Source organism: Oncorhynchus keta, chromosome 12 (genome assembly GCF_023373465.1).
Source record: "Oncorhynchus keta strain PuntledgeMale-10-30-2019 chromosome 12, Oket_V2, whole genome shotgun sequence".
NCBI lineage: Eukaryota > Metazoa > Chordata > Actinopteri > Salmoniformes > Salmonidae > Oncorhynchus > Oncorhynchus keta.
The window spans coordinates 43,367,094-43,422,788 of record NC_068432.1 but is presented as its reverse complement, the minus strand read 5'-3'; the positions used below and the strand labels follow the sequence as shown (position 1 = coordinate 43,422,788).

Genomic DNA, 55,695 nt, shown 5'->3' with positions numbered 1-55,695 from the left:
AGAGAGAGAGAAACAGAGAGGTAGAGAGAGAGAAACAGAGAGGTAGAGAGAGAGAAACAGAGAGGTAGAGAGAGAGAAACAGAGAGGTAGAGAGAGAGAAACAGAGGTAGAGAGAGAAACAGAGGCAGAGAGAGAAACAGAGGCAGAGAGAGAAACAGAGGTAGAGAGAGAAACAGAGAGGTAGAGAGAGAAACAGAGAGGTAGAGAGAGAAACAGAGAGGTAGAGAGAGAAACAGATAGGTAGAGAGAGAAACAGAGAGGTAAGAGAGAGAAACAGAGAGGTAGAGAGAGAAACAGAGAGGTAGAGAGAGAAACAGAGAGGTAGAGAGAGAAACAGAGAGAGAGAAACAGAGAGGTAGAGAGAGAAATAGAGATAGAGAGAAACAGAGAGGTAGAGAGAGAAATAGAGAGAGAGAAACAGAGAGAGAGAGAGAAACAGGGAGGTAAGAGAGAGAAACAGAGAGGTAGAGAGAGAGAAACAGAGAGGTAGAGAGAGAGAAACAGAGAGGTAGAGAGAGAGAAACAGAGAGGTAGAGAGAGAGAAACAGAGAGGTAGAGAGAGAGAAACAAAGGTAGAGAGAGAAACAGAGGTAGAGAGAGAAACAGAGAGGTAGAGAGAGAAACAGAGAGGTAGAGAGAGAAACAGAGAGGTAGAGAGAGAAACAGAGAGAGAGAGAAACAGAGAGAGGTAAGAATGAAAAACCGAGAGGTAAGAATGAGAAACCGAGAGGTAAGAGAGAGAAACAGAGAGGTAGAGAGAGAAACAGAGAGGTAGAGAGAGAAACAGAGAGAGAGAGAACATAGCTTAGCAGCAGTTGTAGGAACCATGTGGTGGTTTTAAAAGAGTTAACATTTCCTGCCAGGTTTCTTAGTGCTACTGTAGCTCCAGAAGCCCTGGGGAAACTTCCAGTTTGGACTTTCCTTAGAGAAATGAGTGATCAATGGCTCTGAGTCTTTGTCCCAAATGGCACCCTATATTTAACCAGGGCCCACCACATATCTGGGAGGCAGACTAAGCCCCTGCCCATCTCCTTATCACCACCACAATCAATCTCTGACAGAGAATATACATTAGGGGAAAAAATAAGAAATTACAGCACAGCTTTTTAAATCACATCTCAATTACCCACTTATTTGGGCTCCAGACAGACAGACGGATGGACATATGCCCGTATGCTAATTTTCTGAGGGAGAGCCCTGAAGTGGGTCTTGCTACAACAAACACTGGGTGCATGTGAACTAATGAATCTTACCAATCAACAGCCTGTGGGCATATTCTGTTGTTTTTCTTCTACCAGGCAGCATGCATCTCAAATGGTACCCTATTCCCAATCCAGTGCACTACTTTTGTCTAGAGCACTATGGGAATAGGTTGCCATTGGGGAGGTACACCAGGTTATTTAAAGAAAAACAGAAGGTAGTTTGGAAGGAAACTCCTGTCTAGACACCAGCCCAAGCAAGCTGTACATTTTCCAGGAGCCCACCAGCCAATCCCACCTTGTGCTGCCCCTCCACACACCTCCTCTACCTTGCTCCTGAACAAAAGAGAGCAGCCAGCGAGCTACAGGTTGACAGAGTAAACAGGCCAGATGAGTGAAAAATGATGGCAGCCCCTCAGCAGAACAGGTCGCCATGCCCGAGTGCCTCTCTTTCACACGCCCAACGTCATCTGCTCATTCTCCAGCCCTCACAGAAACATAGCTAATCAATCATACAGGCTAGTCACAGCGGCCACTCCACTGGGCTGGGAGGAGTAAGAAGCAAGACGTGCTCTCAATCAATCTTTTCTTGATTCTTCACATCCTCTCTCCTCACCTTTTCAAAAACGCATTGTACAATGATGTGAGGAGATAGAATGCAAGGACAATGATGTAAATGACAATTTGAAAGACTAATTGAGAGTGAGCCCAGGATTCATGGGCCACAGGGATTCACTCACTCTGTGATTTTGGGATCGATGTTACCGATCCACAGGCGATGGCCCTCGTGACAAACTTTCTGAAATGATAGAGGCATTCTCCACTGCTGACGGTGCTTTCGTGGGTTTCTTGTTTTCTGAAACAATGGTGATATCCTCATTGTCGTTAGTCTCCACTGCACAAGGGGTAGTTTTCTTGCATTCTGAAACTATGGAGACGTCCTTGTCCTTCACTGCGGAAGGTGCGAGTTCCTTGTTTTCTGAAATGGTTGAGGGACTCTCCACTGTCTCTACTGCAGAGAGAATAGGTTTCTCTCTTTCTGAAACAATGGACGCACTCTCCACTTCAGGCAGTGTGCTGCCTTTGTTTTCTGTAACAATGGGGGAACTCTCCACTGCAGACTCCATGGGTCTCCTAAGAGAGGGAGCACACATTTTAGTAATACACTCACAAAGCCTTTGACAAAATAATGTGACCCAAAACAAGAATAAATACTGATAAATCCCTATGAAAATAAAAACAGCTATCAAGTAGCCTAACCACAAGTTATACATTATTGCTATCATAACCTACTTGTCACTGCATTGTTTAGCCAGAAACATTCGCTAGCAAGCTAGTTGACGTTAGCAATTCAGCTGACTATTATTGGCAAGGGATCGAACTAGATGACTAAAGATAAATTATAAAATACAGTTTGTATGATGTTTATGCTCGCTTTACAATATGGATTTGCCATGAGCCTTTGCCATAGAGCCAACGTGTTTGTATCAGACGTTTAACTTACCCTATTCGGTAGAAACATTCGGTTCAACTACTCCTCGTCTGGTGATTACTGTACATATAGTACGTCAATAGACATCTATAATTTCGTTAAAATACTTCGGTACACAGTACTCCGGTGAGCTAGCTGCTAACCGCGAGATTGCAAAACAAAGGCGCCATTTAATGACGTTGTGCACAACCTCACCCCATTGAGAGCACACAAATTAATGACAGTCTACACATAGCATTTAATGTATGATGACGACGAACACAAGCGTCAGGTTGAACTTTTTCCTATGCTCGTCACAGCCATGTGCAAGTAGACACATTTGACAAGATATAAGTAAGTAACTACTTTAAAATGTAGGACAATTGTTCTTGATATAGCTAGTAGTTACAATGTAAACATGTTCCAATCATTTATGTTTTAGTTCGACTGCGTACGCAACGACCTTTCTATAGCTAAATGCCACCACCGTTTAGCTAGCTAGCTTTAGTTAAATATCATCAAAGACTATGGAGGCATTGCTATCATATTAGCTAGCTTGCTTTTGTTTAACATTGTGTAACATGCATGAGTGATATTATTGATATATAGCCAACTGAAGTAGGCCGTCATTGTAAATCAGAATTTGTTCTTCATTAACTGACTTGCCTAGTCAGATTAAGGTTAAATAATAAGGTAACCAAATAGTGCCCTTAGGCGAGTAGAACGATGGCGTGCCCTTTAATTAAAGGGAAGTATTCTGACTGCATTTATGTTCTTTGTTGTTCTGAATTTAAAGTCTTCAGTCCAGTGTAACAGGGCATCAATTTTACAATCAGAATTAAACTGTTAAAACAACATACACCTGAATTATTCAGAGGTGTCATGCAATGTGGGCATGCCAGCTGGCCCCTTGCCGTTTATGAAATATCAAAGAGATACAATGTCTCACTGAACACCTGTGCTACAGTTTTTCTGCTTCACTTCACGTGTAAAGACAACCATCATCCCCCCGCTATCCCTTCCACTGGACTCAGAGGCACGGCCAATGGTTATATCTATGATAAACACTGACGCTCAGTGGAGACACAAAAGAGTCATGCTTTAAAAAAAACGTTATCTTCCTGTAGCGTTACTACTAGCCGTGTTTTTCAGGGAGGCGGCCGGCTGCTGGCTTTGTGAAGGGAGTGATACAATCACAGCCAACCTGGGTTTGTTTAGAGAATAAACCATGTGTATGGCCTCTGCCTTCTGGCCCCGATAGTATTGATAGAGTAAAGAGCTACAGACTGTACACAACACAGATGTTTCAGGTGAGGCTGTGCTGGATCCCCCTGCCTGCTTAATGTTCAGTCTCTATACACACACAAAGCAAGGTGGTATTATGACTAAAAGCCAAGCCCCACCAAGATGCAGGGTGTGTCCCAATTGGCACCCTATTCCTTATATAGTGCACTACTTTTAACCAGAGTCCTATGTAGGAAATGGGACACAAACATTCTGTTGAGGTGATTTACGAGGGTGACGTTGACAGTGTGTATCCACCTGCGTGATAGTATATATATATGCCATTTTTTTTTTAGTGTAGTGCTCCATTTCTCTTAACGGTGTGTTCATCACACACAATGGAGGAAGTCATCCAGGGTATGATACACGGCTGGTTGTTCACACCCGTTGCCAATGAAAGGCACGGTTCAGAAAGACCCTCATGGATGAGTAGAGTTTGAGGGAGTTTTGGTGGGTGGCTGCTGGGCTCTTCTGTTCTGCACCCTGGAATGGAGATCCCCTGCCTCAGGAAAAATGTCCCTGGGGGGAAATGTTGTGAAGTGTGTTAAAGATTTGAAAGAGCCATTTTCAGAACTATATGTTTTTTTGTTGTTGTGAAAGATGGTGACTCTATGTTTGGGCTGATCTGTGACCCACTGACTAGCACCACCACCTCCTTTGCACCCCAGTATCTACTTGCACATTCATCTTCTACACATCAATCACTTCAATGTTAATTTCTATATTGTAATTATTTCACCGCCATGGCTTATTTATTGCCTTAGCTCCCCTTTTTTTTTTTTTTTTTTTTACCTCAATTGCACACACCGTGTATATATATACTTTTCCAAATGTGTTATTGACTGTATGTTTGTTTATTCCATGTGTAACTCTGTGTTATGTCTTGAGCTGCTTTGCTTTATTCTTGGCCAGTTCACAGTTGTAAATGAGAACTTGTTCTCAACTAGCCTACCTGGTTAAATAAAGGTGTTCTCAACTAGCCTACCTGGTTAAATAAAGGTGTTCTCAACTAGCCTACCTGGTTAAATAAAGGTGTTCTCAACTAGCCTACCTGGTTAAATAAAGGTGAAATAAAATAAATAAATAAAAAGGAGACAGGAGTTGGGGATCTGGGACCCAAGATGACTGCCTATGATTGGCTGACCCCTCTGTGTGATAAGGCCCCTGACCCCTAGCGACCAATCGATAGCTATGGCCAGAGGTGTGAAGGGCCAGTTTACTACCCATAGCCTAGCCTGCTAAGCTCCAGCAGAGGAGGAGAGCCTACTGCGGGACTTAGAAAAGTTGCAGAGTTTGTGTCCCAGAGAGAGGGCTGTTAGAATGAAAGTGTGTGCTTAAGGTTTGTGTGGAAACCTGCAAAATGGGTTACTTTGATGCATAGCCTATAGATCAAATCAAGGAACCAAGTGAGCTTCATTGCCTACACAACACTGCCCCCATTACACGGCTTGTTGCACTTTTAATATGGCACGGCAGTATGTAGATTGTTGGAGTGCTGTACTTGGAGGGCCGCCCCTTTTGTGATGAAAAATGACATTGCAACGCTACGCTCCGTAGGGTCTGTCTCCGTAGGGTATAAATAGCCCTTAAGAGTCCCTGGGAGGAAATTCGTAACAGATTGATTTGACTGTTTAGAGCCCTACAGTGGAGGTGTCATACCCATAACCTAGCGGTCGAACAGGGAAATGGTTCTAATAATTTTTCCACAATTCATTTTTCCATAGGGAATGTTAGAAACATTTAAAATAAAGGCTGTGTTTGTGTAGACTTACCCTGGATTGACATTTTGATAACCCTGTGAATTTCTCTCAGATGTGTTTCAATATTCAGCTCTATTTACTCTGATTCGAAAATGCTAATTAGCATTAAAGTAGACATCATGCAAGACTACAGTCATCAATGACCTTGGACCACAGAAGGTATTTGCACTGGTGACCCACAATGGTGGGAAGATGAAGGCTGCTTGGTCTAAAGTGGAGGAGTTCTACCCTCACATCACACCCATTGGCTGTGCTGCTCATGCATTGAATCTGCTCCTCAAGGACGTCATGGCACTGAACAATGGATACACTCTACAAGAGAGCCAAGGAAATGGTTATGTATGTGAAGGGTCATCAAGTTATAGTAGCGATCTACCTCGCCAAGCAAAGTGAGAAGAATAAGAGAACCACATTGAAGCTGCCCAGCAACACCCATTGGGGTGGTGTTGTCATCATGTTTGACAGTCTCCTGGAGGGGAAGGAGTCTCCAAGAAATGGCCATATCACAGTCTGCCGATATGGACATCCCCATCGAGGATGGGAGATGCAATATGGCAGTCATGCCAACATATCTCATCAGCCACCTGGTGGAAGGGACTTTGTCGATCTGAGGCTCTTTCCCCTGTTGCCTCCATCATCCTCCAAATCCCTCCAACATCAGCAGCCTTAGAGCGAAACTGGTCCTTGTTTGGGAACACACACACCAAAGCACGTAACAGGCTGACCAATCCAAGAGTTAAAAAAATGGTGGCCATCCAGGCAAATTTGAGGCTTTTTGAGCCTTACAACGAGCCATCCTCAAGGTTGGAAAGTGACAGTGAAGATGAGACCTCAGTCTGATGTCCAAGAGGTGAACATTGAGGTCTAGGGAGAAGACATGGAAGCCTGAGAGGAAGACAACCAAAGCCTTAGTTTCTAGACTCTCATTTCTGATGTTGAAAACATTTTTGGGAGATGTGAGGGATCATCCCATGTTTATTTGACCTTATATTTAACTAGGCAAGTCAGTTAAGAACACATTTTTATTTTAAATGACGGCCTAGGAACAGTGGGTTAACTACCTTGTTCAGGGGCAGAACGACAGATTTTTACCTTGTCAGCTCGGGGATTCGATCCTGCAACCTTTCGGTTACTAGTCCAACGCTCTACCTGCCGTCCCATGTGAAGAGTCAACTCATTTAATTAAAGTTCAGTTTGTTACTACATTTTTATTTCTATTGGAATTATTTAATAATTTGGGATTGTCTACTTATAAGGTAAAAGGTTTATGTTTCTGTCTCCATGTGATATGGTAAATTTAGCCAATGCAAGAAACATCTACATTTTAAATGGTATTAATATTAATTTGCATATATTTCCGTTAATTCCCACAGACAGTTTCCACCTCTGAATATTCCCCAAAATGTGCAACCCTAGTTATGACTCATACTGTTGTAATTGAAGCAGTAGCATACAGTATGTAGATAGACAGACACCTTCTGGTAAGTATTACAGATGCTACTACTGGGCATGCGTGGTACAGTACTGATGAAAAGAGAATTGTAACCAGATCTACAAACTGATATATGATCACTTCAGAGCTTTAGTGTTTTTATTAGCTTGACAGTCGTGTTTTGTCATCACAGTAATCATGTCTTGTCCATTCATCTTTGATGTTTCTATATTTCTCCTTGTCACTGTCTGACAGCTATGACACTGAGTCTGCTGGGCCTAATGCGGCCGGCTTTGTGCCGATCCCTCGTCCCCATGGTGAGGTCTCCTCAGCTGGTAGTCATCTCCAGGGTCCAACTGCCGCTCCCAAATATCTTTCATCGACACATGGTTCCCCCTGCTGCCTCCTGCGTACGCTTCTACGCCACCAAGAAGAGTAAAGGTGAGTGGAGGGCCGCTTGCCTCAGTAGCTTTTTATTTTAGCTGAAGGATTTAGCTAGTAGTGTTACCATCAAAGGAAATATAGTGGTAGGGATCAAGACCTACTGAAGTGGTCAGAACATTCAGAAGGTTGAAAACCCCACTTCACTGTGCCTTGCTTTTATTTGTAATAACAGTGATAGACAAGACTACCAGCCCTCTCCTCCATCCTCTCCTTCTGTTTTTCCCCTTTTGAAGTTTTTCTGAAAACTGCCTGCTTTTATTTTTTCCCTCAGCTAAGGCAGCAAAGGGCCAGGCTTCCAAAGTGAACATCAACTCCTCGCTGGTGGAGGACATCATCAGTCTGGAGGAAACTAAGGAGGATATGGCCGCCGTCCTCACCACCCTGAAGGACGACTTCAGCCGCAACCTGAGCATCAGAACCTCTCCAGGTGCGTAGGGGCCGTGGACTGTAAGGTAGGGGCTATTTCCATGGAGAGGATAGACTGTTGATTATCTGGCCAGTGCACTCGGTTCTAGGTGCTGAGATTATGTAGAGGAAACCTTTCGGTTCTGTCAGTAGAGGAAACCTTTCGGTTCTGTCAGTAGAGGAAACCTTTCGGTTCTGTCAGTAGAGGAAACCTTTCGGTTCTGTCAGTAGAGGAAACCTTTCGGTTCTGTCAGTAGAGGAAACCTTTCGGTTCTGTCAGTAGAGGAAACCTTTCGGTTCTGTCAGTAGAGGAAACCTTTCGGTTCTGTCAGTAGAGGAAACCTTTCGGTTCTGTCAGTAGAGGAAACCTTTCGGTTCTGTCAGTAGAGGAAACCTTTCGGTTCTGTCAGTAGAGGAAACCTTTCGGTTCTGTCAGTAGAGGAAACCTTCGGTTCTGGTTCTGTCAGTAGAGGAAACCTTTCGGTTCTGTCAGTAGAGGAAACCTTTCGGTTCTGTCAGTAGAGGAAACCTTTCGGTTCTGTCAGTAGAGGAAACCTTCGGTTCTGTCAGTAGAGGAAACCTTTCGGTTCTGTCAGTAGAGGAAACCTTTCGGTTCTGTCAGTAGAGGAAACCTTTCGGTTCTGTCAGTAGAGGAAACCTTTCGGTTCTGTCAGTAGAGGAAACCTTTCGGTTCTGTCAGTAGAGGAAACCTTCGGTTCTGTCAGTAGAGGAAACCTTTCGGTTCTGTCAGTAGAGGAAACCTTTCGGTTCTGTCAGTAGAGGAAACCTTTCGGTTCTGTCAGTAGAGGAAACCTTTTCTGGTTCTGTCAGTAGAGGAAACCTTTCGGTTCTGTCAGTAGAGGAAACCTTTCGGTTCTGTCAGTAGAGGAAACCTTTCGGTTCTGTCAGTAGAGGAAACCTTTCGGTTCTGTCAGTAGAGGAAACCTTTCGGTTCTGTCAGTAGAGAGAAACCTTTCGGTTCTGTCAGTAGAGGAAACCTTTCGGTTCTGTCAGTAGAGGAAACCTTTCGGTTCTGTCAGTAGAGGAAACCTTTCGGTTCTGTCAGTAGAGGAAACCTTTCGGTTCTGTCAGTAGAGGAAACCTTTCGGTTCTGTCAGTAGAGGAAACCTTTCTGGTTCTGTCAGTTCTGTCAGTAGAGGAAACCTTTCGGTTCTGTCAGTAGAGGAAACCTTTCGGTTCTGTCAGTAGAGGAAACCTTTCGGTTCTGTCAGTAGAGGAAACCTTCGGTTCTGTCAGTAGAGGAAACCTTCGGTTCTGTCAGTAGAGGAAACCTTTCGGTTCTGTCAGTAGAGGAAACCTTTCGGTTCTGTCAGTAGAGGAAACCTTTCGGTTCTGTCAGTAGAGGAAACCTTCGGTTCTGTCAGTAGAGGAAACCTTTCGGTTCTGTCAGTAGAGGAAACCTTTTCTGTCAGGTTCTGTCAGTAGAGGAAACCTTTCGGTTCTGTCAGTAGAGGAAACCTTCGGTTCTGTCAGTAGAGGAAACCTTTCGGTTCTGTCAGTAGAGGAAACCTTTCGGTTCTGTCAGTAGAGGAAACCTTTCGGTTCTGTCAGTAGAGGAAACCTTTCGGTTCTGTCAGTAGAGGAAACCTTTCGGTTCTGTCAGTAGAGGAAACCTTTCGGTTCTGTCAGTAGAGGAAACCTTTCGGTTCTGTCAGTAGAGGAAACCTTTCGGTTCTGTCAGTAGAGGAAACCTTTCGGTTCTGTCAGTAGAGGAAACCTTTCGGTTCTGTCAGTACCACTGTCTGATGTTTCAATGCGGGATGCAAAGCTCTGAAGGCCTGACGTTAAGTGTTGCCCTTCTTTGTAAGCTTTAAAAGACCAAAGTCAACTGATGGTTTTCACTATTGATTGTTGGTTAAAAGATGAGGAAAAAGTGCATCTCCATCTGTTTACTTTCTCCCTGACAAATGGCCTGAGGGGGGGGAAGAGTGATCCCTGCCCTTTACCTTGACCCCTGTTTCCTGAAGTACATCCATTTCAAAGCCTCCCCCTCTCCCCTCGTGGCAGACCAACCCTGAGAGGGGAGCTGAAGGGAGGGCCCCAGGGGGAGGAAGCTGTAATACCAGGATTTATACACAGATTAAATACCCCTCCCCTCTTCCTTCCTCCCTCACCTTCTCCATCCCTCTCTCCTTACATTCTCCTTCTATTCCTCATCCTTACCCTCTTCCCCCCTCTTCCCCCTATTTGCCCCTCTGTCCAGATGCACAGTAATCTGTGGAAGCAGCAGGATTTAGAGCTGACAGAAATTCTGACTGGAAAGATTCTGGAATGGGGGGAATCATGACATCATTTTGTTCTTGTGTGTGTTCGATAGTCTCATCTGGGCCTCATTATGTGGCGTGTTTTGTTGTAAGTAAAGTCAGCTTAGCTGAAGGAAGGGCTGTTGTATAGGACATGTTAATATGGTGAACCAGGCATCAGGGTATAGAGGTATTACAGCCTGTTACTCTCAGTTCCTCTGCTAGAAGACTAACCTCTCTTGTCCATGGGAACGTTGGACTAACGTCAGGCTATCCAGTCCTCCCTGAACAGCTCTGTGTATACTGCCTCAGATGAATATACTGAAACGAGCATTTTGTCAACCCATATATGCATCAGGTCTGGATGCCAGACATCCTCAACCCACACACACATATTTACAATCCCAGTCTGTCTCCCAGAGATGGGTCAGAGCATTAGCTTCCATAGTTCAAAACAACCAGTTAATGTCATCCTCACGATCATAAGGTACCCCAGGCTAGAGCTCATGATCCCAGGGCACCCACCCACTAAACATCGCCAGTGTAAAGTCACACAGGATCCACCTGGAAGTCTGCTGTCTGATGGGACTTTATCACGAGGAACCCCGGGTCGGGTCGAGAACTAGAGGGGAAAGGGGTGGTAGCTCTTACCTGAATATGTCCTGTAAGAATACATTTTTGTATTCTGTTGCAAAATGTTTTTCTACAGTGTGCCCTACTGAACAAAACCCCATGGTAAATGTGTTTTTTTGTGGAGAAGGCCTGTATTGTTGACTAGTAGTCTACCTTCGGCCATGTTGGGTCAATTGCCTGTGCCCTGACCAGGAAGAGTCCATTTGGCTAATGGCTTTCCAGTTGATCCTCATCCCTCCTCATGCCGTTTAGGAAATGCCTGTGTGCCCTCTGGAAGCGCTAGCAGATGTGCAGGCAGCCAGGTCGTCTCTGGTCGACCAGCCAGCTCTAGCAGTTAGCCTGGGGACGAGGTTAGGGCTAGAGTAACGCAGGCTAAAAAAGGTAGATTACTCTATGGTCCACCCCACCCTCCACACTTCTCCACTAGCGAGGGATAGAGTTGGTGATGTAAGCCAGAGGACGGCGAGGGAGGAAACGGCAGCGTCTGAGGTAAGCCAGATGAGAAGAGGAGACCCATGTTGAAGCTTTGGTTCTGCAGTCTCCACTGTTAGGGGGTGACCGAGAGAGGAGATGAGGGTTGGGGGGTACCTCCTGCACCCCAGCTGAAACCAAACCTGCATCCCACTCTCTGCCAACAGTCTGAGGCTTTATAGTGATCATACAACGGTTTAGTTGTCTTGGTCATGTTTTGTTTTATGCTGGGACTCAAGAATTCCGTTTATTGTTTTTATATTCTGTTCATAAAGCATCTCGGAGGAGTAACATGACATGGACAGTGGGGACCTGATCCTAGATCGGCACTCCTACTCTGACCTGCTGTATGAATACGGGCCCTGGTCCTTTTGGGTTTTCAGGAGCTCTGGATCACATCGTGGTGTCCACGGCAGACGGCAAGTTCCCACTGAACCAGCTGGGTCAGATCTCCGTGAAGTCCCCTCAGCTCATCGTGGTCAACATGACTGGTTTCCCAGAGGTGAGCTCACAAATGCACAGTACAGACACACACTGTATGAACCACACTCTGGGCTGATGGCAACACATTTTGAAATTGGCATGTCATTTTAGAAGCCTGGACTGAAATCTCCTACTCTTGTCTCATCCAGTGCATGGAAGGTTGAGCAGTGTTAAGTGTCGACACACAACCTCCATCGATCTCTCTCGTTCTCTCTTACTCCTTTCTCCTCTGAAACTTGAGTCGGTTAGTGATCGATGGTTCAGGGAAGCTCTTTGTTCTGGGATAAGATTGAAACAAATGCCAAGACTCTGTGGTCAGCTGTCATCAGCAGGAAGTGACCGCGCTTTGCCCTCTGGGAAGGAGGGGAGCTAACTGCTCCAATAGATTCTCTCTTTCTCACAGACACACTGAAAGGGAACAACTCTTTCCCTCTCCTCCCTGGGTTTCTCCTTCCCCTGGTCTTTTCTCCCTCCAGCATCCTATGTTGTTAATGAGGGTTGTCCCTGTCTAATTCTGGGATCAGTTTTAAAGGGAGGTTGATGCTCTTTGGCCTTGGCTCAAATCCATTTAGTACTGTAGAGTACTACATGAGCAGCTGAACCTGGAACGTAAGTACTCTTGTCACCGTAGGTGTACTAATACATTATTCATGAGAGATCACAGCTTTTAGATTTGCAGATTTGTTTTTGTGAATACTCATACGGATAAACTCATGCGGATAAGCATATTGTCATTATCAGAGACCCCCCGACACAAACTACTGCAGCATAAATGCTGGAGGCTGACGGGAAGGGTTGGGAGACACTGTGGCCCCGTCCGACGTTACCCCCGAATGGGGCCAAACAGGCAGGATATAACCCCACCCACTTTGCCAGAGCACAGCCCCCACACCACTAGAGGGATATCTTCAACCACCAACTTACCATCCTTAGACGAGGCAGAAGATCTCCCCCTTGGCATGAACAAAGGGTGTGAACGGCAGGACCAAATTGGTAAGATGGGTAGGAGCAGGCCCATGTAATGCTTTGTAGGTTAGCAGTAAAACCTTGAAATCAGCCCTGGCCTTAACAAGGCAGTGTAGTGAGGCTAGCACTGGAGTAATATGATCACATTTTTGGGTTCTAGTCAGGATTCTAGCAGCCGTATTTAGCACTAACTGGAGTTTATTTAGTGCTTTATCCGGGTAGCCGGAAAGTAGAGCATTGCAGTAGTCTAACCTAGAAGTGACAAAAGCACTCCCATTACATAATAGTCTTAACAGCCCTGCTAAGGCAACACCGGGGTGACTGCACAGCACCCAGAGCAAATAGGATTATAATTATTCACATAAATTACCCATGATCCTAACGAGAGGCCATTGTTTTCCAGCCATTCAGTACTGCAGTTCAGTGTTACTGCAAACCCCCAGTGGCTGTTGTGCAGTGGTGATGGCAGCATGAATTAAACCACTTGGATCTGAAGGAACAAAGGGATGTAAAAGGTCTGTGTGGGATCCTCAACATCATTAACCAGCTGTTTACTTTGGCTCTGTTCATTCCTCTCGGTTGGACTGTGGCTTTGAACTGGCTGTGTTTATTCACAAACCTCAGTGTAATTCCACAATTGAACATATTAACCAGAACATGCCTGGTGTTTACAGAGCTGGCCAGAACAGAGCACAGCTTTCCCCCACTTTTCCCTAATGGCTAGAGCTGTAGGAAGTAATGATGAATTCAGTACTGAGAACAATCAAACATAAGTATGGGATGGCTCTCTGGAGTAACTAGAGAATAGGAGAGAACCAGAGAATGGGAGAAGCTGTTTATTTAATCATTCATTTTTAACCCCCTTTTTCTCCCCGATTTTGTGATTACGATCTTGTCCCATCACTGCAACTCCCCAACGGGCTCTGGAGAGGCCTGCGGAACATGACCCGCCTAGCCGCGCTTCTTAACACCCGGCCACTTTACCTGGAAGCCAGCTGCACCAATGTGTCGGAGGAAACACCGTTCAACACTCTCCCTCGGGCACCTCTCCTTTCTGTCTTCCCTGTTTCTGACGCTCTCCCTCGGGCACCTCTCCTTTCTGTCTTCCCTGTTTCTGACGCTCTCCCTCGGGCATCTCTCCTTTCTGTCTTCCCTGTTTCTGACGCTCTCCCTCGGGCATCTCTCCTTTCTGTCTTCCCTGTTTCTGACGCTCTCCCTCGGGCACCTCTCCTTTCTGTCTTCCCTGTTTCTGACGCTCTCCCTCGGGCACCTCTCCTTTCTGTCTTCCCTGTTTCTGACGCTCTCCCTCGGGCACCTCTCCTTTCTGTCTTCCCTGTTTCTGACGCTCTCCCTCGGGCACCTCTCCTTTCTGTCTTCCCTGTTTCTGACGCTCTCCCTCGGGCATCTCTCCTTTCTGTCTTCCCTGTTTCTGACGCTCTCCCTCGGGCACCTCTCCTTTCTGTCTTCCCTGTTTCTGACGCTCTCCCTCGGGCACCTCTCCTTTCTGTCTTCCCTGTTTCTGACGCTCTCCCTCGGGCATCTCTCCTTTCTGTCTTCCCTGTTTCTGACGCTCTCCCTCGGGCACCTCTCCTTTCTGTCTTCCCTGTTTCTGACGCTCTCCCTCGGGCACCTCTCCTTTCTGTCTTCCCTGTTTCTGACGCTCTCCCTCGGGCACCTCTCCTTTCTGTCTTCCTTTCTGTTTCTGACGCTCTCCCTCGGGCACCTCTCCTTTCTGTCTTCCCTGTTTCTGACGCTCTCCCTCGGGCACCTCTCCTTTCTGTCTTCCCTGTTTCTGACGCTCTCCCTCGGGCACCTCTCCTTTCTGTCTTCCCTGTTTCTGACGCTCTCCCTCGGGCATCTCTCCTTTCTGTCTTCCCTGTTTCTGACGCTCTCCCTCGGGCACCTCTCCTTTCTGTCTTCCCTGTTTCTGACGCTCTCCCTCGGGCACCTCTCCTTTCTGTCTTCCCTGTTTCTGACGCTCTCCCTCGGGCATCTCTCCTTTCTGTCTTCCCTGTTTCTGACGCTCTCCCTCGGGCACCTCTCCTTTCTGTCTTCCCTGTTTCTGACGCTCTCCCTCGGGCACCTCTCCTTTCTGTCTTCCCTGTTTCTGACGCTCTCCCTCGGGCACCTCTCCTTTCTGTCTTCCCTGTTTCTGACGCTCTCCCTCGGGCACCTCTCCTTTCTGTCTTCCCTGTTTCTGACGCTCTCCCTCGGGCACCTCTCCCACCACCACAGACAAATCATATATCCAGATTACAGCCTTTTCATTAATTGTCTATTGGAGTTCAACCACCGTTTGTTCTAACTTACATCTCCTAGATAATGACTGTTGTCTACCAGACTGTTAGTTCTAACATACATCTCCTAGATAATGACTGTTGTCTACCAGACTGTTAGTTCTAACATGCATCTCCTAGATAATGACTCTGTTGTCTACCAGACCGTTAGTTCTAACATACATCTCCTAGATAATGACTCTGTTGTCTACCAGACCGTTAGTTCTAACATACATCTCCTAGATAATGACTCTGTTGTCTACCAGACCGTTAGTTCTAACATACATCTCCTAGATAATGACTCTGTTGTCTACCAGACTGTTAGTTCTAACTTACATCTCCTAGATAATGACTGTTGTCTACCAGACTGTTAGTTCTAACATACATCTCCTAGATAATGACTCTGTTGTCTACCAGACCGTTCGTTCTAACATACATCTCCTAGATAATGACTCTGTTGTCTACCAGGCTGTTGTGCTGTATAGAATATATTCTATAGTGGAAAGAAACTACTCAGAATCTCCTTTTCCAATGCATAGTGAGTACCAGGCCAGACCCCCCCTGTTCCCGGGAGACCCCGCTCTGACAGCATCCCGCAGCACTTCCACACTGCATGTGCTCCCCCCACACACACACACACACACCCTAGCCCCCCCCCAACCCCCTCTACCAGAGATTCTACACAGTTCACCCAGCTCGCCATGGATCAAAGCCAGCATGACCAAGGACCGCCTGTGTCTGCAGTGAGAGTACTCCTGCCCCAGTCCCAGCTGGCAGTCATTAGGTTCAGGTTGAATGTGTGTTTGTGTCCTCAGGCCGTGGCTGCTGCCACCCGCGCCCTACGAGAGAGCAGCATGAAACTCAACCCTGAGGTGGATGGAACCATAATCAGGGTGGCCATTCCCAAGTGAGTCAACCAGGCTGGGCCAGAACACTGTCTCTACTCTCACTCTCTTTTTCCTCTCAATTTCATCACTCTCTCTGTTTTACCATTTCTCTCCATGTCTTTATATTTTATCCTCCTACTTTTTTTCTCTTTCCAGTAATGAATTATCTTGTCAGTCCCTTCCCTGACCATCTGTCTCCTTGTAAAGAAATGCATGGATCTGTCTGTGGTTTCCAGGAGTGTCTGACACATTTATCTGACTGTCACCCAACTGGAACAGTTCTACAACACCAACCTTGGTCAGAAGTCTTCAGTTCTCTGACCAATTCTGCTCCCTGCCAAATCAAATAGCTTGATGTGCAGCCGTCACTCGCTTAACCACAAAAACATGTGGCTACGTCACAAATGGCACACTACTCCCTATGTAGTGCACTGCTTTTGACCCTGTAGTGAATACATTAGGATGCAGGCTGTGTGATTAATAAGTACGCTCAGCAGCAGGTGCTTGTCTGGCAGCGCAGGATAGGGGGACGGACAGACGGACGGACGCCTTCTTCCTCTGCAATCAGTCTCAGCACGCAACAACATTTGCATTTCCAAAGAGAGCGAGCGTCTTGATTGGCCCAGAATCAGTAATTACACATTATTGTTTGCAGTAAATAGACACCACTCTTGGATTGTTTGCAAATAGTCCCAAGCAAAAATACAAATTACAGAAAATAAAGTGTTAGCTGTTACACCAGCAAGACAAAGTTGTTGACTGTTCTGTGACCATAATACGTTGTTTTTTTTTTGTGGCACAGAGAGCCAGTCAATTTAGCCAGGTATTGTTTTAAGGAATTTAATGCTTTGGGCATTAATATTATTTGTGCCTACTTTCTCCCATAGAGAGAATATTAAACAGTGTGTTTGTGCGTGTGTGTTCATGCTGTGTGTGTGTGTGTGTTCATGCTTTGTGTGCGTGTGTATTCATGCTTTGTGCGTGCGACTGTGTGTGTGTTTATCGCTCGTAACACTGTGTGCTAATGTGTCCATGCAGGGTGACGCGGGAACACAGGGAGAACCTGGCTAAGCTAGCTAAGCAGTTCGGTAACAAGGCCAAGGAGTCTCTGAGGAGGGTGAGGTCCAACGCTATCACTCAGGTGAAGAAGGCCAAGGACACCGTCTCCGAGGACACCATCCGATTGGTGGAGAAACAGGTACTGAGATATCTCAACCTGTCCTATTGGAGGACAGAAATACAATGGTTATAATAGTCAGAAGGCTACAAACATTCGGATGAATCCTTACTGTTTTTTGTGGCACCCCGTATCGTTTTACAGTATTTCTATAATAGTAATAGTTGTCTAATAAGAATGTGTCTGTTCTCCACCTCTCAGGTTGGGCAGATGGCAGACAGCTTTGCAGCAGATGTAGACAAGCAGTTGACTACCAAGACGAAAGAGCTGTTGGGGTGATGACGATTAACAGCACCACATCTTTATTTTTGATACTGTCACATTTGCAACGGTTCCTCCTGCATATATGACTGCACACGATACTGGACACTAGTTGGAGGTTTGTTTGGCGTTCGTTGGGGGCTTGTTTGTGTGTTCCAGAAGTTGGCATCGCACAACAGCGGCTGCTGGGTTCCTCACTCACTCTCGTCTTCAAACAAACACAGAGGGGAGAAATTGACTTTTAATGGCTTCTGGGAGCCTCCTAATCAAACTGATGCTACAGAGAGCTGTGTTTATGTAGGAAGCACCTCTGAGACATAGACGATCTCCCAGAGGACAGGAAGAAGAGATATGTACGTGGTGCCAGCATTTGTTTCAGATTGACCCTTAAAGGGATAGTTCAGCCATTTTACACATGACATTTGTGTTTCCTTCCACTTGGCAGCAGCTTCTCGACATAGTGACTGCAACCCTTGTAGCGCCACACCAAACTCACTGATTGGTTCTGTCAGTTTGTCCAGGATGAATCCTACAGCTACCAATGACAACACAATAAAGTGGCTACTACCATTCTGTATGGGTGCCATTAACTGAAACACTGCTTTGTACGTCATCTCTGTTCTGTTTTTTCTTCTTTACCTTTGATGTGAGTTAGATGTTAGATTAGTGAGTGGTAATGGTCTACTCTATTCCTCTGTACTAAATTATAATGTATCACACCATTCATCTATTAGGCAGGGTCTTAATATGGTGGTTTGTGTGGCCCTACCCTGAGATGCTACACACACACACACACACAGATGGTCAGTGGATAAACAACAGTTTAGAGGAGTGCACAGATGAGGGACCTGGCAGTGTTTCTTGTGAGTCTGGGTCCATATGTCAGTAATTTGGGGGCATTGTGTACCTTGGCCCAGAACATGATCGATGGAGGAGTGAAAGACTCAAGTCCCTGGCCCCGAACGCAGCTCTGGAAATTGCTTTCAGCTGAATACTTTAATTTCATTTGACATTTATCAACTGAATTTCTGGTCCTCCGCTCGCAGCCTCGCTCTGTTTTACTACTGCTGCCATGGAATAGAGGGACGGTGAGGAGAAAGGAAATAGATTTTCTTGTACATTTTTACCAGCGGCACAAGTCTAATTGGCTCAGTAAACTTTTGAATTGACAGTGTCCGTGCACTCCCTTTGGACACCAACATCTGGCTGGGAGGTTAAAGTAAGGAGACTTACTGTAACGACCTGGCTGTAGTCCCTGATGTTACATATTATTTCAGTTGAAGCAAGGAACTGTAAGTATCTCGCAGGGGCCTTGTCCTTGTATTTTACATGCAGATTTTGCATGTTTGAATTATACAGTTTTGGAGTCTTGTGAGATGCTTGTGACGATATCGGTTAGGTTTGGTGAGTATACTTCACTAACGCCTGGCAGAGGGGTTGTGCAGGCGATCAAACATCCCTGCCAGTGCCGCGCTGATTACACACCCAACACCCAGCCCATGTTCCTGAATGGTGGTAACGAGAGAGAGAGAGAGGGCAGTGAAGCACTTCAGCGGCCATAGAAATGTGTCCCTTGTGCCTATCGCGTCCTCACCCTGTGAAGTGTACGAGCCACCCGACAATCTCATCAAGAATCCAATCAGTGATGATGTAGAATACACCTCTGGTGAGATGGGATGACTTTCAGCCCGGCAGTTTGTGTCAAAGGGGAAGATTCACTGCATATGTAAATCAGACTGTACATTATCATGGATTTGATGTTCAGAAAGATTTTAGGTGTTAGGAGAGAGGGATGGGCTAAATTGGAGGGATAGGCACAGACTAAAAATAATAGGCTCTGTACAGTTTCTGATCTGTAATTCATATTTTGTGATGTGTTTGAAATATACTGAACAAAAATATAAACGCAATATGTAAAGTGTTGGTCCCCTGTTTCATGAGCTGATTTCAAAGATCACCAGAAATGTTCCATACTCACAAAAAGCTTATTTCTCTCATATTGTTTACAAATATGTTTACATCCCTGTTAGTGAGCATTTCCCCTTTGCCAAGATAATCCATACACCTGACAAGTGTGAAATATCAACAAGTTAATTAAACTCCATGATCATTACAAAGGTGCACCTTGTGCTGGGGGCAAAGGCCATTAAAATGTGAATTTTTGTCACATAACACAATGCCACAGCTGACTTCAGGAATGTCCACCAGAGTTGCTGACAGAGAATGGAATGTTCAATTCTCTACCATATTCCGCCTCTAACTTTGTTTTAGAGAATTTGGAGGTACGTCCAGCCGGTCTCACAACCGCAGACCACTTGTGACCACGCCAGCTCAGGACCTCCACATCCGACGACTTCACCTGCGGGATCATCTGAGACCAGTCACCCGGACAGCTGGTGAAATTGAGGAGTATTTCTGTCTGTAATAAAGCCCTTTTGTGTGGAAAAACTCATTCTGGTTGGGTGGGCCAAATATGAATCCCAGGCCCACCAATGGCTGCTCTCCTGTCCACTCTTGTGAAATCCATAGATATAGACCTAATTCATTAATTTCAATATACTGATTTCCTTATATGAACTGAAACTCCGTAAAATCATTGAAGTTGTTGCATGTTGTGTTTTTATATTTTTGTTCGGTACAATTCAGTAAGTTTTCAGATAAGAACGAGTGCCCGTGTAGGTCCACTGTGATAGGCTACAATCTTGATGGCATGCTATACATACGGTTCAGGGCTAATGGAATGTCATGTGAGGACTACCTGAAGACTGGAATGTGTGACTTTGGGGTCATAGGGTCAAATGAGTATGTAGGATGACTGATATACATTAATGCAGAGGGTGTTGAGCCTATATGATGCTCTACTGGGTCTAATCTAGGCCTTAAGCCTTTCCACCCACTCAAATATGTATTATAGTATGGAAATTGTTATTGCGTATATGAAACACCATTAGCAGGAGGTGGGGCATCTTTAATCATCAGGTAACTAATACTGGGGAAGAAAACTGCTTCAATTATTTCCTCTATATTGATCTGGCCTTGTGGCCTGTGATAACTGTGTTGACCTGGCCTTGTGGCCTGTGATAACTGTTGACCTGGCCTTGTGGCCTGTGATAACTGTTGACCTGGCCTTGTGGCCTGTGATAACTGTGTTGACCTGGCCTTGTAGCCTGTGATAACTGTGTTGACCTGGCCTGTGATAACTGTTGACCTGGCCTTATCGTCTGTGAAAACTGTTGACCTGGCCTTGTGGCCTGTGATAACTGTGCTGACCTGGCCTTATCGCCTGTGATAACTGTTGACCTGGCCTTGTGGCCTGTGATAACTGTGTTGACCTGGCCTTGTGGCCTGTGATAACTGTTGACCTGGCCTTGTGGCCTGTGATAACTGTGTTGACCTGGCCTTGTGGCCTGTGATAACTGTGTTGACCTGGCCTTGTGGCCTGTGATAACTGTTGACCTGGCCTTATCGCCTGTGATAACTGTTGACCTGGCCTTATCGCCTGTGATAACTGTTGACCTGGCCTTGTGGCCTGTGATAACTGTGTTGACCTGGCCTTGTGGCCTGTGATAACTGTGTTGACCTGGCCTTGTGGCCTGTGATAACTGTGTTGACCTGGCCTTGTGGCCTGTGATAACTGTGTTGACCTGGCCTTATCGCCTGTGATAACTGTTGACCTGGCCTTGTGGCCTGTGATAACTGTGTTGACCTGGCCTTGTGGCCTGTGATAACTGTGTTGACCTGGCCTTGTGGCCTGTGATAACTGTTGACCTGGCCTTATCGCCTGTGATAACTGTTGACCTGGCCTTATCGCCTGTGATAACTGTTGACCTGGCCTTGTGGCCTGTGATAACTGTGTTGACCTGGCCTTGTGGCCTGTGATAACTGTGTTGACCTGGCCTTGTGGCCTGTGATAACTGTTGACCTGGCCTTGTGGCCTGTGATAACTGTGTTGACCTGGCCTTATCGCCTGTGATAACTGTTGACCTGGCCTTGTGGCCTGTGATAACTGTTGACCTGGCCTTATCGCCTGTGAAAACTGTTGACCTGGCCTTGTGGCCTGTGATAACTGTTGACCTGGCCTTATCGCCTGTGATAACTGTTGACCTGGCCTTGTGGCCTGTGATAACTGTGTTGACCTGGCCTTGTGGCCTGTGATAACTGTGTTGACCTGGCCTTGTGGCCTGTGATAACTGTTGACCTGGCCTTGTGGCCTGTGATAACTGTGTTGACCTGGCCTTATCGCCTGTGATAACTGTTGACCTGGCCTTGTGGCCTGTGATAACTGTGTTGACCTGGCCTTATCGCCTGTGAAAACTGTTGACCTGGCCTTGTGGCCTGTGATAACTGTGTTGACCTGGCCTTATCGCCTGTGATAACTGTTGACCTGGCCTTGTGGCCTGTGATGACTGTGTTGACCTGGCCTTGTGGCCTTTAAGCCATTTCAGTGTCACAGGTGGAACGTGCGCTCGTTTGGGGGGGTCCCTGGGCGCGTCCATGCATGTCTCGCCACGGGCTCGGCTGCCCGTGCACCCGTCGCAGTAAGGAAAGACCAATCCCCTTCTAACAGAGCGATGCTTTAATCTGAAGCGTTTAAACTGTCACTCCAAATCGTCTGGACGTCGTGATTACCGGCACAAGAGGAATGATATATTTAGCTTTATGTCCGCCATGATTTCTTCCCCCCCATTTAAAAAAAATCTTAAGTGATTGGTACCCTCAATGGTTCCTATCTCTGAGGAGTTGACCTCATCCCCTGGGAACAATGTAATCAAGGATCTCAGCACGGCGAGGGTGTGATGGGGCTGGGGTATCATAAATGACAATGTTCTGTGTTCCTATGCTAATATGACCCCTACTACAGCACAGACATTAATACATTCATAAGTAAATGGCTAAGGCTATATTTGAAAATGTATGGAGGTGTTCAGTTCAGTCCCCCACTCTCACAAACACCCCTTTGTTACAGTATGTATGGTACAGAGGGGCAAACAAGTATTTAGTCAGCCACCAATTGTGCAAGTTCTCACACTTAAAAAGATGAGAGAGGCGTGTAATTTTCATCATAGGTACACTTCAACTATGACAGACTAAATGAGAAAAAAAATCCAGAAAATCACATTGTAGGATTTTTAATGATTTAATTTGCAAATTATGGTGGATATTAAGTATTTGGTCACCTACAAGCAAGCAAGATTTCTGGCTCTCACAGACCTGTAACTTATTCTTTAAGAGGCTCCTCTGTCCTCCACTCGTTACCTGTATTAATGGCACCTGTTTGAACTTGTTGTCAGTATAAAAGACACCTGTCCACAACCTCAAACAGTCACACTCCAAACTCCACTATGGCCAAGACCAAAGAGCTGTCAAAGGACACCAGAAACAAAATTGTAGACCTGCACCAGACTGGGAAGACTGAATCTGCAATAGGTAAGCAGCTTGGTTTGAAGAAATCAACTGTGTGAGCAATTATTAGGAAATGGAAGACATACAAGACCACTGATAATCTCCCTCGATCTGGGGCTCCACGCAAGATCTCACCCCGTGGGGTCAAAATGATCACAAGAACGGTGAGCAAAAATCCCAGAACCACACGGGGGGACCTAGTGAATGACCTGCAGAGAGCTGGGACCAAAGTAACAAAGCCTACCATCAGCAAGGGCATTGAAGATGAAACGTGGCTGGGTCTTTCAGCATGACAATGATCCCAAACACACCGCCCGGGCAACGAAGGAGTGGCTTCGTAAGAAGCATTTCAAGGTCCTGGAGTGGCCTAGCCAGTCTCCAGATCTCAACCCCATAGAAAATCTTTGGAGGGAGTTGAAAGTCTGTGTTGCCCAGCAACAGCCCCAAAACATCACTGCTCTTGAGGAGATCTGCATGGAGGAATGGGCCAAAATACCAGCAACAGTGTGTGAAAACCTTGTGAAGACTTACAGAAAATGTTTGACCTCTGTCATTGCCAACAAAGGGTATATAACAAAGTATTGAGAAACTTTTGTTATTGACCAAATACTTATTTTCCACCATAATTTGCAAATAAATTCATTAAAAATCCTACAATGTGATTTTCTGGATTTTTTTTCTCCTCATTTTGTCTGTCATAGTTGATGTGTACCTATGATGAAAATTACAGGCCTCTCTCATCTTTTTAAGTGGGAGAACTTGCACAATTGGTGGCTGACTAAATACGTTTTTTGCCCCACTGTATATAGTTTATAATGTTGCAGCCCACCCATAGCAAGGCTTCACCAGTTTGAGAGCAAAACATGTTGATAGTTGAAGTTGTTGCAAGACCTATTATTGCATCGACCATCTTCTTGACTTTTTTGACCTTGTGAATGACCTCTCACTTGTGGCCTTGTCTCTATGTACATAAAGACATGTGCGAGGCCTGTCGTGGCCGTTAGTGCTCTTAAAGCGTCAACATGTCAGTTGATTCAACAGCCTATTTTATGATTGAGAATGTACTTGCCGTTCTTCCGGACTGTGATGAAATTTTGAAGGCCAATTTGCAAACAGGTGATACCTGCTACAACAGTTTATTGGACACATTGCTAGTGTCAATGTGTATGTTGACTAGTCGTCCCATCTCTAACAGACACCCCAGCAGCTTTACTCCAAGACTGTTTTTTAACCTCCTAAAATATCAAGTGAATCAATACTACCTCCTAACCCATCCCAAAAGTCCCTTAAAAGATGCCTCAGCACACAGTCCACCACTTGACTCCAATCCTTAGGTCGCTCAAACTCTAACCGATCCTGAGATATCCTCTGAGATATCCTGAACTAGACTAATACATGCTAATTCCCTTATAAAAAAAGAAGTGATCATTTGCTTTCCAAAGGCCACAGATAAAACAGGAAGTTGGTTAATCTGAAACCTGATCCGGCAGGAAGGAAGGACTCAGGAACCAGCGTTGAGATCTTTCACCAATCATATTCATCACAGCCGGACGGCCCGGGCAGGCCCAGACTCATTAGGTCGCAGCACTGCACTTAACTAAACATCTTTCCCATAAAATAAATGCTTCCAGGTTACTCTGCCTTGCCCAGGTTGCCTCTACACCCTGCCTCGCCTCAACAGCCCATCTGATCTCAATTACCTCAGTGAGTTGGTTGGTGGTGGAGTGATCAGACCTGGGTTCAAGTAGTGTTTTAAATCTGTCAAATACTTTGAGCGATCGCTTTAACCTGCCTTGGGTGACAGTCAGATGCAACAGGGCTTGTGGGTTGGACTGTTGACTTTTCTTCTGGTTCCATTGCAACAGGCAAGCTCAATCAAGCACAGATAAAGTATTTTAAATCTTTTGGAATAGTATTTGAACCCAGGTTTGACTGGTGGTGGCGTAGTGATACCGGACCCCTAGTCTTGACTCAAGGCCATGGCTAGGCCATGGCAACTGGTGAGACACCGAGCCGTACCCCGACACAGATCTACCTGCTCTCTATCCCTCTCATTTAGAATACAAGGGTTGTGTCCCAAATGACGTCCTATTCCCTATATAGTGCAAAGGGCTCTGGTCAAAAGTAGTGCAACATATAAGGATTTGGGACATCGCCAATAGGGCAAGAGGAGGGGAAAGCGTTATTGAATAATTGGTTCCTGATGCTTTCCGCCCCTTTCCTTTGTAATATTAATGACCAAATAGTTTTCCTAGTGCACTACTTTTGACCACAGAGAATAGGGAATATGGTACCTGCCCAGTGCCATTTGAGACACATGGTTGATGTTGTTGGAGGAAGTAGGGCCTAGGTTATAGGAAGAAGTCCTATTTGATGGGTTTAACTGTCATTTTGTGGGAGGAGGAGATCAGACAGTTGGTGAGGAGTTCCAGTTCCAGAGGATGTAGAATCGTTTTATTTTTAGGACTGGAGGATCTCATAAGCCTTGGGGCCCATCCCAAATGGCACCTAATGGACCCTAGTTAAATATGTAGTACACTATGAAGGGAATATGGTGCCATTTGGGACACAGACCATCTGAAGATCTAGGCTCAGGCTGCTATAGAAGTATTTGTGGCACAGGCTAGCGGATTAATGTTCTGGAGCATGTAATTTCTTCATAGGTCACATGCGAAAAGTCAATCAGCAAACAGGAAAGACCAGAAAGCAGAAATCTGCAGAACATATGTTCTGCTCCGATTGGTGTCTAACAGAAATGTTTTCTGTTGGCTTATTTCAGATCTGATTAAAGATACGTTGCAGGTAAAAAGTCTGAGACTGGGATTCCTCTGTTACACCGTCTCGCTCTCTCTAACTCCCCCTCCCTCTCTCACCTGTGCAGGTTGAATTTACCCAGGTATCCACTTGCCATGGAACCTGCCAGTGTCAAACTGGATGTGGGCTAGGCTACAGACTACATGCTTCAGATCGGGAATTGAATTTATATCCATTGTGAACACTTTTTTACTATCACCCTCTCTTCTTCATTCACCCACTTACCTGTAGTTTATTAAGGCATGGTTGGTTTCCATAGTAACCATGAGTCCACATCCTCTCAGCATCATTGTAAATGTGTTTACAAGGAGATGAGAGGGCACCACCTTGTGATAGCACATAAACTAACTATCTGGTTGCCACAACCACTCCGAGGGGGATACAATATGTGTTCCCATGTATCTTGTTCCAAAAACAACATTCTGTTTTGTAATCATTGAGTCCAGTAAGATATATATATATCTGCTGCTATAACTGCTGCTATAACTCCTGTGGTTACGCTATTGTTATTTAAGTTAAGGAATTAGTGTTATCTGCCCGTCTGTGACTGAATAGGCCCAGTGGACTATAGAGTCTTTATGCTACTTAGGGAGCTCAGCTCTGTGCTCCTTCAGTTGTAGTGAGAGGTTTCTCTCTCTTTAATGGAACACTCTCACAGTGTTCTAGAATCATCAGTGATGAAAGTCTTTGTTCTGTTCTGACTCACAGAGAACCCCTCCCTCAACCTCATTATCCCCAGACCCAGTCTCTCCGAGTGCTGCTACAGTCAAGATTAGAATATAGACAAATGGTGCCGGTAAAAAAAGCAAGCAACCAAAACCGCAGAGCACTTCATGAGAGGAAAATACCATCTTGAGTGAATAAATTCTACTAAACACGTGTTGGAGCTAGAAGACGTACAAGGTGAAAACTTCTGAGAAGGATTTTGAGAAGACAACTCATTCTCAATATCCTCTTCTATGGTTACAGCCCTCCTTACGCCAGAGATGGTCTGTCTATAATGTAATGGGACTCATGTCATCCGTTGAGTTCTCAAATGACCAATCTGAAGTTAAGATAGAGTTTGTCATAAGAGTCAGGGAGGACTAGAAACAATTGTGTAATTCTTCATTTAGCCTAGTAAAAATGCATTAATTGAAGCCCACCCCCCAAAAAAATTTGTAAAGATGTTGACTAACTGAGTGTAAACTATACAAAGAAAGAAAGTAACACATTCTAATTATGCTCCCAAATGTTTAATGGGCATGACAACCAACGTTTCAGCACACAGTACCTTCTTCAGGGTTTCTTGGTAAACGCCTGAACCAGGTTATGAAGCGAAACTGTGCAGCCAATGAACACAGTGAGGGGCGTGTCATAGTACTTAAGGTAATGAGGGATGAAAAAGTCGAACTATTAAACTCTTATTTTACTGCGTGTGTCAAGATGTTGAATACACGAGGCAGTTATTTACATAATGTCAACATGATTAGATTTAATACAATACATCACGTTAATATAAACCTAATGTCAACATGATTAGATTTAATACAATACATCACGTTAATATAAACCTTATGTCAACATGATTAGATTTAATACAATACATCACGTTAATATAAACCTTATGTCAACATGATTAGATTTAATACAATACATCACGTTAATATAAACCTTATGTCAACATGATTAGATTTAATACAATACATCACGTTAATATAAACCTTATGTCAACATGATTAGATTTAATACAATACATCACGTTAATATAAACCTTATGTCAACATGATTAGATTTAATACAATACATCACGTTAATATAAACCTTATGTCAACATGATTAGATTTAATACAATACATCACGTTAATATAAACCTTATGTCAACATGATTAGATTTAATACAATACATCACGTTAATATAAACCTTATGTCAACATGATTAGATTTAATACAATACATCACGTTAATATAAACCTTATGTCAACATGATTAGATTTAATACAATACATCACGTTAATATAAACCTTATGTCAACATGATTAGATTTAATACAATACATCACGTTAATATAAACCTTATGTCAACATGATTAGATTTAATACAATACATCACGTTAATATAAACCTTATGTCAACATGATTAGATTTAATACAATACATCATGTTAATATCAATCATTATTGTTTACATTTCATTTACTTGAATCTTTTTCATAATTTAATTATATTTTTTTCATTTAAGTAGGCAAGTCAGTTAAGAACAAATTATTATTTACAATTGACAACTTACCCAGGCCAAACCCAGATGACCCTGGGCCAACAGTGCACTGCCCTATGGGACACAGCCTGGATTTAATATCTTCTCGTGGTTCAAACATAATGCATAATGAACATCATCAACATGGGAAACATGATATGCAGTATCAGCTAATAAACTGTGGGCAAAACATGTTCATTTGGTTGAAAAGTCAATATTCAAACCACTAGGGGTCAGTGTTTTTAGGTGGGAGATCCAGTTGGCTTCCCTCTAGCAGTGATGTCTCAATGTTACCTCTTCTCCTTGGTAGGGTAACATGCTCCATACCTGTGTATATGAGGGAGGAAATAGGATGGTTGGCTTCAAACAAAGTAGGCTGCTACTGGGTAGTCAGTGTTCTTACACCTGACTGAGCTGAGGTGTTCAGCAATTGGTTGTTTTGTCTTTTCGTTTGCCTTCACCGCTTCATTTAGCCAACAGAGGGAGACAGAGACTGATAGTCTCACATAGAAGTAACTACTAATCTGTAGCCGACCTTTGCTGCACTAATATTCCATGTGGCATGGGTGACAGGTTTTCTATAGTGTGTTTCTATATTTAATCTGGGTTGAACAGATAAGCAGATAGTATTTACACTGAGTATATCAAACATTAGCAACACCTTTCTAATATTGAGTTGCACGCACCTTACATATTTGTTTTACCCGTCTCCTCCCCTACACTGATTGAAGTGGATTTGCCATCAAAAAGGGGTCATAGCTTTCACCTGGATTCACCTGGTCAGTCTATGTCATGTAGTTAAAGTGTTGGAAACTGACAGAATAATGTGCTTTCTGTTTGCACTAAGATAATGGCGTCATTTAAACACTCACCTGCTTCTACGTAGCTAACTGCAGTGCCTTGCGAAAGTATTCGGCCCCCTTGAACTTTGCGACCTTTTGCCACATTTCAGGCTTCAAACATAAAGATATAAAACTGTATTTTTTTTGTGAAGAATCAACAACAAGTGGGACACAATCATGAAGTGGAACGACATTTATTGGATATTTCAAACTTTTTTAACTAATCAAAAACTGAAAAATTGGGCGTGCAAAATTATTCAGCCCCTTTACTTTTAGTGCAGCAAACTCTCTCCAGAAGTTCAGTGAGGATCTCTGAATGATCCAATGTTGACCTAAATGACTAATGATGATAAATACAATCCACCTGTGTGTAAGGGTAGCCTAGTGGTTAGAGCCTTGGACTAGTAACCGGAAGGTTGTGAGTTCAAACCCCCGAGCTGACAATGTACAAATCTGTCGTTCTTCCCTGGAACAGGCAGTTAACCCACTGTTCCCAGGCCGTCATTGAAAATAAGAACTGACTTGCCTGGTTAAATAAAGGTTAAATTAAAGATTAATTTTTTTTTAAAAATCAAGTCTCTGTATAAATGCACCTGCACTGTGATAGTCTCAGAGGTCCGTTAAAAGCGCAGAGAGCATCATGAAGAACAAGGAACACACCAGGCAGGTCCGAGATACTGTTGTGAAGAAGTTTAAAGCCGGATTTGGATACAAAAAGATTTCCCAAGCTTTAAACATCCCAAGGAGCACTGTGCAAGCGATAATATTGAAATGAAAGGAGTATCAGACCACTGCAAATCTACCAAGACCTGGCCGTCCCTCTAAACTTTCAGCTCATACAAGGAGAAGACTGATCAGAGATGCAGCCAAGAGGCCCATGATCACTCTGGATGAACTGCAGAGATCTTCAGCTGAGGTGGGAGACTCTGTCCATAGGACAACAATCAGTCGTATATTGCACAAATCTGGCCTTCATGGAAGAGTGGCAAGAAGAAAGCCATTTCTTAAAGATATCCATAAAAAGTGTTGTTTAAAGTTTGCCACAAGCCACCTGGGAGACACACCAAACATGTGGAAGAAGGTGCTCTGGTCAGATGAAACCAAAATTGAACTTTTTGGTAACAATGCAAAACATTATGTTTGGCGTAAAAGCAACACAGCTCATCACCCTGAACACACCATCCCCACTGTCAAACATGGTGGTGGCAGCATCATGGTTTGGGCCTGCTTTTCTTCAGCAGGGACAGGGAAGATGGTTAAAATTGATGGGAAGATGGATGGAGCCAAATACAGGACCATTCTGGAAGAAAACCTGATGGAGTCTGCAAAAGACCTGAGACTGGGACGGAGATTTGTCTTCCAACAAGACAATGATCCAAAACATGAAGCAAAATCTACAATGGAATGGTTCAAAAATAAACATATCCAGGTGTTAGAATGGCCAAGTCAATGTCCAGACCTGAATCCAATCGAGAATCTGTGGAAAGAACTGCAAACTCCCGCTCTTTCCCTCCCGCGCCACAACAAGTGGGACCATGGACGGTAACCTGTTGTCCTTCATGCTGTTTGGGGTGGTGTTGGCTGTATACCTGTGTGGTACTGCTATGCTCCTTGTGCTGGAAGAACCAGGGAGAGGAAACTGACATGGAGAGTTCAGGGGTTACATCTGCTGAGATCACAGAGATCCTGTGAGAACATGACAGAAAAGGGGAAGAATACTTTGTCCTCATTCCAGAGGTTAAGTGCCTTGCTCAAGGGCACAATGGTAGGAGATGCAATTAGGATGCTCACTTCCCATCATCTTTTCATGAGAGACTTGGGATTTGAACCGGCGACCCTCCAGTTTTCTGTCTCTCTTTGCTTTTGCCCCAAGCAACCTTATCACTGGTAAGTAGAATTTATTTTCTTACAATAAGATGAAACCTTATTTAGTACCTCTTATTTAAGCGATAAGGCCCGGAGGTGTGTGGTATATGGCCAGTATACCATGTCTAAGGGCTGTTCTTATGCACCGTGCAACATGGAGCGCTTGGATACAACATTTAGCCGTGGTGTATTGGCCATATACTACAAACCCCCAAAATGACTTATTGATATTATAAACTGGTTTCCAATGTAATTAGAACAATAGTCAAGCCATTTGTGTCATACCTGTGGTATACGGTCTGATATAACACAGCCTTCAGCCAATCAGCATTCAGGGCTCGAACGACCCGGTTTATAATATATATTTATATAATATATATATATATATATATATATTTATTCTAGAGATGCCAAAGTGGCGGACCCAGTTCTAAGTGGAGACAAACTGATCAGGTGTACTTACAGTGAGAGTTAAAATTCTAGTCCAGCAGTTACATATTTAGTTATTTAGTCCAGTAGTTACATGTTTAGTTAGTCCAGTAGTTACATGCTTAGTTAGTCCAGTAGTTACATGTTTAGTTAGTCCAGTAGTTACATATTTAGTTAGTTAGTCCAGTAGTTAAATATCTAGTTAGTTAGTCCAGTAGTTACATATTTAGTTATTTAGTCCAGTAGTTACATGTTTAGTTAGTCCAGTAGTTACATGTTTAGTTAGTCCAGTAGTTACATGTTTAGTTAGTTAGTCCAGTAGTTACATGCTTAGTTAGTCCAGTAGTTACATGCTTAGTTAGTCCAGTAGTCACATGTTTAGTTAGTTAGTCAAGTAGTTAGATACTGGCATGTTTTACATGTATACTATTTACATATTAAATTGCCGCGCCTTGTGATGAGAACTACAGGGTGATCTATGAAAGGGCTTTTCCAAACCATGCCTTTCATACTGAAACTACATTTAAAACATTTAAACATTTAACATTAAAACATTTTTTTAATTTGAGTAACAGGACATTTGTACATATTATACTGAACAAAAATATAAAAACGCAACAATTTCAATCATTTTACTTTAGTTCATATAAGAAAATCATTAGGCCCTAATCTATGGATTTCCCCCACAAAAGGGCTTTATTACGGACAGAAATACTCCTCAGTTTCATCAGCTGTCCGGGTGGCTGGTCTCAGACGATCCCGCAGATGAAGAAGCCAGATGTGGAGGTCCTGGGCTGGCTTGGTTACACATGGTCTGCGGTTGTGAGGCCAGTTGGACGTACTTCCAAATTCTCTAAAATGAAGTTGGAGGCGGTTTATGGCATATAAATTAACAGTAAATCCTCTGGCAACAGCTCTGGTGGACATTCCTGCAGCTCCCTTAAAACTTGAGACATCTGTGGCATTGTGTTGTGTGACAAAACTGGACATTTTAGAGTGGCCTTTTATTGTTCCCAGCACAAGGTGCACCTCTGTAATAATCATGCTGTTTAATCAGCTTCTTGATATGACACACCAGTCAGATGGATGGATTATCTTGGCAAAGGAGAAATGCTCACTAACAGGGATGTAAACAAATTTGTGCAAAACATTTGTGAGAAATAAGCTTTTGTGTCTGTGGAACATTTCTGGGATATTTTATTTCAGCTCATGAAATATGGGACCAACACTTTACATGTTGTTTATATTTTTGTTCAGTATAATATATATTTTTGCATAAACATGAAAAATGTGAGGGTTAGTTTAGAATATTTTCTTTCAAAGGTATATTATTGTTACTCAAAGACATTTTGAATAACAGCACCTCTGTCATGCTGATCCTCATCACAGGGAACCACAGGGGTGGGTGAGGAGCCCCCTCCTGATCCCCTGTTCCCCCATGACTGCGTGGCTATGCACGTCTCCAACTCAATCATCAGGTTTGCAGATGATACAACAGTGGAAGGCCCGTTTACCAACGACAAAGCCTACAGGGAGTAGTGGTGCCAGGCAAATAACCTCTCCCTTAACGTCAACAAAACAAAGGAGCTGATTGTGAAATACAGGAAACAGCAGAGAGAGCACATCCCCATCCACATCGATGGGGCCACTAGAGAGTGTCAAAAGCTTCAAGTTCCTTGGCATGCACATCACTGAGGAACTGAAATGGTCCCTCCGCACAGCCAGTGTGTTGAGGAAGGCGCCAATTCAACCTCAGGAGGCTGAAGAAATTTGGCTAAGATCCTCGCCAACTTCTACAGATGTACCATCGAGAACAGTCGGTCAGGCTGTATCACCACCTGATACAGCAACTGCACAACACGCAACCGCAGGGCTCCCCAAAAGGTCAGCCCAACGCATCACTGGGGGCACATTGCATGCCCTCCAAGATATCTACAGCACTTGGCCAAGAAGATCAACAAGAACCTCCGCCATCTGAGCCACGGCCTGTTCACCCTGCTATCATCTAGCAGGCAGAGACAGTACAGGTGCATCGAAGCTGGGACAGAGAGACTGAAAAACAGCCTCCATCTCCAGGCTATCAGAATGTTAAACAGCCATCAATAGTCGGCCTCCGCCCAGTACCCTGCCCTGCACTTTAGAGACTGCTGCCATAGTCACGTTTAATAACGAATGATTAGTGTTCATGTAAACTGAGTATGGCAATAGTTATTTAAACATTTTACACTGCTTGTCTTAATCAGAGTAAGGTCAGTATACACTAATTAAAACACCTGGTTTTCTGAGCAATCTTTCAAATTATTAGGGCATGTAAACAGCTTAATCGACGTTCCAGTGGTGTAGTTGATCTGCGCATGTACTAACACCCTCTTATTAGAGCTCTGCTACCCTACCTGGGCCCCGACATTATACACATCAGGTTAAAACTGGGTATGGCCTGCTTTTTCATCAATTAACTAGGGTACGGCAGAACTCGGCTAAATTGATCACTAACATTCTGAAGCTGAGTCATGCTCTGCAGTACAGTCAAATCTGACTAACACCTTTTTCATTTAACTAGGCAAGTCAGTGAAGAACAGATTCTTATTTTCAATGACGGCCTAGGAACAGTGGGTTAACTGCCTGTTCAGGGGCAGAACGACAGATTTGTATCTTGTCAGCTCGGGGGTTTGAACTTGCAACCTTCCAGTTACTAGTCCAACGCTCTAACCACTAGGCTACCCTGCCAACTAAGATCACAATATGGTGACAGAAGTGCTTCAACCTCGTCAAATATAAATCGGTAGAGATTATTTCACAGAAAATAATGTTCCTTGAGTTTCGTCAGAGTTTAGAGTGATGAAAAGTAGCTAACAGCAAACTGCTGTCTCATGTCTCTACATTGAGCAGATCAGCCCAAACGGAGCTGTTAAAATGGATACTCACAAACTCATAGCCGCCATGAGCAGAGCGCATAGAGAACAAATTGTGTGCAGAGAGCGAGTGACAGACAGAGCGGAGCAGCTAATGGATTTACTAACAGAGGGAGTTATTTCTGGCAGGGCCTTAAATTTGGCAGAAGCAATCGGGCATTGGTAGGGTATGGCCTGAATGTTGTGGGCATGGGTTGGGCTCTGGCTTAAAATTCATGCCTGTGCAGGCCTCTACCTATATGCAAGTTATATGCGAGTGAAGTAAATTTGTGAAAAAACTGAAAGTATGCAATTATAAATGTTTTTTCTTATACAAACTTTATATGTCTGAACTTAAAATCAAATGGTCTTTGCTAAATGACTTGGTTATTGTGGTATAATGTTTATATATTGCCAATTTTCTGCATTTATTTAATCAAATCAATCAAGTTTGTCACGTGCGCCTAATACAACAGGTAACCAATAGTGCGAAGAAAAGGTGTGTGTGTGTGTGTGTGTGTGTGTAGGTATGTAGGTAAGTAAAGAAATAAAACAACAGTAAAAAGACATTTGAAAATAAGAGTAGCAAGGCTATATAGAGACACCGGTTAGTAATAGTTTGCAAGCCCTGCCACATCCGACGAGTGTCGGAGCCAGTGTCGTATGATTCAATCTTAGCCCTGTATTGACACTTTACCTGTTTGATGGTTTGTTGCAGGGCATAGCGGGATTTCTTGTAAGCTTCCGGGTTAGAGTCCTGCACCTTGAAAGTGGCAGCTCTACCCTTTAACTCAGTGCGAATGTTGCCTGTAATCCATGGCTTCTGGTTTGGGTATGTACATACAGTCACTGTGGGGACGACGTCCTCAATGCACTTATTGATAAAGCCAGTGACTGATGTGGTGTATTCCTCAATGTCATCGGGGGAATTCCGGAACATATTCCAGTCTGTGATAGCAAAACAGTCCTGTAGTTTAGCATCTGCTTCATCTGACCACTTTTTTATAGACCGAGTCACTGGTGCTTCCTGCTTTAATTTTTGCTTGTAAGCAGGAATTAGGAGGATATAGTTGTGGTCGGATTGACCAAATGGAGGGCGAGGGAGGCATCTCTGCGTGTGCATTACAGGTGATCTAGATTTTTTTCCCCTCTGGTTGCACATTTAACATGTTGATAGAGATTTGGTAGAACTGATTTAAGTTTCCCTGCATTAAAGTCTCCAGCCACTAGGAGCGCTGCCTCTGGGTGAGTGGTTTCCTGTTTGGTTATTTCCTTATACAGCTGACTGAGTGCGGTCTTAGTGTCAGCATCTGTCTGTGGTGGTAAATAAGTCCCATCAGGTCGTCTGATGTCAGATGTGTTCATGTAAACAGGATTATTAGAGAAATCGTTCTTTAAGTAAACATTTTAAACTAACTATTATATTAATCTGACTATCCATAATAATCATATTGTGTGTGCATATAACCGTACTCATTGAACATTGGTCACTTGTTTATTGTTCTGAAATAGTTTCTGTAGTTAGATAGAGACACCATTAGCATTCCTGCAACAATATTCTGTTGAAATGTAATTTGATCTCTGAGAAATGAAGCTAATTGATTACTCACTCATACTGTATTCTCGACAAAGCTCATCCTATATATCTACTGCAGTACATACCTATTTCCTACTTAGGATACATTATCTATACACACCACACATTTATATGTATTTCTGACTTTGCACGTTCTGATAGTTCTTAAATTCTTGTTTTTTCTTGGGATTATTTGTGTATTAGTATTGTACTGTTAGACATTCACTGCTGGAGCTAGAAACACAAGCATTTACTGCACTGCTGGAGCTAGAAACACAATAATTTACTGCACTGCTGGAGCTAGAAACACAATAATTTACTGCACTGTTGGAGCTAGAAACACAAGCATTTACTGCTGGAGCTAGAAACACAAGAATTTCACTGCACCTGCTTAAACATCTGCTAATCTGTGTAAGTGACAAAATTTTATTTGATTTTACATACCCTCTGTAGATTGAATTGTGCAGTAGCAAAGTTGACTTTGGCAAGGTAGAAGAGGAGACTTAAGTTCCAGGATCCGGTCGAAGTAAACATTTTAATACAAAGCTTTTCGGGATACAAATAGTCATGTAAAAATGCAAAGGCTAACAGCACCAGAGGCTAACAGCACCAGAGGGTAACATGGATGGGATAACAGCACCAGAGGCTAACATGGATGGGATAACAGCACCAGAGGCTAACAGCACCAGAGGCTAACATGGATGGGATAACAGCACCAGAGGCTAACATGGATGGGATAACAGCACCAGAGGCTAACAGCACCAGAGGTTAACATGGATGGGATAACAGCACCAGAGGCTAACAGCACCAGAGGGTAACATGGATGGGATAACAGCACCAGAGGCTAACATGGATGGGATAACAGCACCAGAGGCTAACAGCACCAGAGGCTAACATGGATGGGATAACAGCACCAGAGGCTAACATGGATGGGATAACAGCACCAGAGGCTAACAGCACCAGAGGCTAACATGGATGGGATAACAGCACCAGAGGCTAACAGCACCAGAGGCTAACATGGATGGGATAACAGCACCAGAGGCTAACAGCACCAGAGGTTAACATGGATGGGATAACAGCACCAGAGGCTAACAGCACCAGAGGCTAACATGGATGGGATAACAGCACCAGAGGCTAACAACACCAGAGGCTAACATGGATGGGATAACAGCCCTAGTGTCCAACAGCAAATGGTTACAAAGACATAATGGCTTAGAAGCCAAATGGCCTAAGACTAGTCATTCTGAATTATAAACTGGGTGGTTCGAGCCCTGAATGCTGATTGGTTGAAAGCCATGGTATACCAGACTGTACACCATGGGTATGACAAAACATTTATTTTACTACACTAATTATGTTGGTAACCAGTTAATAAAAGCAATAAGGCACCTAACGGGTTTGATATATACGGCCAATATACCACGGCTAAGGGCTGTGTCCTAGCACTCCGTGTTGCGTCGTGCTTAAGAACAGCCCTTAGCCATGGTATATTGGCCATATACCACAGCCCCTCGGGCCTTATTGCTTAATTATACATTATATATTAAAACCAACTGATACAACTTTCAATTGAACAATGAGAACAGTGAGTCATTTGCTACTTTGAGTACAGATGGATGTTCAGTCAGTTCAAGGTTGGATTGTCACAAGTAGAGGCTTGTGAGTAATTAAGCAGGTTACTCATGATATGATTGTAAGCAAAGACGTGTGTGAGGATATGACATCTTGGTCATCTGGGTCGCCCCCTCACCTCCTTCCTTCCATAGTATGATAACATGCCTCAAGTGAACACTAGGTATTGCCTAGATACATCCTGAATGTTTGTAATAGAGTCTGAAATATGCAGGGTATTGGTGTAGGGCCACTGGGTGCTATGAGATTGATATAGCTCCCCCTGTCCTCATACCATACACAATTGTATTATGGCTGAACTCACAATTGTAATCAAGGGACTGTTATGTGTAATTACTATGTGTGGTGTCATCCTCACAGCTTTTATTTATCTGCAAATACAGAAATAAGGTTTAGGGGTGTTGGCCTGAAGTTGCAAATTACAAATTGTAAGTTGACTTTAAACGTTGGGTGCGGCTATCTATGTAAACAATTTTAAATAGTTTCTCAGTCATGATAAACATAGCAGTAAGACATGTATATAAAAAAAGACATCTATTTCCCACACCTTGTTTTGGTATCTAAAAGGTTTCACATTGACCATTGTTTCTGCAGGCATTTATTTTCATTTCACTGATTAATTAGTAACTCAGTACTTGGACAGACACATCTGCGACTGTTCCCTCACAATGCAAATAGAACTTCTCATTATTCCTACATGTGTATTGTGTGTGTATTATGTTAGATTCCTTAAAAGGGAGTCTCTATGGAGTATCTCTACAATACTGCATGCTTATGTTTCTCAAATCATGTCCATTCAAATGCAGTCATTATATTGGATAGACAGTGGCTACATGACTGTGAGATTTTCACCAGGACACTGTTAAATATTTTGTCAAATAGAGACATAATAGTGACTCGTCATCGTCAGGTTGTGATCAGCTGATTCAATGTATCTCTGAGTGATGGTTATGCAGTGCAACAATGTAATAATGTTGTCCAACAATGTATTTGCAACTCCAGTACCATCATGACAGATAATAAAAATGCACCAGGACCACCATAATTGATCCTATTAGTATGACTGTTCCATAGATGTATTTGACTGTTCTATCCGTTTAAAAACGAGGAGAGATTTGGGAATATTACCGGTAGTGACTTCATTTCCCGTTGTGCCTATGGGCGTTGGCATCTACACTCTAGTAAAAAGGTGTGGCCAGTTTACAACTATAGCTCAGGTAAGGCGAAACAGCTTTTTATGATATTTAACAAATTATAACACGGAAATGTTAGGACTATCGAAGGTATGCCACGCTATTGTTCAAGTTTAGTGAAGTGCGTCAAGTAGTTATTTTTCTCGAGAAATAATTATTTTCACCAGATGTGATACAGTTTGTCAATCTCCGAAAAATATTTGTTGTATTTAAAATCGTTAACGTACGCAATTGATTTAGATTATTCTGATTAAATGCCTAAAGTAACATACCTACCATAGTTCTCGAAAACCCCTTCTCTCCGTAGGGTTTTCACTGGTTAATAACTTCGCCCACGGCTGGCTCCATGTGAACTATAATTCCGAAGCTGTTTTAACATTTAGAAATGTCAATCATCGCTTGTGAAACTGTTTTCGAAAAACATATGCCCCTTTTTGATATCGGCAAGAAATAATATTTCAAATTAAAATGATACTTACATTATACTTACTGTAGCAGATTTTCACAGAGCCATAAACTATGCCGCCAGGTGACGAACTACACTTCCTCCTCAGTGACGCGTCCACACAGGTGTTTGACGCATGTTGGATAGCAAATAGGTACAAGTTGTCAGCTCTGTCTTACATAAACAAGTGCTCTTTACAAAAGTGCTAGCGTTAATGTCTATGAATGGGCTAACCTACCAGTACGGTGGAATGTGAAACGTTGCACTGTCAATGAAGATGGATTTGGAATTGCTGTACAAATTAGGCCTATGCAGAGCATAATAAAATAAATATGAATCTATGAATTGTTACCCAGCTCCTTCTCCCCTCAGGTGTAAAATATCCACTGCTGTAATGGCCAATGTTTGGGTAAGTTACCGGATATGTCTCTAATTTCTGTAAAGGAAATACTTTTTCCTACTAATTGTTTCAGATGATTGCTGGTTCTGTTTACACATCTCTAAGCCAATTCTGTCCGTGGCCTGTGTTTGTTGACTTGTTTCCAAGTAACTTCACTCCTCCACAGTCTTGAGAGCAGACTCACATCTTTAAAACAAACAATGAACCTCAAGACCCTTTCGAGTAGCTATGCGTTGATACTTCCAAAATGTAAATTCTTCCACTCTTACCATGTACCTATGTTTGTCCTCTGTTGCGTGCCATTCCTAGTTTGCTGAAATTCATACGTTTTAATAAAACGTTAATCAAATATACCACAACCACACAAATTGTGCAAATTTAATCTTAACAAGGAAATAGTGGTTGGTTGTATTTGATTATTAATGTATGATTTTCAGCAAACAAAGGCAGGCAATAAGAGGTTAAATCATACGGACACGGCAAGAGTTTAAGAATTGACATTTTTGAAGTGTCGACACGCAGCGAGTCGGAGGTTCATTGGGGGGGAAGGAACTCAGTGGAGGATGACTGCTGGTCTTTGTCAATAATGATCCTCTGGTAATCTGTACATTTCCTTTTCAGGGTGACTTGGATCTCCTTTTGGATTCACCTTCCTCTTTGACAGTAACGGTAAGCCTACTAAGTTACACTTGTATTTCAACTATGGGCTATGTACCTTAGTGTAACTAGTTTTTTCTGTTTCTTGATATGTGTTTCTGTTTCTCAGTCCACCGCCCGAGGAACCATTAAAGACAAAGCGGGATTCAAAGCAGCAGAAGATGTAGTTGCTCTACGGAAGGCCATCGAGGGAATAGGTAGGAATGTCAATCAACCCACCATATTCTCTAAGCTCTTCCCTGTACTCTACCACATACCAACCAGGAAATAACTTAATTGATGCCTCATGATAGGAATTTTCACTTTGATAGGAATTTTCTCTCCATGTGATCCTGTGTAGCTCAGTTGGTACAGCATGGCGCCTGCAACGCCAGGGATGTGGGTTCAATTCCCACAGGGGACCAGTATTTTTTTTTAAAGTATGAAAATGTATTCCCACACTACTGTAAGTCACTCTGGATGAGAGTGTCTGCTAAATGACTAAAATGTAACATTTCAGTTTCTATAAACATTGTGTGTTGATGTTCTCAGGTACCACTGAGAAGACTCTAGTTGAAGTTCTAACCGGGAGGAGCAATGCCCAGCGTCAGCTCATCTGTAAAGCGTACCAGGAAGCTGCCAACAGGGTACAACTTACCCTCTACTACTCTAAATATTAGCAGCATGATAGTTTTTTAAATTAGAATTTATATAAAACATCTTGTCCAGATATCCCTGAATATTGCATGAGTCCCTCCATCCCTGTTGATAACCCATGCCCCCCCAGACATTAGTGGATGACCTGAAGGGGGACACCCATGGGGACTTTGAGGACTTGTTGGTTGCTCTGGTCACCCCTCCTGCTCTTTTCGACTGTCATGAGGTCATCGGAGCCATCAAGGTAAGGGACATTTATCTGTATTAGTACGTATCTGGTACCAAACATTACTGTCAATGACCATTTATCATGTACTTTGTGCAAACCTGCCTGTTACACACACACACACACACACACAGGGTCCTGGGACAACTGAGGAGACTTTAACAGAGATATTTGCCTCAAGATCCAACAAGCAAATCAAGGCTCTATCTGATGCTTACTTAGCAGGTTAGTAGTCTCTAAACTATCTTAGTATGTACTACTAAGGACTCCCGAGTGGTGCCTTAGACTGCTGCACCACATCTCAGTGCTAGAGGCATTACTACAGACCCTGGTTCGATTCCAGGCTGTATCACAACTGGCCGTGATTGGGAGTCCTAGCGTGGTTAGGGTTTGGCCGGGGTAGGCCGTCATTGTAAATTATAATTTTTTCTAATTTACAACCATTTCCTGGTTGCTAAAACTCTTAATAGTTTGCATAATTTCAGTTTGTGTGATAAAATAAGCAAGTATAGTGTAGATAATCATTGTACCATCCAAACCACTGAAATTCTATTTTCCATAACGAAAAATATTGTTGTATTAGCTGTTTGAAGTTACACTGAAAGTAAAAGATGCAAAAACTAAATTTAAGAATGGGAAGCATAGAAATGGCGCACGTAAAACAGATTTACTCTTCTTAGAATGATAGATCTATAACCCACATTTTTTTTTATTTTTAATTTGGTCGGTCGCCTAAAAAGTTACATATTAATTGATTGTCAGTCATCTGTTAGTTGGATACTAATAACATATTGTATTTGACCACAGAAACTGGGCGATCGATGACTCATGACCTCAAGGCTGAGGTATCTGGGGACTATGCTACAACACTTCTCATCTTGGCTGAGGTAAAATGAGAACTTTGTCCCCAGGGGGAATTTGACTTGGACTTACAAGTAACAGTGGTATTTCTGTTACATAATTTTTTTTAGCTGCGTGTGACCTGTAAATCTTAGATGACTTTTTCAATCTTTCGGTTCGGTGTCTGTCATTTAAGGGAAAGCGAGATGAGAGTACGAATGTGGACCCGGCTAAAGCTAAAGCGGATGCTAAGGTACATTAAGATATGATGAATTTTACAACCATGCTCAGTATTTCACTGGTCTTGGTTTTAAGCTTTTGGGAGTGACTCACTCAGACGTCCTGCCAAAGACTTGTTATCGTTAAGTGTGTACCTTTAATGTAATTAAAAATATTGGTTTGTTCCACTTCCATGTTCGCTCACTCAAGCCAGTGCACGATAGTGCCTAACAAGTACTGTACTACCTCTGTCTCTCTCTCTGTGTCCTCCCCCTCTCTAGGCCCTGTACGAGGCAGGAGAGAAGAAGTGGGGGACTGATGAAAGCAAATTCATTGACATCCTGTGTCACCGGAGTGTTCCTCAGCTGAGACAGAGTTAGTAACCTTGGTCTAGCAAAGCACTGACAGACTCAATACTGTAGTCTTCTATGATGATGATGTGTGATCCTCTCCCTCCCCTTTACAGCCCTAGTGGAGTATAAGGCCTTGAGCAACAAAACTCTACAGGAGAGCATTGAGAGGGAGATGTCAGGGACTCTAGAGGATCTACTGGTGGCTATTGGTACGAAGGACTATTCACAGGTCTTGTTGCCTATCACGCTCAAAGATGTCATGCACTGTTATCGCTAACAAACCCTTTGACTTTCCAGTGAAATGTGTGAAGAGTGTTCCTGCCTACCTGGCTGAGAGACTGTTCAAAAGCACAAAGGTGAGCAGAATCTATATATATCTATATTTTTTACATCTTTATTTAACTAGGCAAGTCAGTTAAGAACACATTCTTATTGTCAATGACGGCCTAGGAACCGTGGGTTAACTGCCTTGTTCAGGGGGAAAGAACCACAGATTTTCACCTTATCAGCTCGGGGGATCCAATCTTGCAACCTTACAGTTAACTAGTACAACACAATAACGACCTGCCTCTCTCGTTGCACTCCACAAGGAGACTGTTACGCGAATGCAGTAAGCCAAGGTAAGTTGCTAGCTAGCATTAAACTTATCACATGGTTGATGATATTACTAGATATTATCTAGCGTGTCCTGCGTTGCATATAATCTGACTGAGCATACAAGTATCTGACTGAGCGGTGGTAGGCAGAAGCAGGCATGTAAACATTCATTCAAACAGCACTTTCGTGTGTTTTGCCAGCAGCTCTTCGTTGTGCGTCAAGCATTGCACTGTTTATGACTTCAAGCCCATCAACTCCCGAGATGAGGCTCGTGTAACCAAAGTGAAATGGCTAGCTAGTTAGCGCTAATTGTCGTTTTGTTGCTGGTTTGAGCCCAGGGAGGAGCGAGGAAAGGGACAGAAGCTATACTGTTACACTGGCAATACTAAAGTGCCTATAAGAACATCCAATAGTCAAAGGTTAATGAAATACAAATGGTATAGAGGGAAATAGTCCTATAATTCCTATAATAACTACAACCTAAAACTTTTTACCTGGGAATATTGAAGACTCATGTTAAAAGGGACCACCAGCTTTCATATGTTCTCATGTTCTGAGCAAGGAACTTAAAACGTTAGCTTTTTTACATGGCACATATTGCACTTTTACTTTCTTCTCCAACTTTGTTTTTGCATTATGTTCAATTTGGTTTAAATGTTTCATTATTTACTTGAGGCTAAATTGATTTTATTGATGTATTATATTAAGTTCAAATAAGTGTTCATTCAGTATTGTTGTAATTGTCATTATTACAAATAAATAAATAGAATCGGCCGATTTAATCGGGATCGGCTCTTATGGTCCTCCAATAATCAGTATCGGTATCGGCGTTGAAAAATCATAATCGGTCGATCTCTAGTGCACGTGCCTAGCCTGATGTCAGATCTGTTTGTGCTGTCTTGACAACTCCTATTGTCATGTCAGTCCCATGTTTGTGCAGTTTGGCATGTTATTCTTTTTTTGTTTAATTTCTTCAAATCCAGTGGGCTCCGGTGGTGTAGAACGCTAATCTGTGGGGTTTTGGGATTAATCCAGTGGTTGTGTGTTCAGGGCGTGGGGACCACAGAGTCCATTCTGACCAGGATAATGGTTGGCCGCTCTGAGATGGACATGCTGGACATCAGGGCAGAGTTTAAAAAGCTGTTTGGCTGTTCTCTCTACTCCACCATCAAGGTATTTGATGATAATCTTGCTGACTGGTAACATACTTGTCCCATAGCTACATTTCATGGGGTACATTTTAGATCTTTTACAGCTGGATTTGTTTTGACCAATTTAGTTACAGTGCATTCAAAGTATTCAGACCCCCTTGACTTTTTCCACATTTTATGTTACAGCCTCATTTTGAAATGGAATAAATTGATTCCCCCTCAATCTACACACGTCCCCCATAATAACAAAGGAAAAAAGCAGGTTACATAATTATTCAGACCCTTTACTTAGTCCTTTGTTGAAGCATGTTTGGGAGTGATTACATCCACAAGTCTTCTTGGGTATGACTCTACAAGCTTGGCACACCTGTATTTGGAGAGTTCTTCTCTGCAGATCTTCTCGAGCTCTGTCAGGTTGGATGGGGATTGTCACTGCATAGCTATTTTCAGGTCTCTCCAGCGATGTTCAATCGGGTCTATGTCCGGGCTCTCGCTGGGCCACTGAAGGACATTCAGTCTTGTCGTGAAGCCACTCCTGCATTGTCTTGGCTGTGTGCTTAGGGTCGTTGTCCTGTTGGAAGGTGAACCTTTGCCCCAGTCTGAGGTCCTGAGCGCTTTGGAGCAGATTTTCATCAAGGATCTCTCTGTACTTTTCTCCGTTCAGCTTTCCCTTGATCCTGACTAGTCTCCCAGTCCCTGCCACTAAAAAACATCCCCACAGCATGATGTACATCTATCACTCCAGTGTTTAATTGCTAAATTGTAATTACTTTGCCACTACTTCCTATTTATTGCCTTACCTACCTAATCTTACCTCATTTGTACACACTGTATATAGAGTTTTTTCTATTGTGTTATTGCCTGTACGTTTGTTTATCCCATGTGTAACTCTGTTGTTTGTGTCGCACTGCTTTGCTTTAATTTGACCAGGTTGCAGTTGTAAATGAGAACTTGTTCTCAACTGGTCGACCTGGTTAAATAAAGGTGAAATACATTTTTTAAAATGCTGCCACCACCATGCTTCACTGCAGGGATGGTGCCAGGTTTCCTCCAGACGTACCGCTTGACATTCAGGCCAAAGAGTTCAGTCCTGGTTTCATCAGAACAGAGACTCTTGTTTCTCATGGTCCAAGAGTCTTTAGGTGCCTTTTGGCAAACTCCAAGCTGGCTGTCATGTGCCTTTTACTGAGGAGTGGCATCCGTCTGGTCACTCTACCATAAAGGCCTGATTGGTGCTGTGCTGCAGAGATGGTTGTCCTTCTTGAAGGTTTTTCCCATCTCCGCAGAGGAACTCTATAGCTCTGTCAGAGTGACCATCGGGTTATTGGTCACCTCCCTGAGCAAGGTCCTTCTCCCCCGATTGCTCAGTTTGGCCGGGCGGCCAGCTCTAGGAAGAGTCTTGGTGGTTTCAAACTTCTTCCATTTTAAGAATGATGGAGGCCACTGTGACCTTGGACCTTCAATGCTGCAGAATTTATTTTGATACTCTTTCCAAGATGTTTGCCTCAACAGAATCCTGTATTGGTTTTTGCTCAGACATGGACTGTCAACTGTGGGACCTTCTATAGACAGGTGTGTGTGTGGTGTGTGTGTGTGTGTGCCTTTCCAAATCAGGTCCAATCAATTGAGTTTACCACAGGTGCTCCAATCAAGTTGTAGAAACATCTCAAGGATGATCAATGGAAACAGGATGCACCTGAGCTTAATTCCGAGTCTCATAGCAAAGGGTCTGAATACTTATTTACATAATGTATTTCTGTCTTCGCTTTGTCATTATGGCGTTTTGTGTGTGTATTTCGGGGAGAATATTTTATAAGGCTGTAACGTAACAATGTGGAAAAAGGCAAGGGGTCTAAATACTTTCCAAATGCAATGCATCTGCTGATTTTAATTGAATGGCTGCTGAAATAAACATGATTGGAATGTATTTATTTTCACACTCCATCTTGTGATTTTATTATTTGGTCAGCCAATCTGATCTGCATGTGATTGCGAATCAGACCTTTTTATTGTGATTTGGGGATTTTTTTTGGTGATGTTTTCTTTCTTGCCTGGTCAGTCGTAAGTGTCCAGTTACTATGGCAACGCTCTGAAGATTATCTGTGGAGGAAATGACGATTGACTAATAAGATCTGTGAAATTGATCATACTCTGTGTCATAGCCACGTAAAAGTCCTCTCCATCCCTGTGTTCAATTGTAGTCTGAAACTGCTGGAAATTATGGACAAGCTCTGCTGAAGCTGTGTGGGGAAGACGACTAAGGTTCTGTCTACTTGGCATTGAGGAGCCTCCCACCGAAGGATCATAACAATGTGAAGGCTGCAGTGCACTGCTCAGGTTCAATTTATTATAGACACACTCACTGTTACCCTGAGAAACATGGATATGTTTGTTTCAATGTTCAAAGTTTGACATTGAGATGTGTAACCTGGAACATGTGATCAACCAGCCCAGACACACTCCAGGATTCCTGAGACAGTCACCTATTTCTTTTTCATGTGTTTCCAACATTTACATTCCTGAATGCATCTCATTAAGGCAAACCTTTATTGGTATTATCCAAATTATTATAGTTATCAGGAAGGTATTCTATCTGTTCTTGTATGAGAAGTGCTATTAAAAATGTTTACTAACAGTTGCTTGTCATGTGGTCTTTTGTCCAGTGGGTGGTGAGAAAGCATATCTGCAGAATATCATGTCGATCAGTGATTCAGTTTAGAAATGTTAAATTCAGTTTTCTTGTAAAGTGGTTTTTACAAAGACTTGAATTGGATTCGCTAACAATAACTGACAATGCTTCTGAATCAGATGTGAAATTGAGCTTTTCTTTTAATACAAAGCCCAGATCTCATCCTGTAATCCTCAAAACAATGTTGACATGTCATGCGGTGATTAAGCAGGTAAAGCTGTTTAGCCTAATTCTGATCATTTAATCTGTCTGCACCTGAGAATAAAGGCAATTTGTTAAGCGAGACAAAGTGTTATAAATCCTCCTGCTCTGCAATGTTTTGCCAACATTGTCATAAAGAAAGATATGCTTAGTCATCTCAGACAAGACTGTCTAATCTGGAGATTTGTTGTCTGTTGGGAGTATCTAACTAACCCTTTCTTACAAAATTCCAATTAGTAGCTGTAAAAAAAGAACAATGGCTGTATATTATAATCCCTCAATTTGCACTGGGAGGTCAGAGATTACAACAGATTGTAGAATGGGATTAATTGAAAATATTGTTTTGACAACTATGCCTTTATATAAGATGTGATGGCAAGGAGACTATGCTCTCGTTAACTTTGAGGAGGATGCCATTTTCTAATAACCGTATATAGCCACAAGTGAAAGTAAATAATGAGAGTAATGGCTTCTTTTTTCTGACATTTGACTTCAATGACAATCCTTTTAGGCATTCTTTATTCATTTATAATACTCGAGACATGTCATATTACAGATTAAAATAATGTGTCCCTTTAGTCAGTGCATTCCAGCATTCAAAAGTAAGTCCATCAATAATGCCTAAATGAATGGAAAAACAAATGTTGGACAACCAAAGACCGACATTATAGCAACCAGGTAAAATACAGTGAAATAATTAAAGGCATACTTGAAACAAAAGCTCATTTACAAACAAGGCTAACGAACAGTCAATATAGGCTGTGAATGTCACAGTGGGCCTTTAACGGCTGTGATATGTTCTGAGCATCATTATCTGACACGGTCGAATGACCTCTATGGGTATTAGCTACACAGTAGGAGATCTACAATACAGGAGGCTTGTGAGGGGAGGACGGCTCATAACAATGGTATTAAAACACTTCTATGTCATTCCATCAAATCAATTCCAGCCAATTACTATAAACTCGACCCCCCCCAATTAAGGTGCCACCAGCCACCTGTGATCTACAGGACACCATATTGTGCATAGATAGACCTGTCAGTAATGTGATTGTAATATTGAACAGTATTAGTCATACAATAGATAATACTGGCCTCTAAAGTATTTGTTCTTATGCAGTTGTTCACACACCCATGTACTATATAGTGAGCACCATGAGCGGGGTGGCAAACACTGGGTGCAACCGGTTTTCAGTGGAAATGGAAGAGCCTGTGACGCGACTTCAGCTTTTGGACGCTTAAAAAGGCGCCGCTCCATCTTAACTCCTCCTTCACATTTACTGGATTGGTTGAATAGTGCAGAAGAGAACCTCCCACAAGTTATTTTTAAAAATAAATATCATCAGGACCAGAATGTGGGGTATTCTACTCAGGTGTTTCTTTTACTTCGCTACGTTAGGTTATATAGTAAGTGAATAGAGGGACGGATTCATAAATAGTCTATTCACAAACTAATTAAAGCAAGGGTCATTTACTCCCAATCTATTTAATTGGGTTTATGTTTAAAATGTAACCAACTCTCTAAACAAATCCTGAATCAGCCCTTAGATTCAAGTGGATTGTGAGAGGAAGGGGTTCAGTTGACCACTAATACTAAAAGTAACCCACCCTTAATGAAATACAGTAAGATAACTACTCAGCCCCACCGTTAATGAAATACAGTAAGATAACTACTCAGCCCCACCGTTAATGAAATACAGTAAGATAACTACTCAGCCCCACCATTAATGAAATACAGTAAGATAACTATGCAGGCAAAAACAACTGAAAATAGGCTCTATGTTCGGTTTCCAAAGGATATATATTCTAGATTGCACATAACCCTTGTTAAGTCCGATGTGCTCAAGAAAGCATTTCAAGAAGTACCATTTCACAGCATGTAACATTCAAACAGTAGCTTACATGCAAATGAATAGATACAAATCAGGTTAAAAAAAAACAATCTTGAATACGAAAAGATAATCGGAGAATAACAGAATATGTTCAGTTGAAGCTGTACTGTGTGTCCTAGTGACTTCGCCAAGACTGGTCCCAGGTCTGTTCGTGCCATCTTGCTTCCCAGATCTGCGACCAGGCTATGACTGACATGTCTTTCCATCTCTTATAACCTGGCCTTACAGAAGTCTCAGCAGAAAGCAGATACGATTGCATACCACCAATCGCAATCCTTAAAACCAGAGAGATGGTTCCACTCTTTTACTTGTTCGCTCTTTCCACAGACATCTGCTTGGTCTAACGGTATGGTTATAGTTGTTCTGGTAGGGAGGCTACTCTCTTGTCTGCTTGACTGGGAATCTGTATGATAGAATTCTAGAGGTCTGTAGTCTGGTTTAATTGCATCGAGTGGCTACAGTACAGGTTGTTGCTCAGTCGGTGGCTGGGCCAGCTTGAGGCTCTCGTCACTGCTTGTGTAGCAATCTGGTCTCTCAGCATTTTGTATTATTCTGTATGTAATTCTGAGACACTTCATTTAGTATGATATGTTAATATGTATTGTATGTATTAATTTGTGGATGTCATCATCCATTTAATATGATAAGTTATGAATTACAATTTGGATGATATGTTAAGAATTAGCTAAATGTACAATTTGTTATGAATCTGTAAATGTACAATATGTTCCGAATTTGTAATACGTATGATATGTTACGAATACCAATTAGTTGTCCCCAACGTTAGCTAGCGGGCTAATGTTAGCTAGTTTAGGGCTACGGGTTAAGGTTCGGAGTTAGGTTAAAGGGTTAAAGTTAGGGGAAGGGCTGGCTAAAAGAGTTAGGGGAAGGGTTAGCTAACATGCTAAGTAGTTTCAAAGTAGCTAAAAAGTTCAAGTAGTTGAACATTTGCTAAGGTTGTCCGTGACGAGATTTGAACACACAACCTTTTGGATAGCTAGGCATTCACCCACCCATCCACCTCGACCAACCATCCATACCAAACGTAACATATCATACTAATTTGAGTGTCCCGGATTTACTTTTACTATGTTACGTCTAGTCCATGAGACCAGGCTGGGTGTAGAAAGGAGGGCATGGCTGGCTGTGCCTGAATTTCATTATATATACTGCAGTCTGGTGCCACCAGTAGAGCAAAAACACCACAAGGACATGCCACACCTGGTGGCTGGCACCCAGATAGTTCAGTTGACCTGTGGAGGTCAAAGTGCATCACAAGGTCACTTGAGCAAGACAAGGTGCACTTAATCACATGAGTGGTTATTTGCTATACAAGGTCATTTGTAATATTGTGGAATAGGTGTGTCAAGCATGAAGGCTCACCTGGGAAGCAGCGTTCTGGGATTTTAGAGATGTAAAAGAGGAACGCAGCTCCAGCTATCAAATACATCACAATCACACGAGGGAGGAACAACTGCAGACAGAGAGAACAGATGGTAAGGGTAATAATACTTGACTCTGATGCATAATTGTACTGTTTATGAATGTGTTATGAAGTCAACCCACTTTCAAATAAAGTGTTGATTCAGGAATCTGTTGCCTCACCTGGACGACAGCTGAGCCGAGGCCTTCATTGAGCCAGACCCAGTGGCCAGCGGGGATGATCCCGTAGCCAGCCACAGAGCAGAAGATGGCAGTACGCTGGTGTCGCCACTCCTTAGAGTGGTAGTGAGGGTGGATCTGAGCTAAGAACACGGCCAATATCAACGCTAGAGCAGTCACCAGGTACACCTGTCTCCAGAACTATTGATGAGAGAAAGAGGGAGAGGGTAGTAGACAGGAAACGGGGAAAGATATGTGGGGAGAAGAGATGGGATTTCAGAGACAGTTTGCACAAGTATACATTTACAAAAACAAACAGTATGAGTGGAAAAAGAAAACAAATAATGGAATGTATTGTTGAACATACAGTGATGCAGTAGAAGGCATAGAAGACCCCTGGAATGTAACAGCCCAGGATTCCCACAGAGATTCCAGCATAGTCCAGCGCCAACCAGCGGTGACACGTCTTCTCTGAGAGGTGGCAGGAGAACATGTGATACCCTGCAGAACACAGCATACACACCTAGAAACAGGTCAAATACACCAGCATTACTTCTCCTGAACACAGGTAAGACCTGTAAACCACAACAAAATAAGACTGACAGATAGCTGTGACCTCTCACTCTCTTTCTTTCTGTTCATCTCTCTCACTCTCACCCACCCACCCAAACACACACCTGAAAGCAGAAGAGTGCTATGCAGTAGATGACATAGTCTTCTCTGTTGGCACCTGAAGCCGGCAGGACTGTAGACATGTCATTCACCCCCAGTAGGAAGAACAGGAGGAAGCCCAACAGATGAGTCCATATGTTGACTGTTTCATTGGACAGCACAAAGATGCTAGAGGGGTGGAAAACAATACACAACAACTAGCCTGGTTCCAGATCTGTTTGTGCTGTCTTGCCAACTGCTATGGTTAATTTTGTTTGACATGGCAATAACCATATGAGTTGGCAAGACAGTATAGACCTGGGACCAGGCTATACAACAACTAGCAACAACACTGTACAACAACATCTACTTTACATTGAGCTTAGCTATATTATTCTCTTGACATACCTTTTTAAACAAAGTTTGGATTGTAAACGGGCTCTGTATCCATCTGTAATGTATGGGTTTTCTTTCATGAATAACGGGATCTGTTCAAATGTGTACAGGCGGATTCCCCTCGGCAAAAGGACGGGCCAGTAACTGGCCAGCCACTGGTAACTTCCCAGGAGTAACATGAGGAGTTTATGAGGCATTTTGGTACATCAGATTTCACGGTTCTGGCATAGGTTTAAGGCTGAAAAGATGAAAAGGGCACAACAGGGTAAAGTTATGGCATGGAACTAAGTGGTCACTGCAATCTAAGGTTGGCCGAAGATACTGACCCTATCATTATGCTTGTTTACACTGAGCTGCACTGGGGTCTAAACACAATCATGGTTACATTAAGACACTGTGGAGCTGACAGGAGATACGGGTCGGAAAACGTACCTCAATAAAGGGATGGGTACTGTACTGCAAGTTGTACCTTCATCCACACTTCCTCTACACTGTACACACATCCACACTGAAAAACTGGAAAACAGTCCTTTGTGTTATCAGGCTAGCTAACATCAGCCAAAGCAGCCATTATGGAATGGCACGTGGCGTTGAACAACAAAGGAGCTGATTGGCTGACCCTACATTGCAAAATGACTGCGGTGGCTACTGCTAGCTAACATGAGAACAAAAAGGGCAGTTTTCTGGGAAAATTAGCAGTATTTCAATCTTCTCGATGTATCAGTGTGGATAAAGGTCAAATTTAGTGCCATATCCAATCCTGCATTGAGGAATGCTTTCCGATCCATATCTCGCGCCAGCTACAGTGTCTTAAAAGCTGATTTTATGGTCAATCCGAGTCTGCAGTGGCTGTACAGCGTTTACAGCGATGCGACCGCAGCAGAAGTCAGAGCATTCATACATCTTGAGCTTCGGGCAGCTGTCATATGCATCCAATAAATTGGTCTGCACTGCACCACTCGTAGTGATTCAGGATTCATCTCTATAGCCATCCAGCTAATTACGAGCAACTGGCTAAACAAAAAGAAAATACCTTACCTCTTCTGAGTTGTTGGAGTCCGTTTCCCGCTGCTTGACATAGCTCAGCCAAAATAGCATGAAAAGGATGCACCGTTTTCCCACCAGCATCTCTATCCCGAATCTCCTCACTGCCCCCCAGCAAAATCAACCTACATTTAGGCTGTTGTTTATGTGTATTTCACACTATGTGTTGGTATGGAGGTCAACCCCAATACATGTTCATGTCATCAATCAACTGCATTACAGTTTAAAACGACTTTGACTACACCACCAATTTCTGTGTGCTACAATACATGTTACAATACATCAATCATGGCGGATTTGACAAATATTCACTTAGATCAGATTTGTTGAATGTGCTCCAAACCATTGCCCTTCTATCCCCCATGGTCTGCATTCCATTAACCTCTTTACTGCATCTACAGTTGAAGTCGGAAGTTTACATACACCTTAGCCAAATACATTTAAACTCAGTGTTTCACAATTCCTGACATTTAATCCTGTTTTAGGTCAGTTATGATCACCACTTTATTTTAAGAATGTGAAATGTCAGAATAATAGTAGAGAGAATGATTTCTTTCAGATTTGATTTCTTTCATCACATTCACAGTGGGTCAGAAGTTTACATACAATCAATTAGTATTTGGTAGGATTGTTTAACTTAGGTCAAACGTTTTGGGTAGCCTTCCAAAAGCTTCCCACAATGTGTTGGGTGAATTTTGGCCCATTCCTCTTGGCAGCTGGTGGAACTGAGTCAGGTTTGTAGGCCTACTTGCTCGCATACGCTTTTTCAGTTCTGCCCACAAATTTGCTATAGGGTTGAGGTCAGGGCTTTTTGATGGCCTCTCCAATACCTTGCCTTTGTTGTCCTTTAGCCATTTTGTCACAACTTTGGAAGTATGCTTGGCGTCATTGTCCATTTGGAAGACCCATTTGCGACCAAGCTTTAACTTCCTGACTGATGTCTTGAGATGTTGCTTCAATATATCCACATAATTCTCCTTCCTCATGATGCTATCTATTTTGTGAAGTGCACCAGTCCCTCCTGCAGCAAAGCACCATCACAACATCATGCTGCCACCCCCGTGGAAATACATCCACAGGTACACCTCCAATTGACTCAAATGATGACAATTAGCCTATCCGAAGCTTCTAAAGCTATGACATAATTTTCTGGAATTTTCCAAGCTGTTTAAAAGCACCGTCAACTTTGTGTATGTAAAATTCTGACCCACTGGAATTGTGATACAGTGAATTATAAGTGAAATAATCAGTCTGTAAACAAATGTTGGAAAAATGACTTGTGTCATGCACAAAGTAGATGTCCTAACCGACTTGCCAAAACTAAAGTTTGTGGATGTCATAAGGTGAATGCACCAATTTGTAAGTCGCTCTGGATAAGAGCGTCTGCTAAATGACTTAAATGTAAATGTTAACAAGACATTTGTGGAGTGGTTGAAAAATGAGTTTTAATGACTCCAACCTCAGTGTACGTAAACTCCCAACTTCAATTGTATACCTATTATTATTTATTTTGAACCTTTATTTAACTAGGCAAGTCAGTTAAGAACAAATTCTCATTTACAATGACGGCCTACCCCGGCGACGCGGGACAAATTGTGTGCCGCCCTATGGGACTCCCAATCATGGCCAGGTGATACAGCCTGGATTGAAAACAGGGACTGTAGTGATGCCTCTTGCACTGAGATGCAGTGCCTTAGACTGCTGTGCCACTCGGGAGCTTCCTCCACAATGTCTTTCCAGGAGTTCAAACTTATTTTTGTGTCTTTGAAATCCCTACATAAAGATGTATTATATTGGTGAATTTGTTCCGATAGTCTTTCGTCAAAGTTCTCCAATGTTTTTTTGTGAAGTAAGCGAGTTTGTGTTTATACAGGATGAACTGCACCCCCACCTACCATCAACCAATCATGTCATTGTGGAGCTATATGCAGTGCTTGACTTGGACTGAAATAGGTGCCGGTACTCAATTTTGGTGCCGGTACGGTTTATATTTACGTGCAGCAGCTCTACAATCTTTTGAGCTAATATTCTGTAAGAGGAACAGGAGCTCAAGCAGTAGAAAATGTGAGTTGCCGGTACTAGTGGGTAGCCTAGTGGTTAGAGCGTTGGGCCAGGAACTGGAAGGTTGTTGGATTGAATCCTTGAGCTGACAAGGTAAAAATCTGTCATTCTGAACTAAGCGGTTTAATCAATGTTCCTCAGGTGCTGAAGACATTGATTAAGGCAGCCCCCTGTAGCTCTCTGGGTTAAATGTGGAAGATACGTTCAGTTGGACAACTTACTAGGTATCCCCCCTTTCCCTACTTAGCTCCTGACAATATTAAGCACTGGCTATGTGGAGCTGTTGAGCCCTATGTATTGCAATATGGAGCTAGATTTGGCCTTTTCAAGCCCCCAGAGGCTCTGCAATTTTGCATCATAACCTCCACATGGAGCCTCCTGATGGCATTGACAGATCAAGAATACATAGTCTTTTAATGTAACCATGATTGCGTTCCGACCCCGGTGCAGCTCAGTGTAAACAAGCATAATGGTAGGGGTCAGTATATTCTGGCAAGCATAACGTTAGATCGCTTTTTTTAGGAAAGACTAATAGAGGATCTGAACCTATGACTAATAAAATTGGCAAGTGAACATGCTTTTGGTAATAGATCATTTATTGGAATAAATCAGAGCAAGGCGATTGATCAAAATATATGCATTCCAACTTGAAATTTAGCCGGACATGCTAGCATGCGGAATTGATCTCGCAGAGAGAAAATTACCTTTTGCTGCATGCTATCGATGTCTACGTAGTGTCATCTAGCTACAATACACCGTACTTTGTGATTTAGCAAGCTATTAATACAATATCTTAAGCAGATGGCTAGCCCAGCAGCTCATGCTAGAAAATACATGAGCACAAAACAAAAAAACAGAGTTCTAAAATTACACAATGGACATGGCTGCGCAAGTCGTGCCCGAGGACCCCCTCTCTGGACTTTATAAACTGCCTGAATACAATACGATCAAAGACTAACTCTGTGATAAGATTTCATGAACACCAGTTGAAGTCTGGGTGGCTCCAAATATCTGATCATGGATAAAAGCTTTTTTTATGGCCCATCTGGATATTATGGAAATGACCTAAATGGCCAAATGTATATGATTTTTGATACAGCTACAGCAATTATTTAATTTTACTACAATGAATAGCTATACTGGAGAGATAGAAAGATATGAACAAGTAAATTTATTGACGAATATAGAATATTATTTGTAAAAAATGATGTGGTATTTATCCAAATACATAATCTAAATCAATTATTTGGATTTCCAATAGCCTAGTACTCAAGATTGACTTTTATTGCCGAGAAAGGTATCCCAGCTGTCCCCCTAAAAATGTATGCAGCAGGGGAGAACA

At 43.0% G+C, this 55,695-nt stretch overlaps 3 protein-coding genes and 3 long non-coding RNA genes across 25 annotated transcripts in view; 2 read left to right on the top strand and 4 right to left on the bottom strand.

Moving 5' to 3' along the window:
• The window catches only part of LOC118391545 (uncharacterized), a 9,858-nt gene extending 6,988 nt beyond the window's left edge, over positions 1-2,870 (bottom strand). The window contains exons 1-2 of one of the 2 annotated variants that reach the window (XR_004827161.2): positions 2,704-2,870; positions 1,940-2,333 (exon numbers count right to left, since the gene is read on the bottom strand). This is a non-coding gene — a long non-coding RNA (uncharacterized LOC118391545). The remainder of the gene's footprint in view (positions 1-1,939; positions 2,334-2,703) is intronic. The other variant, XR_004827160.2, reaches the window with a different exon arrangement.
• Positions 2,871-2,888: 18 nt separating this feature from the next.
• On the top strand, positions 2,889-18,009 carry LOC118391544 (ribosome-recycling factor, mitochondrial-like). The gene is made up of 7 exons (XM_035783041.2): positions 2,889-3,024; positions 7,402-7,587; positions 7,862-8,017; positions 11,747-11,865; positions 15,904-15,995; positions 17,014-17,173; positions 17,354-18,009. The coding sequence occupies exons 2-7, from the start codon at positions 7,404-7,406 to the stop codon at positions 17,429-17,431; spliced, it is 789 nt and encodes a 262-aa protein (XP_035638934.1). The 5' UTR covers positions 2,889-3,024; positions 7,402-7,403; the 3' UTR covers positions 17,432-18,009.
• LOC127906386 (uncharacterized) lies at positions 13,835-15,160 on the bottom strand. 15 transcript variants are annotated; one of them, XR_008061133.1, is made up of 6 exons: positions 15,031-15,160; positions 14,761-14,895; positions 14,536-14,715; positions 14,263-14,487; positions 14,038-14,172; positions 13,835-13,947 (listed from the first exon to the last, which is right to left on the bottom strand). It is a non-coding gene; the product is annotated as an uncharacterized LOC127906386 (long non-coding RNA). The 15 variants fall into 15 exon arrangements; XR_008061127.1 differs by having other exon boundaries at positions 14,536-14,625; positions 14,716-14,895; positions 15,031-15,157; XR_008061130.1 differs by having other exon boundaries at positions 14,536-14,670; positions 15,031-15,156.
• Positions 18,010-27,137: 9,128 nt separating the features above from the next.
• On the bottom strand, positions 27,138-38,660 carry LOC118391543 (uncharacterized). Of its 2 annotated transcripts, none has more exons than XR_004827159.2 (2): positions 38,570-38,657; positions 27,138-28,191 (listed from the first exon to the last, which is right to left on the bottom strand). It is a non-coding gene; the product is annotated as an uncharacterized LOC118391543 (long non-coding RNA). The 2 variants fall into 2 exon arrangements; XR_008061122.1 differs by lacking the exon at positions 27,138-28,191 and adding an exon at positions 31,541-31,854 and having other exon boundaries at positions 38,570-38,660.
• On the top strand, positions 38,199-46,452 carry anxa3b (annexin A3b). 3 transcript variants are annotated; one of them, XM_035783039.1, is made up of 14 exons: positions 38,199-38,317; positions 39,111-39,147; positions 39,760-39,807; positions 39,905-39,992; positions 40,327-40,421; positions 40,562-40,675; positions 40,792-40,882; positions 41,465-41,544; positions 41,694-41,750; positions 41,998-42,091; positions 42,183-42,278; positions 42,367-42,425; positions 43,717-43,839; positions 46,019-46,452. In XM_035783039.1, exons 2-14 carry the CDS (start codon positions 39,133-39,135, stop codon positions 46,076-46,078), a joined length of 1,020 nt encoding a protein of 339 aa, XP_035638932.1. In that variant the 5' UTR covers positions 38,199-38,317; positions 39,111-39,132; the 3' UTR covers positions 46,079-46,452. The 3 variants fall into 3 exon arrangements, with proteins under 3 accessions (XP_035638932.1, XP_035638933.1, XP_035638931.1); XM_035783040.2 differs by lacking the exon at positions 38,199-38,317 and adding an exon at positions 38,349-38,383; XM_035783038.2 differs by lacking the exon at positions 38,199-38,317 and adding an exon at positions 38,668-38,892.
• A 756-nt stretch (positions 46,453-47,208) lies between these two features.
• On the bottom strand, positions 47,209-55,253 carry LOC118391539 (progestin and adipoQ receptor family member 3-like). Of its 2 annotated transcripts, none has more exons than XM_035783034.2 (7): positions 52,287-55,253; positions 51,261-51,486; positions 50,879-51,041; positions 50,569-50,724; positions 50,205-50,402; positions 49,983-50,073; positions 47,209-49,852 (listed from the first exon to the last, which is right to left on the bottom strand). In XM_035783034.2, the coding sequence occupies exons 2-7, from the start codon at positions 51,443-51,445 to the stop codon at positions 49,698-49,700; spliced, it is 948 nt and encodes a 315-aa protein (XP_035638927.1). In that variant the 5' UTR covers positions 51,446-51,486; positions 52,287-55,253; the 3' UTR covers positions 47,209-49,697. The 2 variants fall into 2 exon arrangements, with proteins under 2 accessions (XP_035638927.1, XP_035638925.1); XM_035783032.2 differs by having other exon boundaries at positions 55,058-55,253.
• Positions 55,254-55,695: the final 442 nt, after the last annotated feature.

Excerpts from the sequence above, each read along its gene's own strand:
- LOC118391544 (XM_035783041.2), top strand. The coding sequence starts at position 7,404 with ATGACACTGAGTCTGCTGGGCCTAATGCGGCCGGCTTTGTGCCGATCC. Across the intron at positions 11,866-15,903 it reads ACATGACTGGTTTCCCAGAG|GCCGTGGCTGCTGCCACCCG; the intron begins GTGAGCTCACAA and ends TTGTGTCCTCAG. Across the intron at positions 15,996-17,013 it reads ATCAGGGTGGCCATTCCCAA|GGTGACGCGGGAACACAGGG; the intron begins GTGAGTCAACCA and ends GTGTCCATGCAG.
- anxa3b (XM_035783038.2), top strand. The coding sequence starts at position 38,813 with ATGCCGCCAGGTGACGAACTACACTTCCTCCTCAGTGACGCGTCCACA. Across the intron at positions 40,676-40,791 it reads AGGTCATCGGAGCCATCAAG|GGTCCTGGGACAACTGAGGA; the intron begins GTAAGGGACATT and ends ACACACACACAG. Across the intron at positions 42,092-42,182 it reads TGTTCCTCAGCTGAGACAGA|CCCTAGTGGAGTATAAGGCC; the intron begins GTTAGTAACCTT and ends TCCCCTTTACAG.
- LOC118391539 (XM_035783034.2), bottom strand. The coding sequence starts at position 51,445 with ATGCCTCATAAACTCCTCATGTTACTCCTGGGAAGTTACCAGTGGCTG. Across the intron at positions 50,725-50,878 it reads TAGCACTCTTCTGCTTTCAG|GTGTGTATGCTGTGTTCTGC; the intron begins GTGTGTGTTTGG and ends ACCTGTTTCTAG. Across the intron at positions 49,853-49,982 it reads CCCAGAACGCTGCTTCCCAG|GTCAACTGAACTATCTGGGT; the intron begins GTGAGCCTTCAT and ends TGACCTCCACAG.